The sequence below is a fragment of the Lissotriton vulgaris genome, chromosome 9 (assembly GCF_964263255.1).
Source record: "Lissotriton vulgaris chromosome 9, aLisVul1.2, whole genome shotgun sequence".
Taxonomy (NCBI): Eukaryota; Metazoa; Chordata; class Amphibia; order Caudata; family Salamandridae; genus Lissotriton; species Lissotriton vulgaris.
This window is the reverse complement of record NC_141697.1, coordinates 1012535136-1012607224: the sequence shown is the minus strand read 5'-3', so window position 1 is coordinate 1012607224 and position 72089 is coordinate 1012535136. Positions and strand designations below refer to the sequence as shown.

General features: G+C 43.3%; 1 protein-coding gene across 1 annotated transcript; it reads right to left on the bottom strand.

Moving 5' to 3' along the window:
* Positions 1–38641: 38641 nt before the first annotated feature.
* Positions 38642–48078, bottom strand: LOC147692717 (uncharacterized). The gene is made up of 3 exons (XM_086939548.1): positions 47875–48078; positions 45848–47568; positions 38642–38747 (listed from the first exon to the last, which is right to left on the bottom strand). Exons 1-3 carry the CDS (start codon positions 48076–48078, stop codon positions 38642–38644), a joined length of 2031 nt encoding a protein of 676 aa, XP_086795674.1.
* Positions 48079–72089: the final 24011 nt, after the last annotated feature.

The window sequence follows — 72089 nt, the reverse complement described above, 5'->3', positions numbered from 1 at the left end:
GGGCCTGACTAGTTTAGTTTTAGTGATTCCACAGTATAGGGTCACAACTGGGGTAGATTAGCTGCAGGACAAGAAGCCCATTGGCTGCTAGTCCTCACACCCATTAACACCACCTAAATCCAGGATGTAAGGGGAAGGCTAGACACCAGAACCCTAGATTTGATGCGATAACACAAAGAGGCCCAGTTCCATGACAAGGCAGAACACCACAAAGAGAGGCGCTAAGCTCTCCACCTGTGTCAGCCACCCTGCACCTGCTGGATTGCTACCTGACCAAGGCAAGAGACCAGTTCCATAAGGAAGGTGAAGCTCTCTGCAAACTGCAGACTGCGCAAGAACTCCCTTGGGCTGTACTGTAGTTCCTATATTCCCAATAGGCTCTGCGCATTGGAATAGCATAAACAGCAGTGTAGACGTAGGACTGAGGTCATCTAGGTCTCTACTGACTATGTTAGACTTAATTAGTTTTGCCAGCTAGCTCAGAGGTCACTAGAAACTTTCTCGAGTGAATAGGGAGGGGTTAACTTCCCTGATTCAGACAAGAAGGGATTAGCTTCTGACAACCATATAACATGACAACTTTGCTCCTATGAAGAAAGAGTGTATCTCTAGAGTTGTGTGAAAACAATAGACAGCTATTTCACTCAGTCAATCGTGCATGCTTAATTTCACCAGAGTGCAGAGAAATAGAGAGACGGGCGTTTTCAATAAAAGATGTTATTTTATTGAGCAGTCTTCATTCTCATGCAAGAGAAATGAATTGCCACAATTGCAATACTTATCATAAAGTAAAGTATGTACAGTAAAAGTAGTATTATGAAATAATACTGTAAAAGCATTGATATGGTTTCTTAGCCATATGATACTTTAAAATGGATAAAATATATACATGCATAAAAACATTGATTAACGAACTCAACTGCTGCTTCTAAGATACGCCTACCCCGGTGTACCTGCCCTAAGCCTAATACGTGGGAAGGAGTAAGTAAGTTCCAGTTTTAAGTTAGGTTAGTTTTTTGCCAAGAATCTGAATCAAGAATTCTCTCGAAGGTTTTAATCAGCTCCGTACCTTGGTTATAGAATGAAGGAGGTCTTGTATCTCGCTTCTCAGGACTCGATCTCCCAGCAACCCGCGAGGGTGACTTGGGAACACCAGAGCTGGATTTTATCGGCTGGAGAAAAAGACAGCGTCTCTCTCAGTGCGTCAAAGGGAGGGGCGGTTTCCTTCGGCTCTCATAACAGCTGGACTCCCGGGCAAGTAGAACGTCGCTCTGCTCCCAACCACTGTGTGTTCGCTTAAGGCATCGTTGGTATATTTATACCTGAAAGGTGCCGGGTTTGACGTAAGGTTGGACATAAGACGTCACTAAGAACTAACAGTTCTTTCTGGACTCCAGGAGTTCTTGTGCAAATCAAAACAAAAGCAGGGGGAATTCCCGTGCTGCTTGAGGCTTGGTTTGTTTAAAGAACGCGTTGTGCTTTCTAGGAGTCTATGGGAGTAGCCTTGCCGTATTTGGACTGCATGGGCTATTACTAAATATGGATATGATTCCTATGCCTTTATAAGGATATTATTTGTTATAACCACATAAGGGCATGAATCGGGAATATCGAATTAGGGTCCTAGATAGAAACACAACACCCACTCCACGTATTAATGTCCATCATTACTAAATATTAAGCAATATTAAACATTTAACAATGCATGTTTGTTTTCCAACCCACCCCAAAATACATAAATTGCATTTGAAATGGTGTATGGTGTATACACGGAAAAATGAGTATTGGTACTGTACGTTTTTCAAGCAGGGTAACATTCAGTTAAATGCATATATATATCAGCTGAATGAAATTGCGAAAATTACACATGAAATGGCTCTGTATACAGAAAAGAAGGTCGAGACCATTTCATCACATATTTTAAAAAAAACATGCTGTACATCTACTAGAGGCTGAGGTAAAAGAGTGTCTCTAGTGTCTCTAAAAATAGAAGTTCTGTTCTCTAAGAATAGTTCTACTTTAAGCAGAGTACCATGTGCCAGAAAAAGGGTAAATATTTTTGAAGTGAAAGAAAAAATAGTTTCGTTTTCAGGGGAAAAAATAGTTCCAAATGTTTTCAGTAGCTTTGTTTAACAAAACTGAAGGCCGAATTCAGAGTTCAGGGAACGCTGTGTGCTTTTTGTTTTTAAAAGTTATTCTCGTTGTTCAGGGGAGAACATCATATCAGACAGGCTTGCAAAAAATTGGTCTACAACATCAGGTGAAAGTTCGACCAAGTTCGAAAATGCTGTAACTGTGCAGTTTGGAGCGTGATTGCTATCATCGATGTTTGGATTAGCAATGCTCACAGAAGGTTGTACCTGTTTGGTGCTGCTTTCCTCTCGTACTTCACCGCCACCTACTCGTAATGGTGAAGTCTCAACGAATGCCGTCATAAGAATAGGTAGCCGCTGGGGACAACACGTTGCATGAGTCGTTACCGGACAAAGCAAAGCGTTGATATCCATTGGTACTGCTGATGGTAGTGTAAGACAAACGTCCAACACGCATTCTTCTCAGCAAGGCAGACATCGAAGCACAGGTAAGATACAATCTTGCCAGATTGGTCTGAATGAAAGAAACCAAGTTGCACTCAGATCTCTTAGCCGGGCTAATCCGAGAATCTTAGTGATTTTGTCTCGGTAGCGTATTGCTAAGATCGTTCCTTCCATCGTTGCTGGAGTCCTGTCTGTGGCTTGGCTTGCCATATCGGAGCAGAAGGAACAAAAATAAAATTCCTGCTACGAGTCCCAAAATTAAAGGTAGGCCGCCAAAGACAGAATGGACAAAATTCTGGAAGATGCCCAGAACTGTTTCAAAGGGTGCTAACAGTCCCGAAAAAATTGTCGTAAATACATGTGCGATGCCACTGGTATCAGACATGTTTAAGATTTGACTTAACATTTCTACTAAATGCACGGGGCAATTTGTCTATAAAAGGGTATGTATCTCTGCCGCTGTCCTTGCAACTTGCAGATCATACGTTTCTTTGGACCAGGTCAAAGGCACAGTAGTCTGTAAAAGAATAGACTTCATTCTGCTTAAAGTATCAATTTGAATAGAAGAGATATTCACATAAGGCCATATTGCCGCCTCCATGTCTAGATTGCTGTTTGGATACAATACTTGCATACAGCAAATGACCCTGGAAGTAACAGTTGCGACATAGGATTTTCCTGGCACCATTCCACAACAGCTGTGGTCATTTATTAGAACGTAGCTGCCGTTGGATAGCTGTCTGAAAAATGGCTCTATCTGTGTTGCAGGAGTGCCTTGCAGGTGACATGAAAGGTTATTTGAAGACCCTTCGCAGGCTCCATGCAAGTTAATACCTTGACACAGAAGTGTACCGCTTAGTGATTTTTTACAATTATTACCACTAAGGAATACCTTCTTTTTCACTTCACTATAACATATGTGTGTGTAAGGTAAATTCCAGGTTGATTTGATGTATCCTTTACCCAACCTTTCATACTGGCCTGCTGGTATATATTCTTGGCAATATTTAAACCGGAAAGTTGTTATCGGAATTGTAATTGTTCCGTGTATTATCCATTCAATGACAGGTCTCTCTGACATTGTCAATGGTAATCTCTCAAGTTTTTCAATGCTCAGAATTGTATAGTCTGCTCCTTTTTGTGCCAAACTGATTTGTTTATCAGTAAGGTTAAAAGCAGGTTTTGCAACGTCCAGCCAAGCTGTACAATAGAACGCAATTGGGACTGACTATGTTGTAACATTAGCAAGTCTTTTTCTAATATATCAAAGGCAGATGGTACAATGCTGTCCAGTGAATATATTCTGGAGGACAGAGTTGTTAACCCATTGTCCACAACAGAAAGTGATTTTTCCAAATTTATACGATCAATTTCTTGTATTTTTTCCGCTGTTTCAATTTGAATTACTTTCCAAGCTTCGTTGTATGCAGCGTATATACCGGCCGCTATGAAACGTTTTTGACGCTGTTTGCAAGGTCCCATTATGAAATCTCGCAAGTCAGCACCTTCTTTGAGTAAAGTCAAGTGTTGCTTAATTCCAGCCAGTGTAGCCACTCAAGGCAACGTTTCCCTACACTGTATGTTGTAACTATCCCTGGATGTTGTCTCTGGGAATATCTTGGGTCTGGCCTGGTCAGTTTGAACCCCTGTGTTTTGTTCAGGAATCTATCTTGACAGTTATTTGTGTCTGTGGGCCACATCAACCATTTTTTCCAATCAGGATTTGTTCTGTTTTGGTGAAAAATGTGGGATACCTCTATTTCCACATTCGTAGTGCTATTACTATCAGGTATGGGCTTCGGAATAGACGGTTTGTTTAAGTCTTTTATCTTAGCTAAACCAAGACAAGTAGTTTGTTAAATGGTATCATTCAGGAATATTATTTGTTCTGGGATTATGCAGGCTCTAAATAATGATTCTAGACATTGTACCTGCCAGTCTTTTGTACCCCAGATGGTTTTTGTTTCAATGTTATTTTTCCAAAATTCAAAACCAAATGTAGACATTTTGTCATAAACTTTTTCAGAATAAATCAATTTAGTATTTGTCAACATTGTTTTCATTCCTGTCTTATTTAACATTTTAAAATAAAACGTTTCTGGATCACTGTTGTTAAACCCTGAGAAGTATGGAAATTTCTCATAAAATGTCTTCGAGCTGCTCTTTGGCGGAGTTGGACAATGTTCCCATTGATTATAACTAAAAACATTTGTAAGTTGAGCAGATTTATGCAAATAGTGTTGACCATAGTGATTGTAATAGAGTAATTCTTCATAATTTGATGAACCCTGCAAATAATCATGTTCTGTGAATTTAGCTGACATTACTAGATCTGACATCATATTATTAATATTTTCAAAGTCCCAATTATCAGAGAAAGTACTTGGTATCACAAAGTCACTTAAGGAAACCTTAAACTGGTGTGGATACTTCAAGAGCTCAATTGGGCCATAGATTTCATAACCAGTTCTGTCCCATGCTATACCACCAGGTATAGGCTTTGCTGTGCTGTTCACTGATGATATTTCTCTTTTCTCGATGTGAGAGGATCTGTGAGACTTTAGGACCAAGTTGATGTTCTGACTTGCTGTGTCCATTGTACTGTATTTTCCATCAATGAATTTACCCAAAATTAAAACTAAGATGAGCCATAGGAGAAGTATCAGTACGTCTAACACAATCCATAGTTCAATCCAAGGGGAAATCAGATATGTTTCTTTTAGTTGGTGAAAAAGTTCGGTCATTTTTTCTTTGAAAGTTTTTGTTGCTGGCTTGTCTCCATGTTCACTTGGATCATCAGAAAAGTCTTCAAAGTTGATAAAGCAGCCAGATGCAGTTCTGTCAATTGGTGGGATTGCTTCCGGATTTCCATTGATTTTTGCATTTTCTTTTGTTACATTTGTATAGTCCGAGGCTACATCCTTGTAGACTGGTGTATCTTCACGAACTGTTGCAATTTGGGTTTCAAGAGGCACAAGTCCCATGGCTTTGTTGCATAGTCCTTTTTTATTCACTGCAGGTTTATCAAATGTGATTAGTCTCACAGTTTGAACCTCTTGGATTGTAGCAAAGTTTGGTCTTCTGCTATTTCTTGGTAGTCCACTGGGCCTGCTATTTATTATCGGCCACATGGTTGTGGTTTCACCAGGTCGATGGATACAACTCTGTTCTCCTTTTTACCAGCAAGGGGCGGTAGTACTACTGATCTTGTTCTGCTGACAGCTAAGACAGGTACTGCTTTTCTGTAAGAAGGCCCAAATTCCTTCTTCACCGCGATCTTTTCTCTGACCAGATCCCCAATCTTTGGAATCCAGACAGGTCTTGCTGGGACAGGTGGTTCTTCAGTGGTTGTTGGCTTAAAGTTTATGTTACTCAGACTCTTTTTTGTTTCTTTCAAGTCCTGTAAAACAGCCAAACGATCTTTGAAATAAAAGGTTTTTTCTTCTACCACTGAAGTTTGACGATCCAAGTCCTGGATAATCATTCTAGTACCAAACAAAAGTTCATACGGACTGATACCTCCTAGAGAATTTCTTGGCATGTTATTAAGACTACGTTGGACACTTATTAGATGTTTGACCCACCCATCACCCGAACCTAATACCCCCGCTGTTATAGATTGCTTTATGTCACGGTTTTTTCTTTTCACTACCGCATTTCCCTCAGGATGGAAGGGAGAAGAGTACCGCAATGTAATGCCCATGCTGGCCATGGCCTCCTTGTAAGCTCGAGAGCTAAACGCAGGACCCTGGTCAGAATGTAACATGCCAATTGCGTATGTTCCGATAAAGACTCGCAAATCTTTTATAACAGTTCTGGCGTCACTCGAGCGCTGAGGTCTACATTTTTAGTGAATCTAGTCTTAATAATTATGGGGTCGCATTTCTCCGACTGGATTTCTGCGTATAGATCGCCTGATGCTTTCTAATAAAGGTGTCCTGGCAATAGTCTGGTCCGGGTCACAACTGCGATCTCGGTTGCAGTCTGGACAATCCATTGCAAATTTGTAAATTTGCAAGCTCATCCCCGGCCACCAGTATTCTGATCGTAATTCTATTAGAGATTTCAAGATCTCTTGGTGCCTTAGACCCAATCCCATGTGTGCGTCTTCAATCAAGAAAACTCTACGGTTCGTGTTTGGAATTACTCTATCCCCCACTCCAGGGATTTGAGCAAATGGAACGGAGTTTGCATCAATTACGTATGTATTACTGAGTGGATAGTTGAGAGGTAATGCTGTATAATCGCCTTTTAATGACGCTTTTACCCCCAGCATGGTTTCTCCATCTATGTGTTTTTTAGAACGCTTTTTTGTGGCTACGGAAGCCGGTTGAAACGCTTCCGCTGTGGCTCTGTTAGCCAATGAATTCCCTGCAACGTGAACGCCATCACGTTGATGACTCAGTGTATGTATCACGTGAGTCTTTTATAGTTCTTTCTGCAAAAAAACTATTTGTTCCCAAAGCGTTTTATGCTTTACTGTGGCACCTGTGTCATCTTTGTAACCGTTTTGCTCCATGTCTGCATGTCACTATTGTATGACTTGACGCAGTAATGCGAATCGCACACTATCAGTGTGGGGAATTTGCGATTGGCATTTTCAAGATCTTATTTCAGCTGGCTGAGCTGAACAGTTTCTGAGTGATTCAGTTTTAGTAATCATCGGTCTGAATTTACCAGAGTGCCAGCGACCTTCAACAATCGCGCACGCTGCATTGTAGGATTTTTTATCTACATCGTAGTGTTATGCAAATCTGTCCATATAGATCACACAGGTACATTGTTCGAGAGGCAGAATTTCGATTGACAGAGGATATTTTTGTTTGTATTCTAGATCATTTAATTTTTTCATTTTCGGGTCAAAATAATATCTTACATCTTCTGCAGCAAGAGAATTTCCCCATCGTATCCATTTTGGATCTAATGCCACTGCGTGGACTTGTTAATGCCTCAAGGGCTGATTCTTCTGTTAAAACAGATATTCTCTCGCCTTGGGCTAGGGCTCTTTCTTTCGCTACAGCAGATTGAACCGATATTAGAAATTATTCAGTTGAACTGAATTTTTATTTCAGCTTGTGTGTACAAGTCTGATTTGTAAGCTATTGGTACTGTTTCCCCCTCATTAGAGGTCAGGTACGTGAATCCGCATCTTCCTGGGATGACTCGGATTACAAGGTTGCGTACGTTATTGCGAGTTTGCAATTTTGTTTTAGCTAGCCATGTCTGTTTGTAATGATCTTAAAATTTCTGTGTGTTTCTGAGTCCAATTTATTGGTTTGAAATCAAGTTTTATTAATTCATAGAGACGTTTAACCCTCTCTGCATAATTTAGAATGTATGTTCTTCCGAAATTCAGGAAACCTAGTAATGATTGTAAGGTCTTCAGCGTTTTTGGTGCTTGGAGTACTGCACATTTCTCTAAGAAATTGTTTGCTAGGCTTTTGCCTTCACTGGATAATTCATATCCTAAAAGTAGGACGGTTAGATGGGCAATTCTTGACTTTTTAAAGTTGAATTTGTAACCCTCTGATGCGAACCCAAGTATTATGGTATTCACTCTTTTTAAGTGAGTCTCCAGGTCATCGTCTGTAAGATAGATGTCATCGACATAAGATAATGCCTCTTCATCATATATTTGTAGCAACTCTGTTACCCTTGCTGAAAATAATCCTGGGCTATTCTTGAATCCCTGTGGGAGTCGACAAAATTGTTTTTGCGACCCCATTATTGAGAAAGCAGTCAAATACCTGCTTTCAGGTGCAATGTTTTGACAGAAGAATCCATTAGAGATATCTAATGTCGTTTTATATTTTTTGCGCACAATGTTATTCATTAGTGCTGCACTATGTGAGTTTTGTACTGCAAATTATTTGCAGCAGGAGTTTAGATGTCTGTAGTCCAAAACTAGACGGTATGAATCATCTGGTTTGAAGACAGGAAACAAAGGATTGTTCATTTGTGAAGTGCATGTTTCAATCACCCCCTGATATTCAAGTTGATCTAAAATCTCTTTTACTTGTTTTTTAGCTTCTTGTTTAACTGGGTACTGTCTTTGTGCAGTAGGTTAATTTTTTAACTGGATTTTGTGGGGAGGAGAATCCTCATCCCATCCTACATGATTCTTATATAAAGCAGGAGCTCAGGCCACTGCCAATTTTCTTGCAAATGTGTATTTTTTATGAATTGGAATATGATTTGAGAAGGCAGGCATAATCATTTCTTCGCCATGAGGGCACTCCCTGACAAACTCTGGTGGCCAGTATTTTTCAGCTAGCAGGATGTCATAGCCTTTTGAAAGGTTATCCCAAAAGAGACCCCTCACTTTCCAAGTCTTGTCCCCAATTTGCGTAATGTTATTTCGTATAATTTATGGGGTTTGCTAACTCTGGTGTCTGCAGTTTCCACTTGAATGTATTCATTCGTGTCCACTGTCTCCAGAAGATTCATCAGGATCCTGCGAGCTATGGTCACTTCTGCTGCGCTGTTTAGCATTGTCTGGGCCCACTCTCCGTTTTTCAGTTGTGTCCTCAGAATCCTCGGCATGTTTAATTTTAATACTGGCTACCTTCTTCTTAGGATAATGTAATTTTTTACTTTGATGAGCAGGTTCCTGTTCTTTGGACTTGACGTGCTCTTCTTTGTGTTCTGACCGTCCTCTTCTTTCCGATTTCTGTGAGGAAGTCTAAAAAGATCGAGAGGGACGTGTATCAATATCTTGATATCTGTCAGGTTTTCTCAATTTATCCCTATCTCTAAGGTTGTATCTTTTCTCAGAGAGTTCCCTTTGGGGAGACTTGCCTCCTCGGCCAGGAGATCTTTCTCTCCATTAAGGAGACCTTCCTCTGGAATGGAATCGTTTTTCCTTGGGAGTGGATTGTTTATTACCATCCCAACTCTTTTTTGGAGTGTTTAGATTATTTTTATGAAATTTTTTTCAGGATTTTCAGTTAGTTGGGGTTTTACTGGTTTCCCACCCAAACTATCTCTTCCTATTTCTTCATAGGAATTTTCTATGATTCTGGCAAGTTCAAATGGTTGGTCTGTTAGATCTGTCTCTTTCAATTTCTGGCGGATTGCCACACATGCTGCTTCTCCTTTTATGTTGGCTAATAATATAGCAGAGACCTGCTTAAAGTCTTTCAGTAATTTCAAACCCAGAGTTAAAGCAGGTTCTGGACCGTATTCGTTTTGAATCTGTCTTAGTACATCTGGTATAACCGCCATAGACGGGACACCATGTGTTTTTGTGTAGATGGAAGCAAAGACCGTGCCCCAAGTGTCACAGTCCTCCACATGTGGTGCGATCCCCATTGGGAGGCAGATAGTCAGAATTCTGTGTTTTTCATGAGGTGTAGTATTAGGAAATACTGCCTCTATTTGAGTGATTTTTTGAGCTAACCAGAATGGGATCTGTTCCCGTTTTGTGGGTGTTTTACCAAGACATGATTGTATGTTCTGTGGTGTAATTTTGTTTGTGTTCCCCTGATGAGGGGTCAGCTGTGGAATGTTAATCGCTGGTTGGACTGTTGAAGTCCGCATGACATATTGGACCAATTGTCTATGTATTTTAATTAATAGTTTTAGCTGAGCTAAAAGTTCCCGGTTTGACATTTTATCAATGTCTGGATGTGGTGTGTAGCTGGCTAGAACCGGCCACGTGGCTCCTGGTCTACCTAGTGGACTTTGCCTGGTGATGTGATTTTGATGTTTTAGGGCGCCATTAAACCAGAGCAGGTGCTCTTGGTAAGTTAGTGGGATTTCAACGTCCTCGAAAGGAGTGTATATATCCGGAGGTTCCTCTATTTTGTAATAGTGGAAATCTTGTGTCGCAGCGTGTGCTGCTGGAAAATGTATCCATGCATAGAATACCTCTGTCTGCCGATATTCATGGGCCTCTACCACGAATATGACCGTACCATCTCTTGGTGATAGTCCATTTTCTATAAGTTTAAGAGTTATAGTTCTTCTTACATTAACCGGAATGAGTATAACATTCGGCTCATTTTCTTGGATGGTTGTGTTATCCGCTAGGAGTTGAGCTGCTAATCTAGCTTTCTCCCTTTCATCGTCACTTTCCCCCATTTTACTGAAAGAAAGTTTTTTGTTGCAGATCAAGTTTCAAGGAAACAAAGATTATATGCACAATATTTTGGAACACTATATCCTTCAACGTTGACTAAACCAAAAACTAATACATAGGATTCTCATCCTACTAAGTTCCGGCGGATATTAACCTTTCACCCACTCCAGACGTCTATTGGAGTTTTTACGGGAAAAAGGGGTCTGTGTGAAAAGCACGACTGAGTTACTCTAGTATCTTGCGTTAGATTATCGCCTTACCAAACGTTGGGCGCCATGTAGTGTAGTTCCTATATTCCCAATAGGCTCTGGGCATTGGAATAACATAAACAGCAGTGTAGACGTAGGACTGAGGTCATCTAGGTCTCTACTGACTATGTTAGACTTAATTAGTTTTGCCAGCTATCTCAGAGGTCACTAGAAACTTTCTCGAGTGAATAGGGAGGGGTTAACTTCCCTGATTCAGACAAGAAGGGATTCGCTCTGACAATCGTATAACATGACAAATTTGCTCCCTCAGAATAAAGAGTGTATCTTTAGAGTCGTGTGAAAACAATAGACAGCTATTTCACTCAGTCAATCGTGGATGCTTAATTTCACCAGAGTGCGAAGAAATAGAGAGACGGGCGTTTTCAATAAAAGGTGTTATTTTATTGAGCAGTCTTCTTTCTCATGCAAGAGAAATGAATTGCCACAATTGCAATACTTATCATAAAGTAAAGTACGTACAGTAAAAGTAGTATTATGAAATAGTACTGTAAAAGCATTGATGTAGTTTCTTAGCCATATGATACTTTAAAATGGATAAAATATATACATACATAAAAACATTGACTAACGAACTCAACTGGTGCTTCTAAGATACGCCTACCCCGGTGTACCTGACCTAAGCCTAATACGTGGGAGGGAGTAAGTAAGTTGCAGTTTTAAGTTAAGTTAGGTTTTTGCCAAGAATCTGAATCAAGAATTCTCTCTAAGGTTTTAATCAGCTCCGTTCCTTGGTTATAGAATGAAGGAGGTCTTGTATCTCGCTTCTTAGGACTCGATCTCCCAGCAACCCGCGAGGGTGACTTGGGAACACCAGAGCTGGAATTTCTCGGCTGGAGAAAAGACAGCGTCTCTCTCAGTGCGTCAAAGGGAGGGGCGGTTTCCTTCGGCTCTCATAACAGCTGGGCTCCCGGGCAAGTAGAACATCGCTCTGCTCCCAACCACTGTGTGTTTGCTTAAGGCAACGTTGGTATATTTATACCTGAAAGGTGCCGGGTTTGACGTAAGGTTGGACATAAGACGTCACTAAGAACTAACAGTTCTTTCTGGACTCCAGGAGTTCTTGTGCAAATCAAAACAAAAGCAGGGGGAATTCACGGGCTGCTGGAGGCTTGGTTTGTTTAAAGAATGCGTTGTGCTTTCTAAGAGTCTATGGGAGTAGCCTTGCCATATTTGGACTGCATGGGCTATTACTAAATATGGATAGGATTCCTATGCCTTTATAAGGATATTATTTGTTATAACCACATAAGGGCATGAATCAAGAATATCGAATTAGGGTCCTAAATAGAATCACAACAGGGCTAGTGGAACTAGTCCCCTGCAATTGGCAAGCACAAATAACTAAATCCACAACCTTGAAGTACTGTCCACCGAGAACTCCAGAGTGTCTGCTCAAAGCCACTGCGAGCTGGCTTCTGGGAACGATAGTACCGACACTCAGTGAGGCTCAGCTTTCTACACCATTCCCCTGGTCCCCTGGAAGATTTTCCCAGTTGCCATTCTTGCAAGTACAAAGGCTTGCTGGTGGTTAATCCGACTTCTACCTGCTTTACTCAACGCTTCAAGCGGAGAGATCCAACTCCAACCCTGTGGCCTCACTAGAAAGATCTTGCATTTGTTTTCACCCTGTCTTGGCACACCTTTCAGCACCGCTGGCCGCAAATCTGTTCAGCACCACAGATAGCCAAGAGCACCTCTGCACCCGAGTCCCTCAAGCCAGGTCAAGTTGATCTGCCTGGAGTCTCCTGGTCCAGAACCAGCTCCTTGCTTAGATTCCAAAGGTTTTTGCTCAACATGACCCGCAAGTACCTTTTTGCTAAGGTAACCATTTAACGACTGTGAGCCTGATTGACAGATCCGTTTGACAGCTTAAAGTGCACAACGCTCCTTGAGCAAGGTAAAATTGTGCTAGCTGTTGTGAACTTGTCTGGGACTCATGAGAGCTTAACCCCGAGTGGGTTCAGTTGAACTCACTTTCTAAGTATCCAATTGCATATATGTGTTTTTCCCATTGATCCCAACACTGCTATGTACTGCTATATTTAATGCTTGAGATTTGTCAACTCCTGTTATCCTGTATGTATCAATTTTGTTTTGGTGCCTAAAAATATATAAAAATCAGAGTCTGGTCAATAACTTATCATCCATGCTGGCGATGTGAAATGCTGAACACATGTTCCTCTAAGTAGCCTGTCCACGCTTCCCCACTGTACTAGACCTGGGCGAAGGTGTACGAGAAAGTACACAGTGTGTGCTAGTAATACATAGTAAGGCAACCCTGCCAGACCTCGTAATATGTTCACCTTGCAACAAGGGCCAATTCCCTGTCTTTCCCTGTGGGATCCCAAAATTCTAATGATTGTCGACATTACTCAAAGAATTAAAAGATTTGCAAGAAATGATCAACCCATAACATCTCCAGCATTAAACAATTAACATTAGAGGATGGCCTTTCAGTAAAAAGTGGACAGTTCGTGACCTCCCAAAATTGCCTGGTTTCCCTCCCACTCCCTGCAACAAGCAAATCAGACCAGGCTTCATTTGTCAATTCAATCTTCCTTGCCATGAAAGTGGCTTTATATGCTTTAACTGCATTTGTAATTTTTTCCCTATTTTTTGGTGTAGATTTTAGGGCCACCGTCACCTGCTTATGTGCTTTCAAACAGGCCACATTGAACCACTGATGAATTGGGGGGTGGTAGAAGTAGACCATTTTACAGTTAAGGTCTGCGAAAAAAAGTGAACAAACAATTGCAAAGACCTCAATTACTGAAGGTGGTATGACATCCGTGGACAAAAAAGTATGTATTAGACCACATTTTCCAGACAGATTTTCCCAAAAACATATTGGCTCAGTCTTCTACCATTTCAATTTTAGCCCTTTATGGGTGCCAAAAGTAAGAGGTACCACAACCTGCATCGGCTCTGCTAACACATGGTCATTTTAGGAGATGCTACCAGTGGGTTGTGGTCACTAGCAAAATTGAGGGAGTTTTTAAATTCATCAACTAGACAGTTGAAACCACTTGAAGTTCAAATAAAGTCAATAGTGCTGGATTTATATCCTCCTATGAAATTGGATGTGGCTTGGCAAGGCCCTGACATAATCACTCAAACAACAGTAGTAAGTGATACTAGGGGGAAAGCCAATAGATTTGACCTTTATGCTAGGGAATTCAAAAGAACTTGCCCTCCCAGAAACAGCTGGCAAAGCAGAGTTGCAAAAGAGGAAAAGCCATTGATATGAAAGGCTTCCAAAGCCCAAGTCTCTTGTAAAGAAATCAAGTCAAACTCTTTAATGAATACCAACCACTCATCATTAGAAAGCTTTGAGCAGACCCCAACGATATTCCAGGATAATAAGTTAAGAAATGTACATGTACAGGAGGCTCTAGATGGTACACACACACCTAGTCCATGATTCACTTTTTTGGAATCATTTAATGCCAAACTAGTAATTGGGGGAGGGACTGTTCATCTCTGTCTGTCAGGTCGAGCCATGGCCTACGGGCCACATCCGTCCCAGTTGTACGCATAACTTCAGCCTCTTGCGAGCCTTCAATTAATTACCTTGATGTCAGAGGGGACGCATAATGATTACTAGTTGGAGGACATGCTCTCTAGGTGAGTAGGCCCATGGAGGGCATCAAGAACCTTCCTGGTGGTCGATAGAAGTAACCCAATGGGAGCAGTGCCACCCTATCCTTGAGTGAACAAGTAGATCCGAGCACATTGAAGGCACTAACAACAAGGGCAAGAGATCTAAAATTAACAATGATACAATTGTCCTTTATACTTTTCTTGGAGGGTCCAACCCAGCTCACTCTCTGAGCCATAATTATTTTATCATGAAAGCGTGCATGTGAGACCAATTTATCATGAAGCCACTTTATGGCGCAGTCCCTCAAAAGATTCAGACTTGTTCTCCAACAAGGGAGGTACGCCTGCTAGAACCATCACATAAGGGCATGCCTTGGAGGGGAGCGAGATACTAGGTAGAGCCAAAGTAGAGAGAGCAGGAGGGCAAACAGACTTCTCTCACTTCATTATTTCTCACTGGTTTCATAATAAAGCTTTGCCCCCCCCCGGTCCCCCTTGACCCCGTTGCACAAATGGATGCAAGACATCAATAACTTTCCCCCTACTGTTCTATCTGTCACCCATAAGGTCAGAGTGGCGGCAGGAATAGCAGACAACGTGGGTGGTGGTCGTAAAAAAGTCGCTATTTGCGACTCAAATGCTTTCAGTTTGTCCATCGAGGGGGGAAGTTCAACCAGTAAAAGCGACTTGAATTTCTTGCAGTAGTTCTCCATGAGTTGCACAATGTGGGACTGAATGGAACTTAAGTCCCCTGATGCCCCCACCACAAAAGGAGGGGGAAGACTAGGTGGAGGGGAAGGGGGCGACACCTGAGGTGCTAGGTTCATGGCAGAAGACTCTGAAGCCTGATTAACATAGCCCCATGCCTATTGCAGGCCCCCACTTACCGCTGTTTGCCCTCTTACTGGCTGGAAAATGGCATTGAGGGCCACTGGTATCATTTCATGCCAAGGCGGGAGAGAAGGTGGCACAGGCGGTTTCATCAAGTAATGCAGCAGTGAGAGGTTTCAATACAAGTGGGCTCATCATGCAGGTCAATAGCAGCCTCGCTCTCCAAGAGGCCTTTTCTTTCATGTGTGATCCTTTCTGTCTGTTTCATTTTTCATCCTAAGCCCCCTGCATTCTGGGGCTTGAAGTTTGTCTTTGGACGTTGAATATACAGCCTCAGAAATCTAAGCAAGCAAAGTACTGCTCTTTAAAACACTGAGTATAACTGGAAATATCACACATGACTTGCAACGCAATGGAAATTACTACACGATTCTAGCAGTGGGGGCAAGCCAACAAATTGACGGGAAGACCTGAGACAGCAGTAAGTTGAAGGCCTGTCTGGACTCTAATACCTTGTGCACAAGCCAACCCTTGCAAACATTTAACTGGTTATTAATGCACCAAACATAATGTACAAATATCATTAAGTGCCCTCAACATTAAAAAAACTGTATTTATTTAACACTAGCTGTACCCGGCCACGCTTTGCTGTGGCTCAGTCTGGTTAAATGGAAGAGAATGAAAAGAGTAAGCGCACGTTTCTAATATGTTTAATTTCACAATGCTTGTGGGTATACAATATGTTTTTGTGACTATTGTCTGTATGCGTCCCTTGTAGTTGTTGCACAGCAAGCATATCGATAGGGTTTGTTCGGCCTTTCGATTAAAAACATGCGCGTATTGTACACTCGCGCATTCGAATCCAACGTTGTGTGAATATATAAACATGTGCTAATGTTGCAAAGTGAACCAACTCCTCCCCCCTCCCTCCACCCACTTCCCAGTCTACCATTCTGACACCATCTGTCCATCCTAATATATGTAGACTATTGTCTCTATGCGTCCTTTCTTAATGTTGCAAAGTGAACCAACTCCTCCCTCCACCCACTTCCCGGTCTGCCATCCTGACACCAACTTTCCATCCTAATATATGTAGACTATTGTCTCTATGCGCCCATTGTAGTTGTTGCGCAGCAACCCAATCAATAGGGTCTGTTCGGCCTTTCGATTAAACATGCGCATATTGGACACACACTGTAGTATTCTGTGTTTGTGCCCTTATGGCACTGGTAGTTGGAACCCTGAGTGTTGGGAGTTCTGAGGCTGGGGAGTGGAATGCTGACAGTTGGTCAGTTGGATGCTGCACTATGTTCCTGTCGCTGTGCTGCTCTTGAGCCGAATAAACCTAATCACAAGCTTCCTGCGTCTGTGACTCTTCATTGATACTACAGAAATGATGGCGACGATGCTCAAGAGCATGAAACGGACCTGCAGTCTCACCTCGTGAATGTTGCAGAATCGAGAGAGAAGGTCGGTGTGTCTCAGCGCCGGCGAGGAGGAGGAATCGCGTTTTGGGAGTAGAACAGACCCCACAGAAGGAGAAGGAACCTGTCCTGAGCGGAGCGCACGACTATGGACAATTCCAGATAAGTGTTCCGATTTGCTTTTCACTGCGCGTCCATCTGGGGGCGGAGAGCCGCTGCGCAACGGTCGTGGTTGGCGCTGAGTGGAGCGTGTGGTTGGCAGCGTTAGGCACGCTGACTTCGACCCGTCGGCCATTTTGACAGTGACGTCTGTGGTTGGCAACGCGGAACCACGCACGCAGCGGCCATTTTATCTAATGAAATCATACGTGGTTGGCAAACCACGAAGAAACTCCAAATACTGTTGTGCGCTATACGCTGTGGGGCAAGGTTCAATTTAAAAACGGCAAACAAGTTAAACGGAATATACTGTTGTGCGTTACACGCTGTGGGGCAAGGAACTATTAAAACACAAGGAAAAAGCGTTCTCCTCCATAACGCTCTACTGTTACACGAACAGTGAGTTGAATAAAAAAAAGAAACAATAAAAGCTAAACGAGTATTTACTGCTGCATTCAGTTTTGCTACTTTACTAGCCAGCATCCAGTACGTTCAAAGGAATACTTTATTCCTCAGTTGGCACAGCGACATCACAAGACCTGTTGTTTTTCTCTCATTTTCACTCAAATTAATTTTTCTTGCAATGCAGTCAGTTTCGCCTCCACCGCCTTTCCTGGAGACACCAGGGAATCCACCGATAATTTGGAGGAAGTGGTTTGACGCCTTCGAAACCTATCTAGGTGCAATAGGCGCGTCTAGATACCGCGCAGAAAGGAAGAAGTGTCTTCTGTTGCATTCCTTGGGTTTTGAGGGTAGGGAAATCTTTAAACACTTACCCCCTATTGCAAGAAACAACGAAGATGACATCGATGAGTATGTTGAGACAAGAATGAAATTGGAGTTGAGGTTTGACGTGAAACCAAGTCTCGTTGTGATCAGACATAAGTTTTTCAAAAGGGACCAACTCCCAGGCGAAGATGTGGAAACCTATGTTTCCATTCTGAGACAATTGAGTGCTGAGTGCGAGTTTGAAGGATTCAGAGAACAATTGATAAGGGATCAGTACATCTGCAAGTGCACTGACAAGTCGATACAACAGAAGTTGCTAACGTTAGGGAATCCTACTCTGGAAGAAATAATCCGCACAGCCAAAAGTATTGAATTATCAAAGAAAGAGGTTAAAGAACTTGAAAGAAAGAACGAAGAGTCAGTCTCCATCGTGAGGTCCAAGGAGAACAGAGAAACCAGAACTAGTCCTGGTCAACAACCTTTTGAGAAGAACTTTCCTTCTTATCCACAACGCAACGATAGAAATATGTTTTCTAGAGGTGACATTTGTTATAGATGTGGGAATCCTTCTCACAATAAGGATAATAAGTTCTGTCTGGCTAGGAGTGCTACTTGCCGCACCTGTGGGAAGTATTGTCATTTTGCAAAAATTTGCCAAAATCCTAGGCAGGGAAATACGAGTTTTGTCAATAAGTCTCAGAGTCAGGTTAACACTACTGGGGTAGGATGTGTTGCAGAATGCAATGAAAACACCAGCAGGGGGGAAGATCACATTAGTACCATCCAAGATGACCTTAGAGATATGGTTGTTGTGGTTCGTGAGGGGGAGAATTCCATTGATGTGCCTACCAAAGTCGACAAAGACATGGTCATAGCTGTGCGTGATGATGGTGTCATTGTTGGAGACCCTTCGGATTGTGTTGATCCTTATGAAAATTTTGGTGTAGGTGATAAAATCATTTCTTTATTAGTAGACTCTGGTGCAAAGGTCACTATGATCACCCAAGAGCTATTTAATGAGACTTGGCCAGGAAGGAAACTAGAACCTCCCGACAGAGCTCCTGTATCCTTTGAGGGGCGCAGAATAGCATTGGATGGGTATTTTGAGGATATCATTCAGTTCAGGGGGAGGAAAATCTTTGGGAAAATTTATGTGGCTATCAAGGGTCTTAACATTTTGGGTTGGTTCCATGGTGGATTGTTTCGGTTAATATTAAGACCAGGTGCTAAAGAACAGGTTGGGATGGAAGAGGATGTTTTTTTAAAGACTTTAGCAGTTGTAGAAACTGATGACTATGTGGTAGGTTTGGCCAATAAGTTTCCTTTTGTCTTCAGTAAAGGGCTTGGAACGATTAAAGGTTTCGAACACGAAATCAGAGTAAAGGAAGGGGCCATTCCAGTCAAGCATAAGGTAAGTGGTGTCCCTTTTAGTGTCAGAGATAGTCTTGAAAAGGAACTTATGGATTTGTGCAAAAAAGGAATTATCGAACCTATCGAGTCTTCGTTGTGGTTGTCTCCCCTTGTTGTTGCAAGGAAAAGGAATGGAGATTTGCGTGTCTGTGTCGACTTACGCAGCCTTAACAGAAACATCTGGGTTGACTCGCACCCTTTGCCTAAGATCACCGATTTATTGTCTCTTACCAGGGGTGCTAGATGGTTCACCAAGTTGGATCTAGCATCTGCATATCACCAGGTGGTGTTGAGTGAGTCCTCTAGGCATTTAACTGCTTTCGTTTTGCCTTTTGGCAGCTTCCAATACTGTAGAATGCCCTTTGGACTTGCCTCTGCGGCAGCAGTTTTTCAGAGGTTAATGAGTCAGATGTTCAAGGACACTCCCGGAGTGATCGTTTTCCAAGACGATGTCTTAATTTTTGGGCAAAGCAAAGGGGAACATGATGTTTCTTTAAGTCAGGTGTTAGGCATTATGCAAAGTAAAGGTGTTGTTCTTAAAAGAGAGAAATGCGTTTTCCTCAAAGAGAAAATGGAATTTCTTGGTCATGTAGTCTCTTACAATGGGGTTGAACCACGTCCAGGGTTAGTAAAAGCCATTGTCGATGCCTCTCCTCCCCTGGATAAACCTGGTTTAAAATCCTTTATAGGTTTGAGTGAATTCTACTCTAGATTCATCAAAGATTACGCGTCTAAAATTCAACCTTTAACCAACATGCTCAAGAAAAATGTACCTTTTGTGTGGAATGAGAACTGTGATGAAATTTTTCGTTGGATCAAGTCTCAGCTAGTGAGTGACAGTGTTCTTAGAGCTTTTGACCCCAATAAGGAATGTGTGGTGACTGTTGATGCTAGCGGGTTTGGTCTAGGGGCTGTGCTCACCCAGAAGAATGGTCAGGTTGATAACACCATAGCTTATGCGTCAAGAGTTTTGCGTGGTGCAAAAATGAATTTCTCGGTCATCGAGAAAGAGTTGCTGGCCTGCTGGTGGGCAGTCAGAAAATTCAATTCCTTTCTCTGGGGAAGTCATTTCACTATACGCACGGATCATAGTCCTTTGGTCTCAATTTTGTCTGGTGAAAAGATTAAGGAGCACACCCCTAGAATTGCAGGTTGCGAGATGTATTTTGGTGGCCACAAATGGATGCGTGTGTTGATTCAATGATTGATGGTTGTGTCATATGCAATTTTTCTGACAAAAGTCTTAAAGTGAGGACGCCCCCCCTGGAACCGGTTCAACTTCCAGAAAGAGCTTGGGAAAAAATTGGAGTTGACCTGGTCGGACCTTTTAACCTCCTACCACCCACCTCACGATATGCAATCGTGGCCATTGATTATTATTCTAAATGGCCTGAGGTTCGGTTCATCAATGAGCCTTCCTCGGCAAATGTCATTCTGTTCCTGAAGGATGTTTTTCTAAGAGAGGGTTTTCCTTCATGTATCATGACCGACAATGGGGTACAGTTTGTTAGTTCTGATTTCGAGTGTTTTCTCAGACAAAGTGGCGTCTCTCACAAGAAGAGTTCTTTGTACCATCCCCAGTCTAATGGTCTTGTCGAGAGAATGAACCGTGTGTTGAATAACTGTGTGCAATGGGCCATTGCCAGTAAGTGTGTGATAGAAAACGCTGTTCGCTCCATGTTATGGTTTTACCGTACGACCGCACATTCTTCCACTGGTTTCTCCCCATTCGAGCTTCTAAGAGGGAGGAAACCGTCGACTAAGATTTGTCCAGGTTGGATGTCCAAGTGGGTCAAGATGAATGTCATAGATGGCATTGATGGTCTTGTGAGGGAAAATGTTAACAAAGCACAGACTAGGCAGAAAAGTCAATTTGATGAGAGGAAAAGGGTGGTGTCTCATGGTTTCTGTGTTGGTGATGTTGTTCGCATTAAGAATCCTGTTCATGTCACCAAGGGCAGGAGTAAATTCTCTGAACCGGTTGTTGTCAACAAGGTTTGTGGCAATGCTGTGCCTGTTAACAACAACCATTGGTGGAATGTCTGTAGGGTTGTCAAAGTTAAAAATGCCTCCTCTGAAACCACCAACTCTGGCAACAACTGTAGTAAAGATGATTTGTCGCCCACTCTTCGCAGGAGTTTGAGAGTACCCAGGATTCCTGCCAGGTTCAGATAGTTCTACTTTTCTTCCCAGCTTTGCTATGGTAGGTGTTTATTTTGTTTTGTGTTCTGCCAGTCTTTCTTTCCTTCCTTCTTTCTTTCGTTTCTCTTTTGTTTCTCTGTTTTCTTTGTGTGTCTCTTTACTCTTTTCTTTTCTTCCTTTTGTTTGCAGAAATGAGGATAATGTAGTATTCTGTGTTTGTGCCCTTATGGCACTGGTAGTTGGAACCCTGAGTGTTGGGAGTTCTGAGGCTGGGGAGTGGAATGCTGACAGTTGGTCAGTTGGATGCTGCACTATGTTCCTGTCGCTGTGCTGCTCTTGAGCCGAATAAACCTAATCACAAGCTTCCTGCATCTGTGACTCTTCATTGATACTACACACACATATTTGAATCCAACGTTGTGTATATAAAAACACGTGCATATTCAAATCCAACTTTGTGTCAAAATTTCAAAGCAATCAGTGAAGAACTTTCGGAGACTGCGCAACCCAATCGATAGGGTCTGTTATGCCTTTCGAATAAAAACACCCGCGTTTTAGACACGCGCGTATTCAAATCCAACGTTGTGTATATATATAAACACGTGCTAATCGAATCCAACGTTGTGTCAAAATTTCAAAGCAATCAGTGAAGAACTTTCGGAGATTTAAGATTTTGAACAAACTAACATTTACATTTTTATGTGACTGTTCGGGCTTTCGATTAAAAACATGCGCGTATTCTACAAGCGTGTATTCAAATCCAACGTTGTGTATATAAAATTATGCGCGTATTCGAATCCAACTTTGTGTCAAAATTTCAATGCAATCAGTGAAGAACTTTCAGAGATTTACGATTTTGAACAAACGAACATTCACATTTTTATTTATAAAGAAGAAGATGTGGAATCGTTTCACCTTAGTACATCATCTAAGTATTTATGAAAAGTGTGAGTTTCTCAGCATAATCTTAGAAATATCGCTGCCCTCCAATCTGGTGGTGGCCGGCACAGGCAAGAGTGGTGAGGCGGTGTGAGGGAGGGGCGGGGAATCATCAGACTAGGAGGATAGGTAAAATTAAAGAAATAAATAAAACCACTTACCTTGGGCTCTCTTCATCGCCGAGTCGGCGATGCGGCAACCGCAAGGTAGGTAGTTGTATTTTTTATTTAATTATACCTATCCAGTCGTCTGTCGACTACCCCTCTACCCTGCCTCACCACTCTTAGCTGTGCCGGCCGCCACTGCTCTCCAATCTAACAATGCAGTTAGTGTGGTAAGAGGCAAGTCAGTTGTCATGTATAACAGAAAGGTGGCCTAGAGTCTTATAATACATGAAGGAACATTGTAGTCTATGAAATAACAGCGCACATCCTCTCAATTGTGATAATGAAGAATAATAAAGAAAAAGGAGACTTGGTGAAATAAAAAATGTCACAAAATTTGCAAGGAGGGCAGCTGGGATCACAGGCTATCTTGTTGCACGTTGTGCTGTTCAGCCTCTAGAAGGGTATGGTTTCTGCCTTGTTTCTGTTTTATATAAACGTGTAATGTTTGTCTTTAATTCTTGGCACCTGGGGGTAGAACGTGGGTGTCAGAAAGAAGCCATATGAATCCTTGTCTCGTTTTGACTGGAGGCTACAAATGATCTTAAACTAAGCCACAGCCAGGTCTCTGACTCGACCTGTCAGTGGTCTACCGCCTCTACAGCATTCACCTAATCATACTGGATGGGTATAGCACAAGCACCACTCATGCACAGAACAGTTACTGTCAGGGGTTACAGCCGTAAGAGAAACAAGACAGGAACCTAGGATGACAAGTTAAAACATAACACATTTAAGCGGGAAAAAATAATATATATCCATATATAAAAAAAGTCCTCAGCCTACATCTGGATGTAAGTGTGTAGTATTTGTAAAACATCAAAGGGAAAAAGCAAGTTAAAATGTGTTTGGAAGGGTAACTGGATTCCGAGAGGGGAAGGAGACATTGTTCTGCATCTTAATGTAGTATCTTCAGCTGTTCCCAAAATTAGAGTAATTTTGGGTGTTCCTTATTGACATGGAAATGCTGTTCCAGATCCTGGGTGCGTGGATGGAGAAGAAGTATTGTCTTGTTTTTTTTCTTTTTTGCACTTCTTCATCCCCAGTGTGGTGGTGTCATGGCTGGGCATTTCCTGAGAGCCATGAAAGATGGTGAGCTTCTCAGCCAGATAGGGTGGGTTCTTTTAATGATTGCTTTGTACAGGATGCAACTGTTTTTGAAGACTATGCGTGCTGGCAAGGGGAACCCGTCAGGTCCTATCAAGGTACAAATGATCTGGTCATATTTATCCAGCCCTTGGTAGGGCAAGCAGTGAGCATGATGTCCTTATAGGCAGGCTATTGTGGTGTTTGAGTAGAGCTGGATGTTGTCCCCATTCAAGACTTAAATGGCAGTTCTGACGTGACTTTCTTAGAGGAACTATTTCACTTTCTTTAGTGGAGAAAGTGGCAGCCAGAACAGTCTTTTTTCTAGGGTGTGAGTTCTTAGGAACTACATATAGAAGCTGGTGATTAGAAAAGACAAGAGGAACCCTGGGGGACTCTGCAGGTGATAGGGAGCCTATGTGATCCACGGGTCTCTATGTGAATGAGTAGGAGGAGAACTATTGAAAGTTGTTGCCAGTGGCTTCCAGTTGAGACTCCAGGTTGGGGATGAGGGTGGAATGGGCAACTGCGTCAATATCGGCCGACTGGCAAAGCAATGTCATGGGGCAAAGATGCTTTTTATGTGTAGTAAGGATGGCATCTATGATCTATAGTGTAGCATTCTCCATGCTGCAGCGTGATTGTAATTTGGAGCTCTGTCTTGAGAAATGCTTGTAAGGTGCCCTACATAAGGCAGGTGTTAGCAACGGTGAGAAGCATTTTCAGCTGACTCCTTTCCTCCAAAAGGGTTTTGAGAAAGCCAAGGGTAAAGCAACACCTTCTTAATTGGTTGGCTTTGAGAGATTTGAGTGTGTTGGTGAGAAGTGCAAGAGGTGGGCTTGAAGAATGAAAATTGTAAGATGCAGTGCAGTTTGGTGCGCAGATGCAGAGTAGCAAACTTGGTGTTGTGGATGCTCTTTTTTCAAGGAAAAAGTTTGATGGCATTGCAATTGTGAGAGAAGAGCGAAATTGGTAGTTCAGGCAGGAAGTTGATTCAGTGTTGGTCTTTTTGTAGGCTGCTTGAGTTTTGGGGCGGTATACCCATTGATTTTGGCAGATATCAGTTTTCTATGTAATTATGATGAGGAACTTCAGTAATCATCAAAGGTGCTGCTTTTCTTCCATTTTCTTTACATTCTGTGGTTGGACCTTATTTGGGGGCAAGGTCTTTGGAGCACCAGAGTGCTGAAGGGTTTTACATATACTAGTGTGTGTCTGTTCAAGTGTGGGTGTTCACATGGTTCTCCAGATAGGTGTTTGAAATCATTTAGAAAGGTGCTGATGTTAAAGAATGCACTAGTACACCAATAAAATGTTTACTATAGTGCCCCAGGTTCGGATACCATTTGCTTGCTGACATCAAAACTAGGCCCACTCTGGTTATACCACAGCAGTGCACGATCCATAACTTAAAGCATGTTGTAATGCCGATTGTGCCTGAAATTCATACAGTTTAATTATGTACACCAGATGTACCTCACACCACAATTACTCACCTTTATGTTTTCTGGAGTAGCCCTAATGTGCCCACTCTGCAGACATGCAGATGCAACATTCCTACACATGATATGTTGCTGCCCGGTTCTGGCACAGATGTGGACATGAATGATGGAGCATGTCTGAGAGGTAACGGATGTCCAGTTGTCCTCAAACCCTATATTGTGTCTTCTGGGCACCTCAAAATAGACAAAGCGTACTCTACATAATCTGAAACAAGGGGATCTAGCCATGATTTTCTTTAAACAACAGATGTTGTGGAAGGCAGCACCGTCCCCCTCTGAGACATACTGGCTCCGGGTAATACGTAAGTGGGCAGTGGTGGAAGCAGATACCATCACCAGTGAAACAAGGCAACGAGGAGGAGCTGTTGCCACCACGCCGTGGGACACATGTACTCAAATTGTCTGACAAACTAGGGGACCTCGTGTAATGCTGTTCACTTTTACAGACTAAGATAAGAGCTTAGTGCCCATAGTGAAAGCCTAACTCCCCTTATATATCAGTCCCCCTGACTGACACCCACTTGCATCCCGACGTCGCCCTGCCACCAGATTGACAAACCACCCCACTAATTGACAATCTTCGGAGACAGTGTCTTCTTACAGAATGTTGCTGCCCCTAAAGGAACCAGTTCTCTGTTGTTTTATGACATGTTGTACTATAATAATCGGTGATATGCCTCTGTCGACAGTCAACCGAAACAAGTTGATACCGGAAGACCAGGTCACCACACCACTGAAATGCAGACTCTATAAGATTACTAGGCACAAGTATGCATTGATTCTAAAGTTCATCAATATATTGCCACATGATGTACGAAGTTTAGTGTTGGTACCTATTTGAGTACATTTGTGGATCGTTTATTATGATATATAATAAATGCTAAATTCTGTCGCCGAAAGCGTGTTCTCAGCCCCCCCCCACCCCCAATTGAGCTGACTGGTGGAGACTCCAAGCCCCATCACCCTCTGCGCCTGGAGGCGCTCCTGCTGACTCGTTGAGGGAAGGAGGTGGGGCCTCCTGAACATGTTAAAAGCGCACCCTGCAATCCCGCTGCGCAGGACATTTCTTTTGCTGCTGGAAAGGCAGTTCTCGGCCCCCATGGATCGACCTGACTGGCCAGGACTCTGAGCCTCATCGCCCTCTGTGCTTGGAGACGCTCTTGCTGACTTGTTGAGAGAAGGAGGCAGGGCTTCCAAAATGCACTCAAAGCGCTCCTTGCAATAATGCAACATGGGATGTATGTAGGCTGCACCCGGGCCAAGGGTGAGCCCATCCTGTACCCGTCAGAGCCTGGAGGAGGCTGGGCTAGGCTAACATCTATTTCTCTGTATCATGGTAAGCAGTGGTGAGTGGCTTGTTGGCAGATTTTTTTTTAACCAGCTACTTTTCCCTTTTCCCACTGTTTGTCTGGCCTAAATCAGGATATTTATTACTCCCTTTTCCGGCGCTACTTCTAAAGATGAGAAAGAAGAAAGGGGAGCCTGCGAAAGGGGTGGACAAGAGACCTTAAGCTCAGAACTCAATACTGACTTTTTTTAAATAATGTTGTGAGTGTCCTTTTGGATGAAGTCATGCTTGTGGAAGAACTTTTAACCATTAATCAATCTGAGGTGACCTCTATATCTACCCATGCTTCCCAAGCTGAGGCTTTGCCATCTGTAATTCCTGATCAGATCTCTGGAACCATTCCCACAAGGTCTCCAGATGTGGTGTGCAGCAGGGTTACTTACTAGGGTTGGCAATGCTTCCAGTATTTCTCAGGTAAGACCCTCGAGAGCCAGGAGAAAAGCAAAAGACAAGGCTCCTGCACCCCCCCCCCCCGATATGAGTACAACAGAAAGCAAACCAGGGGGGAAAAGCAAGAAGCCAAACTCCTTATAACCCGTGACTATGGTAGCTTGTAATTGTCATGCAAATTTACACGGTCTCAAAATAACTCTTTGGAGCTGTAGGTGCTTTAAACATACTTTTGACCAATCAGGATGATTAAGTCGGGGATCCATGGGTCATTCTCTCGAGGTATGGATAAAATAGTGGCCTGCACAATATAGATCACTGGGCAACTGTCTGTCAAGACGCTTGTAATATTCGCCATTCAGGGGGCCCCTTCACACCAGGAGATCCCCCCACCCCATTATTTACAACATGATAGGGCCATTAGGAAATGCCAAGGAGTTTTTAATGGTGGTGCCCCCATGATTTATACAAGTGTTCAGATTTCCAGTTAAATCCCCACAAAGAGAATGGCTGCCCTAGTGTTTTGCCCACTGATCCTCCACCAATGTGTTGCAGGCTGCCCTCAGTGAAGGTCGGCTCATCAACACCTTCTTTGACTGACACTATGATACGATTATTACACACAAATATGTCTAAAGGGGTCAGCCAGTTGCTCCCTGCTTCTGTCATGATTAAAGTGCCACCTCTAAAAGACAAGTACTCCGAGAGCTACGCTCAGCTTAAAAATAAGATAACCCATTGGGCCTCGACGCGGCTCCCCATCACTTAGCCATTATTTCATGAGATTATCACGGTTCGAATAGAAGGTTGTTTTGGGAACACCATAAAATCAGGCCATGGTAACTGCATTATCGTAAAAATTGGATTTCCCCACTGAGTGGAGTATATTTGACTTAATCTTGTGTCAAGCGTGGCACTGAGAAGTAACATTTCGGGTCACCCCTTAAGTTTTGTTATCCCCCTTATCACGCTACAATTGTGAGGGGTGGGCTGTTGCCTTTATCCAACTTTGATTGGCCCTATACCTTACTTGCAAAAGGCTCAAATTCCAGTAGCCAGAAAAATAAAACTTTTTAACTTTTGTCCCATTTTGAGGACCAAGATGGACTCCCTCACATTGTCACATCAGTTGCCCTGGTTGATGACCATTCTTCTACCTCTCCATGCTTCCTTAATTTAATTAGTTGGAAGGTAGCAGGGGTGCAGGATAAAGTCTTAGATGAGTTTTGTTCAAGGCAGTTAGAAGTGTTGATATTGTTTGCTTTCAAGAGACGTGGGCTCTCCAGGAGAGCGTGTATTTAGATTTTTTTTTTACATTTTCCATTAATGCTATACCTTCTCTACAAAGCAGATCAAAGGGGGTTTAACAACATTTGTGAATCTGGGTCTGGGTGATAAGGTGGAGAGCGTTCTCTCTGACTCATCAAATGTTCTGAGTGGTCTTTTGACTTTATCTTCCAACCTCAGGCTCTTCAAAGTTAATCTGTATAACTCTGCTTCAATGAGTGATGCCTTTGCTTTGGAGCTCAGAACTAAACTAGATGATTATTTTCTGGGCCTGGTCAAATTTACCCAGATCCTGCTACTAGGAGATTTTCATATGTATCCTTGTACGCCTTGCATCAGTAATGATGACTATAGTAACTTTCCCTGTGCTTCGGAAAAGGTCAATTTCCTGCATCCCCGTCAAGGTGAGCTGTTAAACACTGAGGAGCATATGTACAAGCCCCTATCGCCACCACAATGTCACCTATGATGATGTTGTGGTGACGATGAGGGCTGCGCCTTATGTACAAGGCAGCTTTAAGCCACTGAACAAGGTGTTAAGCCAGGAAGGGTAACGTCTCTCTCCTCCACTTCCTTGTACATATCCCCCTGTATTCTCTGAATAGAGACGTGCTAATCTTCTTACATGGGACAGTTGTAATGCAGCTGATGAAGTACTTACTTTAAAGGGTAGGGGTAAAAATACAGCCATTGATTATATTTTTGTGTCAGCTAGTTTTCTCCCTTCCCTTATTAATTGTGAGATCATTTGGGACACTTGCAGTGATCATTATCCAATTGTAGCTGTATTTTGTTGGAAGAACTTAAGGTCTGCTATACCTTGTATATACACGTAGTCAGTAGTTTCTACAAGGTTGCAGGTTTAGCTGGGCGTAGATTGTCCGTGTAGAGTTTTTTAAGAGTCTGGTTGCTGAAAGCCATTCTGACTTTATTATCTGTCTGAAGGAGGATGCCCCTGACAGTAGCATCTTGGGGTCCTTTCTTAATATTTGTTCTTATATTACTTTTGTGTTCAGTCAATCTTGTTTTAAGTTTACGTTCTGTTTGTCCCACGTAGGCTTTGCCACATGGGCATTTTAACATGTAAATGATGTTTTTTGTGTCGCAGGTACCGTTAACCTGTAGTTTGATTTTGTTAACCCCGCATGGGGTGGGTGATGGTGTTACCCTCCATGATATTGTTGCAGTTGCTGCAGTTTCTGCATGGGGTAGTACCTTTGAAAGTTGTTTGTGGTTTTATGGGTGCAGGTTTCTTTATGATTTCACCTAGGTTCCTGGCTCTAGTGAATGCGAACGTGGGTTCATCCTGAAAAATGTTGTTAAAGTCCAGTTCAGGTTTGAGCATGCACCAATGTCTTTTGATGATTTTCTTAAATTGAGGGGTGATAGTGGAATATTTACTCACACATGTGATTTTGGTTGTTTTTTCACTTTTTTGGGAAGAAAGTAGCGTTTGCCTGTTCTTTGCTGTGGCTCTTTTGTGGGCATCTTGTAGTACCTCATTAGGATATCCTCGTTTCTTAAATTTATCAATCATGATTAGTGCTTGTGTCTTGGATTCCTTCGGGTCTGAGACAATCCTTTGTACACGAAGTAATTGTGAATATGGCAAGTGTTGTTTGAGAGGGGTAGGGTGGAAACTTTGGTAGGCAAGCAGATTGTTTCGATCAGTTGTCTTAGTGTATAGGGTGGTTTCAAACTTGTCACCTGTTTTGAGGATGGTTACGTCCAGGTAGTTAATTTGGTTCTCGTGTACTACATGGGTGAATTGTATCCTTTGGTCAATCAGGTTTAGTTGTTGGATGTTGTTGATCAGTAGGTCTTCGGTGTCTTTCCACAAGATGAAAATATCGTCTATATATCGCAGATATAGACGTAACCCTTGTTGCCACTGAGCATTTTGTAGAATGTATTTATTTTCATACTGGTGCATGAAAATATTCGCGTATGCTGGGGCTGCTGGATTTCCCATGGCGGTGCCAGACTTTTGTAGAAACCATTTATCTTCCCACTTGAAGAAACTGTGCATCAATGTAAAATTGAGTAATTCCAGTAGGAATATTTTCATATTTTCGTCATATTCCATCTGAAGTAGAGCTGTTTCTACGGCCTCTATCCCTAGTGTATGGGGTATAGAGGTGTACAATGCTTGTACATCAATAGTACACATGAGTATCTTTTCATTAGGGTCCAGTTTCACATTGTCCAATTTATTTAAAAAATCTGTAGTATCTTTAACGAAAGAGTTCATATTGATGACATAAGGTTGAAGGTATTTGTCAATTACTTTGCCAATGGGTTCCTGGATGCTACCACAAGTTGATACTATAGGGCGACAAGGTGGTTGTAGGGGGTCCTTGTGAATTTTAGGTGTTAAATAAAACTTAGGTGTTTTAGGGTGATCCATAGTGAGGTATTTTTTCATCTTGTCATCCACGCATCCTTTGTTGATGCCCTCTGTAATTATGGTTTGTGGTACCATTTGTATTTCCTTGGTGGGGTTTGTGTTAAGTTCCATGTAGGTATTTTCATCCCGGAGGTGAATTTGAGCTTGTGAAATGTAGTAATCTTTATTCATGATGGCCAGAGCACCACCCTTGTCCGCTCTCTGGCACTTCATTGAACAAAACCATCAGATCAATCAGATCCGAGCATGCATATTGGAGATTGTGGAAAAAAATGAAGAAAGAGATAACAGAAAGACTTTACTGAAACGTGAAAATCATTGGATATTTCATTTACAAACTCTGCGCCCCCAGGGGATAAATGAAAGAACTGAATTTAGTTGCTATTTATGATTCTGTTACACATCATTCCGCTAGTTGTATATAATGACACACTGTTACCATGGTACGATATATTGTAACAACTATCTTCACCACGAAACATTTTCACACTCTGGCCCTTTAATTTATGTACGCACGCCTTTAAAAGATTGCAGCACAGCCCACACGCGTCACACGCCAACCTGCACCGCGTTGAGAGCGTCCCGCTTCACAACGCCGATAGAACCCGATTCCTAGCATATCCGGTAAGAAGGAGCTACCCTTTACAATTTGTATCCTCTTCGAAGCAGCTTGAATCCGCATAACCCCCGAACCACGAGTATTTCCCAATACGCTAAAGAACGCTTGCTTATTAACGCGCTACGTTAGCTAATCTGTCATGTTGACAGAACCCGATTCCTAGCACATCCGGCATGAAGGAGTTACGCTTAAACGGTAGTAACCTCTTCGAGGCAGCGCGAATCCACTCATCTCTCGAAACACGAGTATGCCTAAAAAACACCAAAGAACGCTTGCTTGTTAATGCGCTACGTGAAGCTAATCTGACAGCGAAATGTACTAGCATTGTTACATAGCTGCATTATACATCGGATAGCATATGAGGGTAAACGGTTCAAATATCAGATTGCTAGTTTTCACATGCATAAATGTAAAGGCTGTTTATTTAATTCTTTATTTAATTCTTTATTTTAACAAAACATGTATATAATTCACTGATGCCAGACAATGTGTGAATAAGATTTAGTGTTTTATATTGTTTGTTTTGAAGTATTATTAGTGACAGATACCACTCCTTGTTTCATAGATTTCCCAGATGAAGGCCAGTGGGCCGAAATGCATTGGAACATATGGATTGTTGTAAAAGGAAATGAATACACAGTATAACTACTGAATACTTCCTTGAATATATCTTCATAAGTATGAATAAAATACTTCAGTGAAAAACAACTTTAAGTTTTTTGGAAAACTTTATTGACTAAAATTTGCTGGTGTATCCAGCACGCTTGAAATCAGTGCCCTTTGTGACACTAGCACATCTCAGTGCTAGTGCTTTCTTCAGTTTATTTTAAAGTTCAACAGGGTGCAATTTTCACCTGTCTTAATTTATATATTGCAGTCTTTCCTTATTTTATTACGAATGGCTTCTTCTGTTCTTCTCTTTTTCCAGCTTTTGCTTTTCTTTCCTTCATGTGCTCTGTTAATGGGGATCAGAATTGCTTTGCATTTTCTTTTATGAATTATTACTTGTCTGTTTCCCTTCAGATGCAATGTTAACAATTTTCAGACTTGCTATGTATTTTCTTTTATGAATTATTACTGTCTTTTTCCTTCTTATGTAATGTTAAGAATTTTCCCCTTGGTTGATTCATATTAATATTGTACTTGCATAATTCTTTTGTTTCTGTTTAAAAGGGGGAAGGTGATGTGGTAGTCTAAACATAGTAGGTCTTGCTGCTCAGCCAGAGTGGAATGAGTGGAATGTTGGTGAGTAGTTAGAATGGAGTGTTGATGTCACAGACGTAGCTGTGGAAGGTTCTTTAATTGGGAGTCAGTGTGTTCTGTTGCTGATTAGAGCAACATGTCTGACTCTGTTAGGAAGCCTCTGCTTCTCTTCAGTCTGTTGCTGTGGTAGTCTAAACATAGTAGGTCTTGCTGCTCAGCCAGAGTGGAATGAGTGGAATGTTGGTGAGTAGTTAGAATGGAGTGTTGATGTCACAGAAGTAGCTGTGGAAGGTTCTTTAATTGGGAGTCAGTGTGTTCTGTTGCTGATTAGAGCAACATGTCTGAATCAGTTAGGAAGCCTCTGCTTCTCTTCAGCCTGTTGCTGTGGTAGTCTAAACATAGTAGGTCTTGCTGCTCAGCCAGAGTGGAATGAGTGGAATGTTGGTGAGTGGTTAGAATAGATTGTTTGAATGTCTGAGCGTGAGGATCAGTTGTGAGCGGGCTGAGCAGCAAGTGGGCTGCTCCTGGTGGGGTCTCACCTGAATACTTACCATCTAACTTAATAAAGAGATCTACACTCTCTATACCTCGTCTTCTTCCAAATTCATCATAAATCTTATTGTTACAGTTGCCAATGAGTGGATATAATGTCATAAACCCACTGGAATGGAGGGACAGCAATCCTTAGGCCCCCATGCATGATTTCTCTATGGGAAAAGGATTGGAAGAAAGTTTCATTGAAAGATGTGTCTTGCAGAACATTTTGGTGTTGTTCTATGTTTCGTTTTGACTCATATGGCATTACTGTATCTGTACTACTAATTTAAGTTACGATGCCTGACTGCTTTCGGTAAATTTTTGCAGTTTTTATCTATTTAGTACATTGAGTCAATGCTATAGGCATTATTACATACTTAACTGGTGAAATTGTTCATGTTGCAGTCACATAGCGAAATCTTTATGCATTTGTTGAGGTTCCCGATCCTGAGGGTTCTAGGCATGATTTGGTCTTTAGGGTATTCATTGTGTTAGAGCCGGTCTCTTCACATTCTGGTAATCTACAGTGTGGGTAGTTCACACCCTATACACTGATTCTACCCTTTTTGTTTTTTTGTGCCTAGCATTAACTTCTTAGTCTTACCTTGGATAGTGGTTTGCTCGAGGTTGAGTTTCACAATGAATTGCGTTAATATTGGTTTTGGCGCTATGACCATATTTTTATTAGTTAAGAGGCCTGTGTATCCATACTTTTTGAGGAATGCTTAATGGTATGTAGCCCATCTTTATTTTTAAATTACAAATGGGTTAATGCGCAATGGTCTGTGTTTTGATTTCAAGTGAAAAGGTTTAATGCACAATTGGGCCGTTTTCACATTTTGTTTTAATTGGTCATGTGCAATATGTAGTGTATTCTAGTTTTATTACACATCGGGCAGTGTACCCACATTTGTTTTGGGAATGCGCAATGGGCTGAGTACCCATCTTTTTGGGGACAGTTTACCCATTTTTGTTTTTAGAAATGCGCAATGGGCTGAGTACTCATCATTTTGGCTAGTGTGCCTATATTTGTTTTAAGAAATGCACAATGGGCTGAGTACCCATCATTTTGGCCGGTGTGCCTATATTTGTGAAAAGTACCCATATGTAGTTTTATTGGGCTTGTACCCACCTTTTGTGTAATGTGCATGGGGCATTTCAACCTTCATATTTTGGAACTCTATACACAATTCTCTTTCTTTTTCAGGTTATGGCTGAAATAGGCTTCGGCTATGGGTCTTCCACCGGCAAGTGGATTTCTCATCTATTGATGTGTATGGTTCATAGTTTTTTTTTAAAGAAAAAAACTTGTTTAGTTAAAGGGGTTGTTTTATTCATGGTATGACGGTGTTCACATTTGCGTGGACAGTTTTAAGCCTTCTGGCTTGGTGATATTCACTGGGATGTGCAGATATCACTTGTTAGATTTCTACTTCTTGCTAATTTACGTTACTGGATTTTTATTCACGGTGTGTAGAATCTACAATCTGTTTCTGAAACGTTAGACTTATTTTAAAGTTCAACAGGGTGCAATTTTCACCTGTCTTAATTTATATATTGCAGTCTTTCCTTATTTTATTACGAATGGCTTCTTCTGTTCTTCTCTTTTTCCAGCTTTTGCTTTTCTTTCCTTCATGTGCTCTGTTAATGGGGATCAGAATTGCTTTGCATTTTCTTTTATGAATTATTACTTGTCTTTTTCCCTTCAGATGCAATGTTAACAATTTTCAGACTTGCTATGTATTTTCTTTTATGAATTATTACTTGTCTTTTTCCTTCTTATGTAATGTTAAGAATTTTCCCCTTGGTTGATTCATATTAATATTGTACTTGCATAATTCTTTTGTTTCTGTTTAAGAGGGGGAAGGTGATGTGGTAGTCTAAACATAGTAGGTCTTGCTGCTCAGCCAGAGTGGAATGAGTGGAATGTTGGTGAGTGGTTAGAATGGAGTGTTGATGTCACAGACGTAGCTGTGGAAGGTTCTTTAATTGGGAGTCAGTGTGTTCTGTTGCTGATTAGAGCAACATGTCTGACTCTGTTAGGAAGCCTCTGCTTCTCTTCAGTCTGTTGCTGTGGTAGTCTAAACATAGTAGGTCTAGCTGCTCAGCCAGAGTGGAATGAGTGGAATGTTGGTGAGTAGTTAGAATGGAGTGTTGATGTCACAGAAGTAGCTGTGGAAGGTTCTTTAATTGGGAGTCAGTGTGTTCTGTTGCTGATTAGAGCAACATGTCTGAATCAGTTAGGAAGCCTCTGCTTCTCTTCAGTCTGTTGCTGTGGTAGTCTAAACATAGTAGGTCTTGCTGCTCAGCCAGAGTGGAATGAGTGGAATGTTGGTGAGTGGTTAGAATAGAGTGTTTGAATGTCTGAGCGTGAGGATCAGTTGTGAGCGGGCTGAGCAGCAAGTGGGCTGCTCCTGGTGGGGTCTCACCTGAATACTTACCATCTAACTTAATAAAGAGATCTACACTCTCTATACCTCGTCTTCTTCCAAATTCATCATAAATCTTATTGTTACAGTTGCCAATGAGTGGATATAATGTCATAAACCCACTGGAATGGAGGGACAGCAATCCTTAGGCCCCCATGCATGATTTCTCTATGGGAAAAGGATTGGAAGAAAGTTTCATTGAAAGATGTGTCTTGCAGAACATTTTGGTGTTGTTCTATGTTTCGTTTTGACTCATATGGCATTACTGTATCTGTACTACTAATTTAAGTTACGATGCCTGACTGCTTTCGGTAAATTTTTGCAGTTTTTATCTATTTAGTACATTGAGTCAATGCTATACGCGTTATTACATACTTAACTGGTGAAATTGTTCATGTTGCAGTCACATAGCGAAATCTTTATGCATTTGTTGAGGTTCCCGATCCTGAGGGTTCTAGGCATGATTTGGTCTTTAGGGTATTCATTGTGTTAGAGCCGGTCTCTTCACATTCTGGTAATCTACAGTGTGGGTAGTTCACACCCTATACACTGATTCTACCCTTTTTGTTTTTTTGTGCCTAGCATTAACATCTTAGTCTTACCTTGGATAGTGGTTTGCTCGAGGTTGAGTTTCACAATGAAGTGCGTTAATATTGGTTTTGGCGCTATGACCATATTTTTATTAGTTAAGAGGCCTGTGTATCCATACTTTTTGAGGAATGCTTAATGGTATGTAGCCCACCTTTATTTTTAAATTACAAATGGGTTAATGCGCAATGGTCTGTGTTTTGATTTCAAGTGAAAAGGTTTAATGCACAATTGGGCCGTTTTCACATTTTGTTTTAATTGGTCATGTGCAATATGTAGTGTATTCTAGTTTTATTACACATCGGGCAGTGTACCCACATTTGTTTTGGGAATGCGCAATGGGCTGAGTACCCATCTTTTTGGGGACAGTTTACCCATTTTTGTTTTTAGAAATGCGCAATGGGCTGAGTACTCATCATTTTGGCTAGTGTGCCTATATTTGTTTTAAGAAATGCACAATGGGCTGAGTACCCATCATTTTGGCCGGTGTGCCTATATTTGTGAAAAGTACCCATATGTAGTTTTATTGGGCTTGTACCCACCTTTTGTGTAATGTGCATGGGGCATTTCAACCTTCATATTTTGGAACTCTATACACAATTCTCTTTCTTTTTCAGGTTATGGCTGAAATAGGCTTCGGCTATGGGTCTTCCACCGGAAAGTGGATTTCTCATCTATTGATGTGTATGGTTCATAGTTTTTTTTTAAAGAAAAAAACTTGTTTAGTTAAAGGGGTTGTTTTATTCATGGTATGACGGTGTTCACATTTGCGTGGACAGTTTTAAGCCTTCTGGCTTGGTGATATTCACTGGGATGTGCAGATATCACTTGTTAGATTTCTACTTCTTGCTAATTTACGTTACTGGATTTTTATTCACGGTGTGTAGAATCTACAATCTGTTTCTGAAACGTTAGACTTATTTTAAAGTTCAACAGGGTGCAATTTTCACCTGTCTTAATTTATATATTGCAGTCTTTCCTTATTTTATTACGAATGGCTTCTTCTGTTCTTCTCTTTTTCCAGCTTTTGCTTTTCTTTCCTTCATGTGCTCTGTTAATGGGGATCAGAATTGCTTTGCATTTTCTTTTATGAATTATTACTTGTCTTTTTCCCTTCAGATGCAATGTTAACAATTTTCAGACTTGCTATGTATTTTCTTTTATGAATTATTACTTGTCTTTTTCCTTCTTATGTAATGTTAAGAATTTTCCCCTTGGTTGATTCATATTAATATTGTACTTGCATAACTCTTTTGTTTCTGTTTAAAAGGGGGAAGGTGATGTGGTAGTCTAAACATAGTAGGTCTTGCTGCTCAGCCAGAGTGGAATGAGTGGAATGTTGGTGAGTGGTTAGAATGGAGTGTTGATGTCACAGAAGTAGCTGTGGAAGGTTCTTTAATTGGGAGTCAGTGTATTCTGTTGCTGATTAGAGCAACATGTCTGACTCTGTTAGGAAGCCTCTGCTTCTCTTCAGTCTGTTGCTGTGGTAGTCTAAACATAGTAGGTCTTGCTGCTCAGCCAGAGTGGAATGAGTGGAATGTTGGTGAGTGGTTAGAATGGAGTGTTGATGTCACAGAAGTAGCTGTGGAAGGTTCTTTAATTGGGACTCAGTGTGTTCTGTGGCTGATTAGAGCAACATGTCTGAATCAGTGAGGAAGCCTCTGCTTCTCTTCAGCCTGTTGCTGTGGTAGTCTAAACATAGTAGGTCTTGCTGCTCAGCCAGAGTGGAATGAGTGGAATGTTGGTGAGTGGTTAGAATAGAGTGTTTGAATGTCTGAGCGTGAGGATCAGTTGTGAGCGGGCTGAGCAGCAAGTGGGCTGCTCCTGGTGGGGTCTCACCTGAATACTTACCATCTAACTTAATAAAGAGATCTACACTCTCTATACCTCGTCTTCTTCCAAATTCATCATTAATCTTATTGTTACAGTTGCCAATGAGTGGATATAATGTCATAAACCCACTGGAATGGAGGGACAGCAACCCCCAGGCCCCCATGCATGATTCCTCTATGGGAAAAGGATTGGAAGAAAGTTTCATTGAAAGATGTGTCTTGCAGAACATTAAGGGATATTCTGGAAGCGAAACGAAGAGAAGCAAAGGAACATGTTACCTATGTTACCTCTTAGAGATGTCCTAGTACGTGTTCTCATCCTGTAACTTCGACATGGTCCAGATGGTGCTTTATGCTATTAAATGACGTCGAGCTTGGCACAAGGTGAGCTGTTCATTGTCAATATTTTTAGGCATTTTTTTCGGTTTACATAAACAATCAGTCATATATTTGCAGCAATCAGCGTTCCTCTAAAATGTAAAATGTAGACATTTTATATATGAAAAGCAATTTAATGAAACTATATTGGTCACAATATTAAAGATGAAGGTCGGTGACACAAATGAAGATGGTGACGGCACAAAGTTTATTCAGGAACTAGCAAGTTCACAGGTACAAGTCCAGTCACCATATAATGCAAACTGTCACTTCCCCACATATATATAACCCACCACAGGGTTTGAAAGACACGCCGCCACACAAGACAAACCCCTGCTTAAACTCATGAGCCTGCATCTTAAGAAATAGACACGAGCGTAGCACAACATGTCCCGCTCGTGTCTACTTCCCACAACAATGCACAAGCTCAACACACATGACACACTCATTCATACAACACACCTTTCCCATTTACATTTTTGTTTTCAATATTAAGACAAAATCCTTGAACTTAAAAGGTGTTCATCATGACTTAATACTTCTGGGGCAACTTGACCACATCCGTTCTACCTAAACCAGTGGGCATGCCCATTCCTGTGTTCTTGACACACTCATTTTCAGACATGTCTAAATAAACATTACCTTCTAAATTGTCACAACAGAAACCGACACCCTGTGGAGATTTCAGACTTCAATGACACATGCAGGATCTGACTAACTGGCAAACCAGTTTCCTACCATAGTCTCCTTCTTAAGAGGTACCATGCCGACAACCATCACCACCTGCCTGCTTCTTGCTCCTTTCCTCCTTCTTAAATACTCTCTCATTTTCGCTTTGAGGTCCTCCACTTGTAGTACTGCAGTGGAATGTTAGTTGTAGGAGAATTCTATATTGCGTATGGTTCTGGTTCACTGTAATGCTTAGCCTAGCTTAGTAGCTAGCTGTGTTATGTCATGTGTTTAGATGTAACTGTGATTCTGAATTCCAATGCGTGTAGCGGCAGTTGCTTGGGGAGTCAAGAGAAGAGTGGATGCTCCAATAAAGCTTCTTTACTTGAATACATTGTGAGTCATTTTCACTACTACATTTTATCGACAATACAGATCTGAACCGAAAACGAGGGGAGCAGCCACTATTAAGGATCGTACACCGTCTACATTGGTTAATTGTGTACGTACCTTCAAGGGATCTATGACCATTTTCCAGAAATCCGCTGCCGAGTGGAGGATAGATTTTGCAGCCATCAGGTAAAAGAGGTCTTTAAGAACATTCCATGGAATCAAGGTACTTTTCTTTATTCTTTAAGCTTTAAGGGACGCCAGCAATGTGCGTGCGTCTTGTGACAGGAGAATTTCCACATTGCAAATGGCTTCGTTTTACTTGTCTTTGTGATGTACGTATCCTTTGGAAAAGATTAACGTTCACAAGAGGAGCTGAATGCTTCTGTGATGTGCTCACAATAATTGGTACATAGAGCATGGAAGTTATTTCTACCTATTGGTCTGCGCACAAGAGCTAATAAATGTATCTGTGATGTGCACACATTCTTGGGAATTCTGTTAGCAGCGTTTATCAAACGAAGGAAGGAATTCGCCTTTTTGGTGCAGTAGGAGCCATAGTCTGTGATATGCACACAATTATCAAAGCATATCACTCAATGCTCATCATGGATTATTCAGTGATGCGCACACCATATTGAAATTTAAAGACAGTTTCAGCAAACAGACAAAGTTTACTTTTAAGTATTGCTTGTGGAATCGTTTTTTTAAATTATTATTTATTTATTAAATACTGTGGCTACGATTGGTGAGAACCCTCCACCACCAATCTTTAAGAGACCAAATGAACCCAGTATGAAATGGATAAAATGGTTAAGCTTATTGAATAATTATTTATTGGCTATTAATGGCAACAACTTTAGTGCTCAAAGAAAAAAAGAGTTAAATTTAGTGGGCACAGATGCGGAGAATGTTTTTGAACATCTTGCTCCCTTACCTACACTTCATGGTACGGAAGCAGGTGATTGTGATTGTTTCAAAGAACTTTAGGTATGTAGAACAACCACATATTGTATTGGAAATATTTCATTTTTATACACGTCTTCAGATGGTTAATGAATCTATAGACGCTTATGTCTCTTCTTTAAGGACACTAGCTGCTGAATGTTAATTTGGGATAGATATGGATACGTATATTAGAGATCAGTTGGTAATAGGTTGTGCTAATAAGAAAATTCAGGAACAACTTCTGCGACATCATAATCCCACACTACGAGAAACCATGGAAATAGCTAAAAGTGTTGAGAGATCTATTACTTTGTTAAAAACCATAAACTTGGAAAGTGCATCTGAAGGTGAAGCTGTTAAAAGTCCAAATGTTAAAATGGGTAAACATGTAAAGTCAAATACACCCATTGTTACTATAAAAATGAGTGTTCTACTTATAGATTGCTGTGTACTGGATGTGGGTCCAAATCACACACTTATCAAATCAAACATTATCCAGCAAGAGGGAAAGAATGTGCCAGGTATAAAAAGATTGATCATTTTGGTAATGTGTGCCTAAGTGGGGGCAGAAGAGTTTGTTATTTTAGAAGAAAATTCGGAAATTGTAGCAGATGATGAAAGCAACTGTCAGAACAAGGTGCTTTGTGTAAGAGAGGTAGATAATATTCTAGAAAAGGAGGAAGCAACAACCTCTCAAGATAATCAAAGAAGGGAAGGGTTAATTTCTGATTGTGTACAGATTGTGGCCAATTCCATGACAACATTTTAAATTCATAATGAACCATATGTTCCTCTTTTATGTACTATTGTTATTGATGGAAGGAGTCTAGAAGTAATGGCATATTCATGATCTCCATATACCATAATTTCAGACTTGTTTTTCATGAAAAATGGAAGGATAAAGCTTTGCAACCTAATGATTTGAGAGTGTTTGGTTTTGGAGGAAAAGAAATCAACATGTTAGGTTATTTTATTGCAGATATTTTTTTTCAAACATACGACTATTGTTGGCAAGGTGTATGTTGCAATAAATGGGTTACAAGTTCTGGGATGGAAACATTGAGCTAGATTTAACATTAGATTGAATCCCAATGCTAAAGTGTAAGTCTGTATCTCAGAAGAAATATTATCCGTACACAATGACTATAATAAAAAAAGAATTGAAGATTTTTTGAATGAGTATAAAGAGGTATTTAGGTAAGAACTTGGGAAGGTGAAATGGTTTTCCCACAAGATTCAACTTTAAAAAATGCAATACCAGCCAAGCACAAATTAAGGCATGTGCCATTACCTGTCAGACATGCGTTTTCTGATATGATCAAGAAATTATGTGAAGAGGGTATAATAGAACGGCTAGATGCCTCGGAATGGGTTTTGCCTATCGTTTTGGTTAAGACAAAAAATGGAGAGCTCAGAATGTGTGTGGACCTGAGATCTGTCAACAAACAAATTGCTGTTGAGTGTATTCCGTTACCCAAAGTGCAAGAGTTATTCCCGAAACTTGGTGGAGCTAAATATTTTACTACAATTGATTTAAAAGCTGAATACCATCCAATTGTACTGACAGAGGAATCATGAGATATTACTACATGTATAACTCCTGAAGGTACTTTCAGATATGCCAGTATGCCTTTCAGTTTGTCATCTGCCGCATCGCTTTTCCGTAAGTTGATGAATCGTCTGTTTGGAAATATCAATGGGGTGGTGGCATTCCAGGATGATATCCTGATTTACTCTGAAGCACCTGACAAGCATCATGAGATAGTGGCAACCTTTTGAGCACACTCAAGAAAAAGGGTATGACAGTTAGACTGGATACGTTTTTACTTAAGACGTGTAGTATTTAAGCCATTCCCTTAGTGGGTCAGGTATTGCTCTAAAGAAAGATTAATTCGACTCCATCAGGAAGATGGCAGAGCCTCAGAAAAAAGATCAACTCAAATTGCTTTTGGTGCTTTGTGAATATTACTCTAGATTTGTAAGCAAGTTTGCAGACATGGTTCTTCCTTTGAGAGTTTTGTTAAAAAAAAGGGGTTATGCTCACATGGTTAAATGATCACCTTGAGGCTTTTAATGCAGTTATGGAAGCGATTTTTGGCTGTAAACCATTTACTGCATTTTCACAAAACGCGATCAAAATTATCACTATAGAGGCCAGGGCCACTGGTCTGGGAGTGGTGTAGAGTTAGCTGAAGGCAAATGTTGAGAGTGCTATTGCCTTTGCGTCAAAGCCAGTCACTATCACGTAAGCAAAATTCTCTACCATAGAGAGAGATGCTTTGGGTTGTGTGTCGGCAGTTGAGCATTTCAAGATGTATTTATGGGGCAAACATTTAAAACTGAGAACAGATTATAAACCATTAGGAATATGCTACTTACCAGTATGCATCTGTTCTTGGCATGTAGGGCTGCTGACAATCATATCTTGTGCATAGATCGCCGCCTAGTGTTGGGTCCGGATGATTGCACATTGTTGTCCTGGAAGAGTCTTCGAAGTATCACGAGATAGGTGGCTCCTCCCCTGGACTACAGTGCGCCTGGGCATCCTCTCCATCTTCAGATTGTTTTTCGCCATTGTGGCAGAGATGGAGTGTAATACAGTAAGTGATGACAATGCCTGCGTGCTACAGCTGCAACAGGCACCGAGGAGGAGGGCGGGCGATATGAATGTCAGCAGCCCTACATGCCAAGAACAGATGCATACTGGTAAGTAGCATATTCCGTTCGAGGCAAGTGGTCTGCTGAATTCATATCTTGTGCATAGAATAAATAGCAGTTACCTCCTTAGCGGTGGTTGCCCGTGCCAGCTGCAGCAGTCTAAAAAAGAGTTTTGAGAACAGCCTGTCCTACAGCAGCTTGCTGTTTGGAGTGTACATCTACGCAGTAGTGTTTGGTAAATGTATGTATGGTGGTCCATGTGGCTGCTCTACATATATCCTCTAGAGGAATGTTACCTAGGAAAGCCATGGATGCCCCTAACTTGCGTCTGGAATGCGCTCTTTGGGGAACTGTTAATGTGCGTTTAGCCTTTTGATAGCATATCTGTATGCACTTAACAATCCATCTGGCTAAAACTGATTTTGAAATGGGGTTACCTTTGTGGTGTGGAGAGAAGGCAACAAACAGTTGCTTAGTTTTCCTGAAATGCTTTGTCCTGTCTATGTAATACAGGAGAGCTCTTTTAACATCTAACGTGTGCAGTGCTCGGTCTGCTACTGAATCTGGATTTGGGAAGAAAACGGGCAGTTCTATGGTTTGATTAATATGGAACTGCGATACCACTTTAGGCATGAATTTAGGGTTGGTACGGAGCACTACCCTATTAGCATGAATCTGTATGAAAGGCTCTTGAATAGTTAGGGCTTGAAGCTCAGTAACTCTTCTTAGCGACATGATTGCAACTAGAAAAGCCACTTTCCATGTTAGAAACTGTATCTCACAAGAGTGAAGAGGTTCAAAGGGTGGTCCCCTTAGTCTGGTGAGAACTTTGTTCAGATTCCAGACAGGTGAAGGAGGGTGCATGGGAAGAAACACCTCTTTGAGCCCTTCCATAAAGGCTTTAATGGCTGGCACCCTGAAAAGAAAAAGATGCTGTCTGTTTTGAAGATAAGCTGCCATTGCAGCCAAATGTATCCTGATGGAACTATATGCTAGATTGCATCTGTAGAGATGCAATAAATAACATATAATGTTTTGCGTGGACGCATCCAGCGGAGTTTTGTCATTATTGGAACAGTAAATGACAAATCGCTTCCATTTGGCTGCATAGCATGCCCTGGTTGTAGTTTTTCTTGCCTCCTTGATGATGTTCATACAGTCAGGGAGCAAGTTGAGGTAGCCAAACTCTATGACCTCAGGAGCCAAATTGCAAGGCTCAACTGTTGCGGATCTGGGTGCTGAATGTCTCCATGGCTCTGAGTGAGGAGACTGGGTGTGAGGCGCAGTCGTTGGTGAGGCACCACGAGAGTTCTAGGAACGTGGTGTACCACGCCTGCCTTGCCTACGTTGGAGCAACCAGGATGAGCGCCATGGAGTGCTGTCGCAGTTTGCATGCCACTAGCAGTATGAGCGGTGCTGGGGGAAAAGTGTACGCAAATCTGCCTGACCAGTTCATCCATATCGTATTGCCCTGAGACTGCAGGTGTGGGAACCTGGCGGCGAAGCTTTGGCATTTTGTGTTTTCTTTTGTGGCAAATAGGTCTATCTCTGGATGACCTCACTGCTGGAAATATGGTTGGAGCACCGAGGGGTGTATCTCCCACTTGTGCATTTGATGGCAGTGCCTGCTGAGCAGGTCCGCCATCTGGTTGTCCTTGCCTGGGAGATGTTCCGCCATAAGGAACATGTTTCTTTGAATGGCCCCCTTCCACATGCTCTGGGCTAGATGATACAATTGTGGAGAGTGAGTGCCTCCCTGCTTTTGAATGTAATACATGGCAGTCATGTTGTCCGTCCGGATCAGCACGACTTTGTTGCATAAATGAAATCTGAACGCCTTCATCGCCATGAAGATTGCCATCAGCTCCAACAGATTGATATGCATATTTTGCTGCTGCGTCGTCCATAGTCCCTGCACTGTATACTGGAGTACATGCACTCCCCAGCCCTGGAGAGAGGCGTCCGTCGTCGGCACTATCTTTGGTACAGGCTCTTGGAACGGTCGTCCCCTGCAAAGGTTTTGTGTGTTCCACCAATGCAGAGAGTTGTATGCACGACCAGTCACCAACACTAGGTCTTTTAGATGTCCCTGAGCCTGGTTCCACTGTCGTGCCAATCACTCCTGAAGCGGACGCATGTGTAGCCTCGCGTGAGGGACTATGAAGATGCAGGAGGCCATCATGCCGATCAGCTGCATAAATACCTGCGCTGGGAGTGAGTGTTGGGGCCTGAATGTCCGAATCAGCAATTGCATGCTGTTGACTCTGGCAGAGTTTGGTTGCGCTGTTGCTGTCAGAGTGTTTATTGTCGCACCTAGGTACTGTTGTACATGTGTGGGTTGAAGATGTGATTTTGGGTATTTCAGTGAGAATCCTAGACTGTGCAGGAGGTGAATTGTGCGGGACATGTGGCTGGCACATTGCTGGGCTGACTTTGCTTGGAAAAGCCAGTCGTCCAGGTAAGGATAGACATGGATGTGTTGTCTCCGAAGGTGCGCAGCCACTGTCGCCAAGCACTTGGTGAACACCCTGGGGGCAGTAGTGACCCCGAAAAGCAGAACCTTGAACTGGTAATGCTGGTTGTTTATGGTGAACCTGAGATATTTCCTGTGTCCTGGGTGAATAGGAATGTGGAAATATGCGTCCTTTAGGTCTAGGGTTGCTAGGAAGTCCCCCTGACTGAGCAATGGTAGAACCTGCTGTAAAGTTAGCATGTGAAAATGTTCTGACAAGATGTACTGGTTCAGGGGTCTGAGGTCTGAGGTCTAGAATGGGCCGGAGAGACCCGTCCTTCTTTGGGATCAAGAAGTACAGTGAGTACACCCCTGTACCCTGCTGTTCTAAAGGCACGAGTTCTATGACCCCTTTTTGCAGCATGCAGAGTACTTCTTGCTGCAATAAGTGCATGTGCTCTGCGGTCATAGGACGGTGCCTTGGGGGTATGTTGGGTGGAGTGGAGGTTAGTTCTAGACAATAGCCGTATTGGATAAGTTCTCTCACCCACCTGTCTGTTGTAATGCCTTCCCAGACCAGCAGGAACTGCTGAAGTCTTCCGCCGACCGGTGTTATATGGTCTGGGGGCAGTGACAAGACGTCACTGTTTATTGGAGGCGGAGGATCTGGCATTATTATTTCCTCGTACTCTGCCTTTGGTGCTGTTCCCACGATATCCACCCCCATTGTTCTTGTTATATGTTGTCTGCATGCCCCCTTTGTTGTATTGGGCTTGCTGTGATGCTTGACCTCTAGAGGCTCCCCTGTTACCGGAGCAACGAAAGGAACCGCCCCTGAACTGTTGTGACTGCAGAGCCGCCATGGATTTCGCTGTCTCAGTGTCTTTTTTAATTTTTTCAAGGGTCGTGTCTACATCAGGACCAACGAGAAATTCAGGGTTAACCAGCTGATTGAGTAAAGTTGTTTGTATCTCTGGCTTAAAACCAGAGATGCGTAGCCAGGCATGCCTTCTAAGCATCACACTTGTGTTGATGGCCCTAGCTGCTGTGTCTGCTGCATCGAGCGCACACTTGATGGATGCATTGGAAAGTAACTTCCCCTCCTGTATCAGCATTTCTGCTCCCTCCTTATAGGCATCAGGCAGGTGTTGTAGTAGCTGTTCTAACGTGTCATAATGTGCCCTATCATATCTGGCTAATAGGGCCTGTGTATTGGAGATCCTCCAAATATTTGCCGCTTGAGCCGCTACTCTTTTGCCAGAAGCTTCTAAGATTTTGGATTCTTTGTCCGGAGGGGGAGCATCACCACTTGTCTGCGAGTTTGCTCTTTTACGAGCATTAGCCACCACGAGGGAGTCCAATGGGAGCTGGCCCTTGATGTACGTAGGGTCCACAGGCGCAGGCCGGTACTTCCTTTCAATCCTTGGGTTTACAACCCTTGCCCTTGTGGTCTCCTTGAAAACGTCAGTAGCGTGTTTAAGGACACCTTTTAGCATAGGCAATGTCTTTACTGATCTTTCTGAAGTTGAGAAAGTATCAAACAGAAAGTCCTCCTCCACTGGGTCAGCATGCATTTCCACATCATGGTTCTTGGCTGCCCTTTCAATTAATGCGTTAAACGCAGCAGTATCTTCAGTAGGCGAGGTTTTGACGGTATAGGACTGAGTGTCAGGCGTGGTGTGTGGCTCATTAGGGTCAGCAGGGTCAGTCCAGGGTTGAGGTTTTTCCTGATCTGTGTCAACAGGATAAGTAAAGTCATCCTCATTGTATCCCTCTCCCATATCCTCATTGGTGCCTGTGGGAGAATAGGCATAGTATTGTCCATAGGACTCCACAGCTTCAAAAAGAACAGGTGAGTTGGCAGAATCCCTTTTTCTTTTGAGAGGGATTTTATATGACTCTAAAGGATTCTCTGGAATGATTTTCCGTTTGTAAATGGTGAGTCTGCCAGAATCCGAGTCTATGAACAATTTCGACTGATTGTCATAGGAGGGTGCTTGGAACACCACATCCTCCTCAACGGGCTGAGTCCTTGAAACCACCGACACTTTTTTGGTCGTGCCGGTGCTCTTTTGTGGCTCGAACGCTTTGGGTCGAGCGGTCGGGGGCAGTCCATACATAATCGGCGGAGTAAGCATTGGAGACAAACCGACCTTCTTCGAGGGTGGCGCTGTCTTCGATCCGACCGACTTCGTCTGATCACTAGTTTGCTTGCGGCCTTGCGTCGACTCGAGTTCCCGGTGCGCAGCAGGCACGCTCTTTTGCTTCGACGCGACATGCCCTTTCGGGTTGGGTTTACTCTTTGACTCGAAGGCCTTGCTCAATATTGGCTTGGAGGCTGTAAGCTTCGGATCAATAGCCTTTTTAGCCTTGAGTCCTTTGCCAGTGTCGCCATCTTTGGACGTCGACATCGACAGCGTCAGCGCAACATGCTTGACCGTAGAGACAGGCTTCGGCGTGCCGGTTTTCGGGCCGATGCCCCCTTGTGACCCCGAAGGGTTGATGACACTCTTAGATTTGATTGGAGCCGACGAATCCGAGGCCGTCGATCCGAGGACTGTCTGTAGCAGTTTCGATTTCGATTTAGCATCTGTCGGTTTCAGTTTCGATTTCACCGCTGAGAGTGGTTGATCGACCGATGACTCCTTAGAAGTATTCTAAGCCGGGCCTTGACGCGGGGCTATAGAATGCAGGTTAATATCTTTGCTAAGGCCTTACGGCAATGCCTCGACCTGAGCCGTAGAGAGTATAGTGTCAGTATTGGGCCCCGCGACTGCGGGTGGGCCTTGCTCATCGCTCGAGTCGTCATCGACGGCTCCGATGGCCTCTGCGTCGTCTCCTACCTCGACAACGTTTTCCTCATGGACGTAGTCTTCTTCTTCGTCCTCGTTATAGTTAGAGTCGTGCTCCGATGCAGGGTCCGACTGCTGGTCAGGATCCTCTTCATCGACGCCCTCGTCGTCATCAGCCTTGAAGATGTTCTCCGGGTCGGGTGCTGTTTTCTGCGCCGACTGTTGTGCGGCACGTCGAAGCCGAAGTGTCTTCTTTGACCGACACTTGGAACAGGCCATGCAGCTGGCCTCGTCGTGGTCCGGAGATAGGCATTTATTGCACACGGGGTGCACATCAATGAGAGGGTATTTGGAGTTGCAGACGGGGCATCTCTTGAACGGGCTCCGTTCCATCGTCGATCGTCGTCGGGGCCTTAGGTGCCAAAAAAGGCAAACGGCCTTCGACGTCCTGTTCAAAGAACTGGATCAAGTACTAGGCACCGAACGAGAGACAATACCGACGCCCCGAAGGCCTTTTGGCCTTGCGAAAAGAGTTTTATATTGATTCCGAACTTGAGTCAAGAAAGTACATCCGAACCCAATGGCGGAAAAAAAGAATCTGAAGATGGAGAGGATGCCCATGCGCACTGTAGTCCAGGGGAGGAGTCACCTATCTCGTGATACTTCGAAGACTCTTCTAGGACAACAATGTGCAATCATCCGGACCCAACACTAGGCGGCGATCTATGCACAAGATATGAATTCAGCAGCCCACATGCCTCGAACATATTATTACTATCTAAACAATTGGAGTGGTCCAGATGGGTGAGGTTACAGGCGAAGTTGTATTACTTTGATTTTATAGTGGTGTACATACCCAGAGTGCAAAATGTTCAAGCAGATTGCTTATCTAGGCTGACTGGAACTTTTATACCTGTGACAATTTGATGGCTCATGAGGAATGTTTAATGTTTAGTAGCTGCTGTGGAAGATGTGGTACTTTCTATGGGCCAAGTTATATCGAAAGAAGATTGGATGGTAGCTTCTTTGGTGATGATGAGACAATTAAAGTATTGAAAGGTTATATCATTAATGGTTGGCCGTCAAAGAAGCACTTATGCCAGGAAGTGTGTGTGTATTGGAAAGTCAGAGATGAGCTTTCGTTGGCGAATGATATTGTGTTGAGAGCCGAAGAAATTGTTCCTCCTGTTGGGGTCAGGAACAAGTTGATATCTATTGCCCATTTGGGACATCTAGGGCAAACGAGTACTATCGAGAAACTAAGGGATCAATTTTGGTGGCCATACATGGACACCTATATCATTTGTTTTGTAAAGGATTGTTTAGCTGGTGCAGATTCTGAAAAAGTACTAAAAACTCAGCAAGTTACCCATTTACATTCAATTGTCTCTGAAAAACCAAGGAAAAAGTTAGACATTGATGTATTAGGTCCCTATGAAGGTATCTTGAATGGCAAAGTCTATATTATTCTGGTGATAGATTATTTTTCCAGATGGGTGTTAAGTGAAATGGGTATCAAGTGCTGATTCCGACACTTTGGTACTTAATTTACGTCTAGTTCTTTCACATCTTTTCTCAAGAAGGCTAACATTCAACATTTAAAAACAGCCTTATATTCATCAAATATGTATGGTTTAGTTAAAAGGTTCAGTAAACATTAGTTGAAAGCATTCAATTAGCTCTTAAAGCACAAATGGATGATAGAAAACATGTAGCTGATCTCATTTGGTCTTAGCACTGTACATCTCATTGTACAATCACATCTTCACCATTTTTATTATTTAAAGGAAGGAAACCCAGACAGGAGTTAAACCCTACTTGGTTAAAGCCAAAAGAGAATGTGATTGATAACAAAAACATGTACAAAGTGATGAACGAAAATTGTATAAAAAGAAAAAAAAAGCATGGCGGAAGGGATAGTATGTAAACAAAAAATGAGTATAGGTGATAAAGTTAAAATCAAGCTACCTTTACATGTTAAGAAAGCCTTTCCCAAATTTTCTGGTATATTTGTAATTTGTAAACTTTGGAAAACGTCAGCATATTTAAGCAATGGTTCTTAGTGGAGTTTATCCAGGTTAGCAAAAGTGAATCTTCCTACACTTAATGTATATGATAATGACAATGTTCCTGATTTCAGCAGTGACACTGTGGAAGACAAAAATGTGGGTTCTTCGGACTTTGTGACGGATGGGATTTCTCGTAATTCCAATTACCAAATTAGAAGGAAGGATTTGAAGATTTCATATTGCACTAATTGTGCAAAGTTTTTGTGTTTGTTTTTTTTTTTTAAGAAGGCTATTGTGGTTTATCTTTAAGTTGTATCTTTTTTTAATTTTGATAAGGAAGGAAAGTATGTAGTATTGCAGTAGAATGTTTGTTGTAGGGGAATTCTCTATAGTTCAGTTTCACAGTAATGTTTAACCTAGCTTGGTAGCAAGCTTTGTTATGTCATGTGTTTAGATGTAACTGTGATTCTGAATGCCAATGTGTATAGTGTCAGTTGCTTGAGGAATCTAGAGAAGAGTGGATGCACCAATAAAACTTCTTTACTTGAAAACATTGTGGGTTTTCACTACCACACCACTCTACTTCTAATTCCTTTGAAAGCCACTTCAGCTATATCACCCTCCATTTTTACATTGTTCTTCAACCACCATGGTACCAACTTGGTGCTAGGTTTACATCCCCTCAACAACTCAAACGGGCTCAGTGAGGTCACAGAATTAGGTGAAGTCTAATAAGCTAACAGTATAGATTGCAATACATTTCTCCAACTCAAGCTACCTTTCACAGATAGCTGGATAGACTCCTTGACCTTGCAGTTGAATTTCTCAAGATGGTCGTTCGCTTCGGAATGGAAAACAGCAATGCTCCACCCCACACTTTTCCTAATAACTCTCTGTATATACTTACCGACAAATTGTGGCCCATTGTTGGTTATTATTTCTTAGGAAATGCCCTCCCTGCAAAAAACCTCAACCAGAAATTCCACCACAACCTCTGAAGTGACATCTTTCAATATTTTAATGCCAGGCAATTTAGAATAGAAATCAACCAAAACAATACCAAAAGCCTCTTTTTCTGGTAACACTGCAATTGAGCCAATAATGTTGAGACCTAACTTCTGCTATGGTACCACAGAAAAATCCATGGGTTGCGGATCGGTAGACATGTCACTAGATGCAACGAATTGTATATATATATGAATATTGATAAAAACTTTTTCATGGATTTATGTCCAATTTTGGTTTATTGATGACTTGCTCCTGGGAGGGAGATTGCATTTATAGTGACTTTACCAGCACTTGTTGATTGATTTCAGGTGGAGACTTCTCTGTTTTATTATATTGTTCCATTCCACTGTGTCTCCACCGATATTGTAACTCAGGGGCCCCCTTGATTTATTGGAACTAGATGCACACTTCCCACATATCTTCACCTGGTGTTCCACTGTAACTATCCCTGGCCACCAACAATTCACATTAAAACACTTCCTTATTCCTGATATACAAAGATTACCATCATGTGCGATATGCACTATAGTTTTCCACAAATTAAAGGGAGGAATTAACTTGCCCCCTCACACCAGAATGCCATCCCCCACAGCTAATTCCTACCATACCTTGGAGTAGCCCATTCAATTCACCAGGCTCCTTCCTTTCTTCAGGGCATCCGCCTGAAATAAAGAGTAACACTCCTGGACAATCGAAAGACCCAAACCCAAACCCACCAAACTGACATCCTGCTTGGTAAAAGCTATTTCACATTCGTCTGTGTCAACTTCCATAAGATCACTTCCAGGTAATGGTAACCTAGACATGCAATCCACATGCACATTAACCTTACCGGGCACATATTCAAACTGATACCGAAAATGTTGCGGATGAGAAGATAACCTGGCTAACCTCGCATAATGGTACGCATCCCATCCTGCGCCATCATGTGCCCAAGGGGCTTTTGATCCATCCTGATGATGAATTTAGCACCCCACAAAAAAATTCTAAAATGTTCCACTCCCCATACACAGGCTAACAACTCCCTCTCAATCACCAAATAGTTTTTTCCAGCATGCTATGTTATGTTATAAAAATATTTTAAAGCGCACGTACACCAATTGGTTTCATTGCGCTGTTTCTAGGACCTGCTGAACCCAGGTGGAATTTATTCATAAGCTTGAGAAAAAACCATGGCTTAAGCGATTTTCTAAAGTTCAGCAGGTCAGTACATGATCTAATTTCCAGGGGAAAGGAATTTCGAAGTCTGGGTGCCAGAGTTGCAAACCTACAGCCCCCTTGTCGCTTTCGCTTGAAGGTAGGAGTTGCCATGAGAAGAAGGTGAGCCGAGCGTAGGTTACGTGAGGGAGTGTACCTTTGAATAAGACTATCGATGAAGTTGGGGCTCTGTCCATGTAGAGATTTATAGACCAGACATCCTACTTTAAAGGCGCAGCGCTGGGGGATGGGAAGCCAGTGCAGCTTCCTCAGAAGTGGGGTGACATGTTGCCACCTAGGTTGCTGGTGGATCAGTCTGGCCGCTTGATTCTGCACCAACTGTAAATGTTTGGTTAAGAGTAGTGGCATACCAAGGTAGACTGAGTTTGCATAGTCTAAGTGGGACATAATCGTGGCTATCACAACCTGTATCAATGCTTCCTGTGTGAGTAGTCTGCTGATCTTTCTAATCTTCCGTAATTGGAAGAAGCAGGTAGAGATCACAGAGCCAACTTTTTAGTGACAGGGTGTTAATTATTGTGACGCCAAGACTTTTTGCAGAGGAAGAGGGGGTGGGGGAGGGTCTTAGTTCCGTTGGCCAAAAGTGTGGGCCCCAAAAGTTGTTACCTCCCCCGTCATGACCAGTTCGTTCTTGCCTGGGTTAAGCTTCAAATGGTTACAGTCCATCCAATGGCGGATGTGCAGCATGGTAGACTGAAATTTAGAGCCTGATTGAGGTGAGTTGTCGACTGTGAATATTAGTTTTAGATCATCAGCATAATTGAATGTGGCAACATTCCTTTCCTTGAGGGACTTGAACAGAGGGAGAAGGTAGAGCATCTCAGAAAGCCGTAGATGCAAATGCCACATTACACTCCTTGCCATGGTCCCTCTGCATCAGCACACCACCCAACCCACAGTTACTAACCTCAACCATTATAACACATTTCTTCCCAACTAAGCATTCTTTTTTAGCAAACATTTTAACAGATCCAATTTGTTTTCATATTTGGGGATACAACTGGCATAAAAGTAAGTCAACCTAAGAAAAGCCACTAACTGCTCTTTGCAATTTGGAACGGGTGCTTTGATAATGTTTTCCACATGTTTGCTCTTGGGTTTAATGCATGCACTGCTGATGCAATGTCCAAGGTACTACACTTCAAATTTTTTGAGTTTACATTTTTCTGAAAGTGGCGTTAGCCCCTTGGTGATAAGGCAGCTAACACCTTTTTCAAATTGCAATCATGCTCTTTAGCATTTTAACCAAACACTAATATATCATCTTGGAAACTGACAGCACCACTTAAACCTTCCAGTGTCTCCTTCATTAGCCTTTGAAAAACAGAAGCCACACTAGCCATACCAAACGGCATATGACAAAACCTAAATAATCACTCTGGAGTCAAAAAACACCATGAGGTTTTTAGATTCCCCCTCTAGAGACACCCGATTGTAGGTAATGGCCAGATATAAACATAGGAACACATGTACCTCTGCCAAAGTGCTCACCATGTCATGAAGATTGGGAAGAGGATGAGCGTCCACCCAGACAGCATTGCTAACACTGCGCAAATCAACACAGAGCCTCAATTCCCCAAAAGATTTGACTGAAATGTCACCAGAGAAACCCACGGTGAAGATTGCACAGGTTCAGTAATATTCTTCTGACATAAGTCTTGCAATATGTGTATAGGTTTGCCTCTGTATGACAATGGTATATTTCTTACCCTATGGCACGAAGGCGTAACATTGTCATAAAATTTGATACAATGCTTAAAACTGTAATACTCCCCTAATTTGTCACTTAAAACACCAGGAAATTGCTGCTTCAACCCCTGTACAAAATCGGAAACACAACTCCTACACAAAGAAATTCCAACATGTGACATTGGTGGAGGATCCAGTGGTGTACACAAGAGGATCAGCTCTCGGGTCCAATCTGATACCCATGTCTTCCTGATATGGACAGCCCAACAAAGACTGTCCACTTTTAGCCACATCAATTTTCCCATAAGTACAGCACCCACCAAACTCTATGTTGACCCAACAATAACCAACTAAATCAATTCTATGGCCCTTTAACCACCCTGAGAAACATCATGGGGCAACATAATTTTGTTAGGCAATTTCATCTTGACCAAATCATGGGCAATTATGGTATACCAAGCACAAGAGATCACTAACACGTGTATACCCACACCGACTGCTGCAATGTCACATTAGGGGAATTTAGTTATACATTTGTCTCCACTGATATTCAATACAGTGTTGATGTCCTGTTCATAGTAGTCATTAAAGGAATCACAATCATCATAACTTTGCATATATTTGCCTCTCTTGGACACTGATCTGCACGCTCTACCATAATGCCCCCTCTTGTTGCACTCAGAACACATCTTATCTATTGCAGGACACATTAAAATTGCCCAAATGACTATTATGCCAGATCTGTAACACAAAGTACCCCTCTTTTCCCTTCAGGCCTTTGCTTTTTGGTTTTTATCTCTGGTTTTTGCAACATCTAATGTTTTTGGCAGAGGAAATTTCTTTGACTTATCCCCGTCTGTAGATATAATATGGACCTCACTCTTCTCATGTCCCCTTATTTTCAGTGCAAACTCTTCTGAATGCTCAATTGCCTCAGGAATTTCGATGGCCCCATTAAGTGACATGTCCTAAGTGGTCCATAGCCTTTCTTAAATCTTATTATTATTAGTTCTCATTACGATTTGGTTCATTAATAGCTGCTGATACGTTGCTCCCTAGAGTAAACAAGCATTTGCAAAGCAAACTGGTCTCACATTTGTGAGAGTTAAAGGTATTTGTGTTGTAAATGACAAAGTATTTTACCTACTAAAGGAATGAAAGAGAAAAGAATATGCAAACAGAAAGGGGCTAGAGAAAGGAGGAAAATTACATAAAGTAGAAATCATTGAGCCGTACATTTTTTTTTTAGAACAGAGTGCAAAAGCCCATTTATAGATTGGGGACTAGCAACAAGTTGCAGCTCCTGAGCCCCTTTTTGTAAAAAAAAACATGAAGTATAACAACACTGTATAGGAAGAGTGGGCAATGGATAAGATGGGGGGGGGGGGTTGATGTAGCACATATACATGGCTGCCAAGCGACGGCTTCGAGTACGCTGGCCACAACAGATGGACTAAATGTGTTTCTCACAATATTTGGGTGGTGTGCTATTTAGGTTCTAATGCCCTGCTATGTAAGCAGCGTACTACAATGCACTATGAACCAACGGAGACTGTGGTTTCCTGACAAAGGGAATGAGGTGCAACCAGTTGCCTCATACAGGTGGAAATCTGTAAGATTTCAGAGAGGTGATCCTGTCTTCGAGCACATCCTCTCACCTTCCCCAGCAGCAGGATCCGCATGTCCCGCTTCATGGCTCTAGTACACCCTCCATTCCCAGCACACCAGGAGCTGATCTCCTGCTTTGCCGCCGTCCCGGGAGAGGCAGGAGGAGTCAGATCTGGCATGGGCAGCAGGCAACCGATATCACTGTCAAAGCCTCACCAAAGCATGAGGCAACATAAAAGGAGGACTATGCTGAATGCACACACACCATTTCTGTAGCAACAGGATTCACGGCGGCCATACTAGAAAGTTACATATTTTTTAATGACAACAATGGTTGGTTGAACTGTAAGCACAAATCTTGTACACATTTAAGTGGAACTGGCCTATTCAACCGAACCACTTGCAATGACCGGTGCCTCGCAGCACGGCTCCCGGGTCCTGCTCATCCGGCTCTACCTCCTCTGAGGACGACGACTCCCCCCCCCCCCCCCGCCTCCCGGGCTCCCGCTCCTCTCCGCCACCGCCAGGGGAAAAGACAAGGTGGTCAGCAAACAGGCACACATGAGCAGTCGGGCCCCAGGAGTAACACGCCCCCAAGCACACAACTGTGTAGACCATCTCTCCATTACTCAGTATTCACTTAACCATTATAACCAACGTTTCACTACTGAGTCCCTGTAGTTTAAAGCGATGTGTGGGTGGGAGAGCTATCAAACATGCAAAGTCAAATTAATTAAATCTCCACCTCAAGCGAGGATAGCGATGGAGCGATTGTACAATTGTTGCTACAGCACGATAAAGGGATCAAGGGGTTGTAATACGGTGTTTGGTTGTACACCCCAGCATGCAGCCAAGTCCAGTCTACGGCAAAACTCGGGCAGGTGTATGCACATATCACTCCCACATCTCTCACCTTGCCATGGTTCGCGTTTGGGTACACACCAAGACACCACACACTTCAAAGAACCTTTTTTAGTACTGCTTGCATCTGCGATGGTGGACTGAGTAATTATGTAGTCTTAGGCATCACTTGCATAGTTAAGACATATATGTAAACAAAATATCCCAGGGAAACATAGGAGATGGAAGAATCAAAATGCACCTTCGGCAATGTTGGCAGCTGGGCTGGCTGCTCGGAAGCGGTGGTGTGCGCGGATCACCTCGCCACACAACCTCGCATCTCGCCTGCTCTGAGTGCCCCCGGGCAGAGCTTACATGTTCTGAGGCGCTGCCCCTGCTTTGGGCTTAGCTGCCTCCCTCCCCCGGCTCCCAGCCACAGCCCCACGCACATGTGACTCGCCCAATTATGCGCTTCCTCGCTGCTAATTTCACGTTGGGTCCTGGAAGGGCCTATTTCTGTTGTTGCAAAGACGGTGAGGAAGTTTACATGCGGCTAAACTGCTGTTTTGGAGCTTGGGAACCAGGCTGGAGCCTCGGTGTCCTACACTACAATAAAATACGGGCACCGAAGCTGAACACTCTCCAATAGAGTAACACCAACAGGAAGAAAACAAGCATTTGAAGGCACGAACAGGGAGGGGGCAACAGGAGAGTGAGAAGGCATTGGACTGCGGGAGGCGTGCCCTACAGGCTAAAAGGAGGGACATAAAACACATTTACCCAATAGCAAGTAGTACATTTTGTAAGACACACTCAATAACAAATGGGAAAACGGAGGCGGGGACTCCCTCACTAAAGCATATACTGCATGTCTCAACGAGACAGCGCATACGCTGCCTAGGCAAGTCCTAAAAATGAATCTTTCCATCTCCACATTAGTTTTTTTTCCATACCGTTTAAATGCATATTGGAACACATTAATGTTACCAGTATTGACCACAACTGGCAGATTCTTAAATTATTTTAACCCAATCCCTCCCAAACAACGTTTAAGTGGAGCTAACATCCTCTCTGGTTCACACTCCTCCCCCTCTAAAACTTCTACATATGCTAAAAACTCAGCCTCCCAAGTTTCACAGTCCATAGAAGGTTCACCAGGAGCTGTGAACAAGGAAGGCAGAGCAATGGCAGAAATTATGTTATGTAAAACACACACCATTAATACTTGCAATGGCCTACAAAACTAGCAGGCTAGCATATTTGCATAAAACAAAACACATATAGCTCCAAAGTCTTGCATGACACCAAACAAATAAGAAAAGTAGTCAATGCTGTTACTCTAGCAAAGATGTGCATATACCTTAAGGAGACATGCACAGATGCACACCCATATATTGTGCGCGTCACAGTTGGCAACGAGCTGGTAGCATAAATTATTACTCAATGACAGGAGATGACTCCCCTGCACACTCAGCTGACACAAATGGTGTGAGTGTCACCAGTGGAAATGAGCTCTCAATGAGGAACTGACCGTGCCAAAACTGCAAAGCTTCCGCGTACAACCTGAGTGGAACCGCAACCGCCTGTGGCAATGAAACTAACTCCACACACCAGGACGTATCACGAACCAATCCACCGGCAGCAGGGCGTATCCATGAATTGCATTCAAGAAACAAATAACTAATGAGGAGAACTTTCAATTTTCTAGATTCACGCAAACCAATCCGACAGCAGCACAGTAAACCAAACAATGAACTTCCCTGGAGAATTAAAAAACAATGAGGGTGCATCGTCAAAGTGCAATCCAATGGTAGATCCTCATAAAATCAGAAAATGATTGCTACACAAAACTCATTGTTCCACAAATGTAAATTCACGACTGATTGTCGCAAGTGTAAAGATGACAGTCAGTGACACAAATGAAGGTATGCTGACAGCATAATGTTTATTCAGTAGCTAGCAAGTTCACAGGTACAAGTCCACTCATCAAATCATTCAAACTGTCACTGCCTCACATATGTACAACCCACCCCTGGGTTTCAAAGGCGCTCCCTCACACAAGCCAAACCACTGCTTAACCTCACGACCTGCATCTTGTGAAATCAACACAAGCATAGTAGTTGCTAAGATTACATTTCCTGCCATTTTAGAATTATTGTAAATTTGCAAAAGAGACTTTAAAAAAAAAACATTGTTGACACTGGCATTCATACAATGTAATGTCATGTGAGTCACCTAAATGGGTGAAACCGAAGGTCTAAATGTCTCCCAATTTTTTAAAACTTTGTAGACCAACCGATAAATCTTTGGAGTATAAAAATAATACTAAGTAATCATACTGATATCTAGGCACAGTGGATGGAATATTGTCATATTTTTGCATAAGGATTGCAATATGTAGCTAGACCATGTCTCCAAAAGGAGTTTATTGAAAATGGCGCCTTGTGTTGAAGAAATGTGCAATAATGATTTTAAAGTTATGTTTTAATTGTTTATATTTTGTAGCCCTAAAAAAGTCTCAGTAAAGGATAAACGCGTTGGTTACAGGGAATTTTATTAAAGCAAGAGGATATAAAGAAAGGAAATTTGGATGAAAAATGAAAGAGGAGGCTGTGCCTATATAATAATGTTTGCTGTAACCTGATGTTTATATAATTAATTTAATGTGTGGTGGGTGCTGACCATGATTTGCAATTATCATCAGATGCAACTCCTAAACCAGCTGGCAGTTTCCTCTCCATCAACTTAATTTCAGTGGATATGACCCCCATAGCCATCTGTAACATTGTATCAATCAAGGTAGGGTGAGAGTGGAAAATCCTCCTACAATTTTTCTCTTACCTACCACCATGTGTTACAGTGATTAAGACAAACTAAAGTACTTTAAAACAGTACCTCAAGGATCTCCAGGGTTGTATATGAAAGGTGCGTAGCCCAACCTAGCCTCCTCTGGGCTCCGACAGGCGTGAGTGGACCGGGCACAGCCTGCTTAACTCCGACGTGCACCCACGGGAACACGTCGCTCTTAAAAGCACTGGCTGCCTGTTGATGAGCTCGCCAACTGGGCTGTCTAAGGATCCTGGGAGCTGTAGTCCGCCACAGCAGTGCAGCGTCAATGCTTGTATATATTTGCAGGAATCACAGTTCCTCCAAAATGTAAAATGTATACATTTTATGTAAAGCAATTTAAATGAAAACACGTTGGTCAAAATGTCATGAGAAGGTAGGCCTTTATGCTTGCTGTACCACCGTTAGTAAAAATGTCATTCACCCAGGAGAACTTAGGGCCTCATGTAGTAAGTGCTTTTACAGTGGCAGACGCTGCAATTAACAAATCACAGGATTTGTGACTGCAAAATCACAATCACACTGCACTAAATTTGATTTTGACTGACAAAGTACCTTTTGTGACCAGATCACAAATAGGAGGAGGGCCCGTAAAACGGGCATCCCTCGACCTTGCAACCGAAATTGCAACCGAAATTGCAGATTACTAACATGAACATAAAGCCTCATTGTGCGTTGGTTGCTATTTGCTGTGAGGCTGATACCACAGTTGCCGGGAAATACAAGGTCCACAAAAAACGTCATGTATCATTATAATTCGCACCAGTGGAAACGCCATTGGAAAATGGAGAATTAATGGCCATTTCAGACTTGGAATTAACTGATACCCCTGAAATGTCCTCAAGATTATCAACCCGAAATCACCCCCTGGGTTAACAGGACCTCTGGTATCGTTAGCTGTGGGGGTGTTGAATTGGCAGCCCCTGCACTGGAGCATTCAGAGTGAGATTCAAGGAGTGGTAACCTATTCCCGATGTGGAAGCCAGTGGCGGTGCGTCCATTGGGGGCGTTGGGGCGTTGCCCCACTAGCCACATCGACCCATTCACACAAGCAATTATTTAGTTGGTCATATTTAATAAGTAATAACTACTTGCGCAGTCGGCCCTGGCAGTCTCCCTCTTGCGCTGATGGGGATGTACTCCGGGACACGTACCAGGCAAATTGCCAATGAAGGGGTGAAGGAGCAAGGGCTGAGTGACAGGCAGCAACGCGCACTAAGCACAGCTACATTAGTGCGCATGCTTGATATTGGGCTGGTCATTTTTATGACCAGCCCGAACATGCGCACTACAGCCATCTACTACCATCCTGACCTGTACTGTAGGACCCGAGAGGCCGAGGGTTGCTTGATACAGCAGCCCCCGGTCTCCTAATGGGCGGGCCGTCTCCCTGCTCTAGCCAATCTGGGCGCTGCTAATGCAGCGTCTGGATTGGCTGAGACACTGCGCAGCTTGAGCCTGAGGGCAGGCATTAAAGCATTGGGTGCCACGCGTGGGTGATGGCACTGTCGCACTGTGATTGGCCATTTCGGTGGTGGGTCTACGTTCTACCGGGGGACGAGCAGCAATTTCAAGTTCGAAGTGGTGGATAGTAACTTTGCCCGACGGAGTGGAACTACCAGCAGCAGGTAGGTGTGGAGCCGGACCGGCTCAAGTTGCTGGGCAGCGCTTCAAGGAGGGTCACTCATTGCATGGTGCGTGCTTTATAAATCGTATCTATCAAGCGTGCGGCGTGTGGCTGGCCATTTTGGTGGAAATTACTCTGATTAAAGCGCTTCTGTCAAGGCGCTTGAGCGTTATAAGAGGTGAGGGCTCTGGCAAGGCTGTTCTTCATGGACTGGTGTGTGTGAAGCCTCCAGGCCTCGCCTGACCCCCTCACATGCCATACTGCAACCCACGCCCCCTACATGCCAAGATGGCCCGGGCGTCAAAAGGGGAGGCGTAAGGGAGGGCATGTTTACCAGGGCACGAGTCGGGGTACCACGCGGGTGGACGGCATCCCCCCACTTATTTCCGAGGGTTTTTCAGGGTGGACGCCGTCCACCCTGCTAAATCAAAACCGCGTCCACCATTAAAAAACGGGAGCGCGGCGCGCACAAAGTAAATAAAGTATTTCCGGTTGGGCGAGTGGCTGGCTGAATCCTGAAGTTACCAAGCACGCCGGTGGTCACCACGCCCCTGCCATTTGTCCGTAATTTTAACCGGGCACAGCTTGCCCCCACCTCCCTTCTTGACTCCGATGCTGTATGAAAGCTCAGACCCCCAGCAGCACTGTAGAGGTACAGCGGGATGGCAACCCTCACACCTCCAGCCCTAGATGAGCTGTTAAGAGGTGCTTGAAGGTGACAGAGGGGGGGGGGGGCGGCAGCTTCGGAGCAGGAGGCATCCATTCACACGCAAACAACCCTGAATGCGTCTTGTATCTGCTATTTAGAGGGGGGCTCACACATTCCATTCTACCCAGGGCCCCAAACATCCTAGACTCGGCCAGATTACACCCCAGATTACACCGAGGCAGCACCTGCTTCTCTTCACCGAGCTTAATTACTGTCACTAATTTGTAAGCAAACCTCGGTTCTTCCAACATGCATAATGTAATACAATAAAGAAATGGCACAATCGCACCCACACTGATTAACAAAGTATGGAGGACAATCAGTTCCATCAGTTCTCTCGGAGTATCTCCTGTAAGTACTGTACATCACAATGGGGGATGGCATTTTGGACAGAGAGCCTGTCTTCTCGTTATCTTTTGCAGGAGGGGGCGAGAAGCCCAAGATGATACTAGAATACTGCATGCCCACCCCTGTGCCCACCCTGGTGGATCATGTTCCCTCTCCTGTGATGACTCCTGCTCCTGTCCCCCCATGTTGTGGCTCCAGTCCACCCCCCACAGTGATGGCTCCTGTCCCCCCATGTTGTGGCTCCAGTCCACCCCCGCCTGTGATGGCTCTTGTCCCCCCCCTGCGGTGGATCCTGTCTCCGCTTTGGGTGGCTTCTGTCCCAGTCCTGGAACGGCCCCTGCAGCGAGGGTGAAGTTCTTGATGGGCCTCTTCTCAAAAGGGCTCAGCTCAAAATGAATATGGAAAGGTGGGCGTGTAAGTAAGTGAAGGGATGTGTGAATGGCTGGATGAATTAGTGAAAGGGTGAATGGATGAATGAAAGATTGAATAAATGGATAATGAGAGAGGATAGATGGATTGATGAGTGAGGGGAAGGATGGAGAGAAAATGTAAATAGCTGGATATATGGGTGGAAGGGTAGCTGGATGATTGATGAGGGGAAAGATGGATGAGGGGAAGGATGAGGGATGGAGGGGAAGGATGGATGAGGGGAAGGATAAATGGATGAGGGGAAGGATGGATGGATGGAGGGGAAGGATGGATGGATGAAGGGCAGGATGGATGGGATGGGTGAGGGGAAGGATGGATGAAAGGAAGGATGGATGAGGGGAAGGATGAAGGATGGATGGATGAGGGGCAGGATAAATGGATGGGATGGATAGATGGGTGAGGGGAAGGATGATGGATGAGGAGAAGGATGGATGGATGGATGGAGGGGAAGGATGGATGGATGAGGGGCAGGATAAATGGATGGGATGGATGGATGGGTGAGGGGAAGGATGGATGAAAGGAAGGATGGATGAGGGGAAGGATAGATGCATGACGGGAAAGGATGGATGATGAGGGGAAGGATGGATGGATGGATGATGAGGGGAAGGATGGATGGATGGATGGATGGATGATGAGGGGGTGGGTGAAAGGATGGATGATGAGGGGAAGGGTGGATGGATGGATGATGAGGGGATGGATGGATGGATGATGAGGGAATGGATGGATGATGAGGGGGTGGGTGAAAGGATGGATGGATGATGAGGGGAAGGATGGATGGATGATAAGGGGAAGGATGGATGGATGATGAGGGGAAGGATGGATGGATGGATGATGAGGGGAAAGGATGGATGGGTGATGAGGGAAAAGGATGGATGGATGATGAGGGGAAGGATGGATGATGAGGGAAAAGGATGGATGGATGATGAGGGAAAAGGATGGATGGATGATGAGGGGAAGGATAAATGGATGATGAGGGGATGGATGGATGGATGATGAGGGGAAGGACAGATGGATGGATGGATGGATGGATGGATGGATGGATGGATGGATGGATGGATGATGGGTGGGTGAAAGGATGGATGGATGGAGAGTGGGTGAAGGGATGGATGGATGGGTGGGTGAAAGGATGGATGGATGGAGAGTGGGTGAAGGGATGAATGGATGGATAAGTGGGTGGGTGAAAGGATGGATGGATGGATGATGAGTGGGTGGGTGAAAGGATGGATGGATGGATGGATAATGAGTGGGTGGGTGAAAGGATGGATGGATGAGTGGGTGGGTGGATGGTGGATGGGTGAAAGGATTGATCAGTGGATTGGATGGTGGGTGGGTGAAAGGATGGATAAGTGGGTGTGTGGATTGTGGGTGGATGACGGGGGGTAGGTGGATGAGTGAAATGATGGATGGATTGATAAGTGCAAGGGTGAATGAATGGACATATGAGTGAAAGGGTTGGTGCAAGTATGGATGAGTGAGTGAAAGGGAGGGTAGATGGACAAAAAGATGAATAGATGTGTGAAGGAGTGAAATGATGGATGGATGAGTGATAAGGGCAATGGATGGATTCATGAGTGGATGAGCAGATGGATGGATGGGTGGGTGGATGGATGGATGGAAGGAAGGCTAAGTGAAAGGGTCGATGGAGAGAAAAAGGGAGGATGGATGGATGACTAAAAGAGTGGATGGGTGGAAGGATTAGTAAGTGAAAGGATGGCTGGATTGGTGAAAGGGTAAATGGCTGAATGGATGAGTGAATGGATGGATGGGATGAAGAGTGGATGGATAAGTGTACAGATGGATAGGGTGGATGGATGGATGGATAATTGAGGATGAGTGAAAGGATGGATGAGGGGATGGATGAAGGGATGGATGAGTGAAATGATAGATGGAAGGATACATGATGGATAGGTTTGCAAATGGTTTTATACTTTTGGAAATGGCTGGGCTTACTTATATACTATTGCGCGACCTCTGATGTGTCTGTAAAACGTACCTATTGTCCTGAAGTTTTGTCCTGAATTTTGACCTCCTGTCCAGAATTTGTGTCCTGAATTTTGACCCTTTGTCCTGAATTTTTACACTCACCATCCTGAATTTGCACCAATGCCAGTTGGTCACCCTAATTCTAATAAAATAAATAAATCTAGCCACAGCTAGAGAGAGGCAGCTGAGACAAAACTATTTAATACAGAGTCGCTAGTTTACAATAGGTGGGGAGATAACATATAACACTCATCGATAGAATAACGTGAATATGGAGCCCTAATGTGTGTAATAGTCATTGTCGAGTGTGGGAAGCAGCCTCTCTGGGAACCTGTAATGTATACAAAATCTTGCAGTCAAACTTTCCTGTAGCGTTTTGAAAATGTGTTCATGTCACCTTCGCCAAACTTCATCCACATTTGGGCTGCTTATTCCTCCAGGCAGGGACCTTAAGTCACAGGCTTAAGTACCAAGCAGCTTCAATTGTTAAATCTTGCATTAAATGCAAATGATAGATCTGCCTTACATGTGATGCACTTCCTGTTGTGACGTCACTTCCTGTTGTGATGCCACTTCCTGGTGTGATGTCACTTCCTGTCGTGATGTCACTTCCTGTTGTGATGTCACTTCTTGTCGTGATGTCACTTCCTGTGACCCCCCTACCTTGGAGAGTCCCCCCACTTCTTTTTTTAGGACTTGTGCCCTGATGTTTACTGCCGCGCACTAACGCATCTCCCAGCCATAATTGCAAAACAGGGCACGGGGAGTGTACGAAAAAAAAAGCAACATTGACATCGGCAGACACATGTAGGGACCTCGGTGCGAACCAAGGACTCTACTCGCCCGCTCGATAGAGTCTGGAAATTCATATTTGCACCCGTTTTCTACCTCATAATTTGCTTACATTGCTGATACTTTTACTAATGTTACGTTCTTAGCAGAGTAAACGTACAATTGAGTTTATAGCCGTCTGACGCTTGTTTTCCAGCCTCAGAGAACACAGACATTTGGCCAAGAGGGACGGACATTTTCATGTAGTGAGTAAAACCTTATTTTAGCGTGCCTTGATGCAGTGTCTTACTTACTCTTGAATATTTTATTTCAATCAGGCGACTCGAGTAATCAGGCAACATGTGCTGGGGTAACTTAACCAGTCCTCCATTCTCGCTTGTCCCACTCTCTTGCAAGTCATCTTTTGTAGGAAATTAAAGGAAACACAATAATAAAAGGAGCGCGCAGCCTCACAAGTGGGATTTGTAAACTGAATAACCCTATAAATGGAATCATTAAGATGGTATCTCCTGTATGAGGTCGCGCTTTATGTAGCAAAAAGGCCAGGGTGAGCTTGTGTAAAATGAAGTGCATCACTATGTAACAATGATACCATCTCAATTTGTTAGCTAAGCTGCTTAAAACCAAGTTTGATTTTTTTTTAAAGCAAAATAGGGAAGTAAGACGTGATGTGTGAGAGAAAGGAATGAGGAGGGAGCTGCGTGCATTTAGTTAAATAATGAATGTACAACACTCCTGGCAAAAAACTGCAGACATTTTTATTTCCGCAATAAATTCATTAAACTCTTTAAAAAAAAAGTCAGAGTGAAGGTTTCTGTGCTTTTCCGAGAGCTAGAGCTGCGGTTTCTGGCCAATGATATTCAACTCTCTTTCAGACGTCTGGAGTTAAAGTCTCTATCTGAGGATCTCTTTTTTGTTACATAAAACATCTTGAAGGTTTGAATCGGTTTTCTTTGGCTCCCCTTATTAGTTGATCTATGACAGCAAGTCTTGTAATTTACTTTTCGTCCACGAGGTACAAATATTGACAGCTTATTACTTTCAGAAATGTTTATATTTGAGCCTTATTGTTTTTGTTAAGGTAGTTCAGTGGGTTACTGTTCCTGTTGCTATGGTCATTCTTTGGCCGGCAGAACTGTAAGAATTAGGCTCACTCGCCTCATGACATAGGAAGGCATTTTCGCCCCACTACTTTAAAATGTCACCAGCCGCCACTGGTGGAAGCTCACTTTTGGATAGTTTCTACAATGTTAAATGTGGTCGGCAACATATGGGGGAGTAGGCTGCTCTAGGTAAACACTCCATGCTCTTCCAGTGTAATTCCATTAATCGTCTAAAAGCAGCCTGTCTCTTTAATGGGAATGCAAATGCGAGGAGTAAAAGTGTACAATCTCACATACCCCTCCGTTTCATTATTTAGAGGGGTGTCACAAAATGCACTTTGCCTCATGCACATTTAAGAGACAGGAGGTTTTGCGACCTCCTAAGAATGTGCATCTTCGGATTCAGTGGAGTAGTACCTCAGTTGTATCCCAAAATGAGGGGCATGTTCCAAGCTAATTAGTGTGCAAGGAACACAGACTGGTTTACATCCTGCCCTTTGCTCATTAGGCCATTAGGCCTATGTTTCCCTTCCTAGTGGGCAATAGCAGGGTGGGTTCAAGCTATACTTCTAAAAAACCTAGAGGAAACATTTAGTGCTGGAGCTGTGGAAAACTGAGGGGGATATTCTCAAGAACATGTGCTAATTATGGCAAAATTAGCTTAACACAACTTTTCACATCGCAGTCTATCGCGTGAAAATAACGTGTTTTTTTCACAATTCTTTTTATTTACGGGGAATAGGACGCAAAAGTACAAACATGTTAAAGACATTACGGAGATTGGGGTACATCAAAAACAACTGTTCTAGGTGGCACACATATCTCTCCTATATAGTTATTCCACGTTCCCCATAACAACGGCAACTTACGGGGGCGACCCCTTGACACAATAACAGTTTTTTCCCGAAGCATACACCAGTCCAAGTTATTCTTCCAGGTCTCAAGGGTGGGAGGCTGCTCAGAACCCCACTGCTGGGCAATATTCCTTTTCGCTATTATGAAGCTCAGTGTAGCCCATTGTGTCTGTGCAGAGTTGCGATCCGTAGGTTCCCATATGTTAAGGAGGCATCTCCTCACCTCTAGTGGCAAGGAGACCCCCAAGACATCATGAATAGTATTGTGTATCTCACGCCAGCACATATCTACACTCCCAGATAATGTGGAGGAACGTCCCAACAAGACCACACTTCCGTTTACACAAGTCGGTGTTAGGACAGATCCATCCGCACAAGGCGGGGCCCCGTAGCATAAACCCTATGCAGTATTTTAAGTTGGACAAGTCGCAGCCACGCAGGAATGGCAACTACCTTAGGGGAGGACACAGCCGATTGCCAGTCCTCATCATCAAGTTCTATTCCGTCTCGCACTCACTTATCTCTCCACTCCCCCAGCAGATCAGCTCTGTGATTAATTAGCTTCTTATAAATCAGGGAGATAGTCTTTTCGGGGAGGAGACCATCCAAAATTCGATCCTCAAAAGGCGAAGCCTCTGGAAGATCAGCGTCCACAGGCAGTGCAGCTTGTAAAGAATGCCAAATTTGCGCATAGCGAAAATATTCAGAGTTCGTCAGCTCGAATTCAGCCTGCAGTTCCTCAAAGGACTTAATCCTCCCTTTGCCCCAGATTTCCCTGATAGTAGACATCCCTATCAAGTCCCATTTATCAAATCCTTTTGTATTCCAGAGCTTACCCAGCAAATAACGCTGTGTTAAGGTTGTATTCTGAACACGGCGGTACCATGCAATAGTCTCATGATAACGCATCAAATAACCGTGTTAAAAGTAGCGCAACGCCTAAAAAATGTGAAACACGAATGCGGAAAAAGTGGCGATGTCCCAAACCGCGATACAAAAATCAGCGATAACCAGTGACAGGCCTGCAATTCCCACGCTTCATGCGGGAAAATGCACCATAAATGCAGAGAAAAAAAACTGTGAGATGACAATATACGAGTACAACCTCAAATCCGTGATGTAGTACAAATGTCCACTGTCTCCCATCAAATAGGCATCTCCTCACAAACAGTCACAATGTACATTGTAATGCAGTCTGTATGTAAACTTTGTCAATGCATAAACATACGTGGAACACACTGTGAAACTGCATCTTCCCTTTACATTGCAGAGGGACAATCAACACCTCCTGCAGAGCAGACCCTACATCGCGACAGTGATAATGGAGACGACCCCCAGGACAACGACTTTGACAAACTCCAACGGCTCATGCGTAACCTCCGCTCCCCACCTCCAGTAGCAGAGCAGCCCAGCACCATCGAGGTGAGCCCACCCCCTGCACAGACCACACAGCAGGAAGCACCCACCACCACGTCTGGCTCCCAGCACCTCACCGAAGAACACATGGTGTTCCAAAGCCGTGCTTTAGACCACCAGAAGGAGCTGGCTGAACAGGTGCGGGTGGAGTTTGACCTCATGGCAGCACAACTAGATGCCATATGTGGGTGTCTAAGTCCCATCAGGGACCACTTACATCTCTTAAAGGACACCCACAGTCCGCCCATGCCCTCCAACAATCCATGGCTGGCGTCACTGGAGTCATGACACAAAGACAACAACAACTGTCTAGTCAGAGTGGCTACAGCGATGTCATCCATGATTTGGGAAACATAAGGAGGGTCATGGAGAACAAGGAGCGGATGCAGGCACAAAGAATGGCTATCATGACTGCACACGAGAAAGCTGTGGATGGGATCTTCCATGCCCTGCAGATCCTCATCATGGGAGTCATGCCACAAGACATTGTGCAGATGAATGCTGCTGCTAATTCTACGTCCACATCTTTGGCCCCTGACGTGTCAGTGTCACACAGTGCTGCAGACCAAACACCACCACCCACATGTGAGGCACATGAAACGTCAGAGGCCGGAGATGAAGATGTATCTGCCTTGGTGGTAAGTAGGAAGCAGTAGCATTCATCTCAGCCATATGGCTTCTTTCTGCTTGGTTCTGCCCTCTGCATCATGCCCTAGAATAACACCTTCCACTGTCTCCCGATACACTCTGCGACACTAAACTTGCACCTCGACATGGACTGCCATATATTATTTGCAAAACAATGACACAGCAATCAGCCTGCGGACTGGACTCTTCCCCTTCTGAGTAACTTGTCAATCCCTAAAGGACTCTGGCTAGCCCTCCACGGGGCAACATTGTAAAGTGTTGTCTGCATGGCCCAGCACTAAGAAAGTTTCAACACTCCACTGAACGTGGATAATACATCCTAATACACACAGATGTGTCATGTCTATGATTAATCAAGTACAAAAGAATGGACAAATGTAGGGGCAGTCGTTCCCCCTTATGTCCATGTTGCTAATGTTGTGGGACTTGAGTTATAGGGTGCATCCCTGCATCATGGTGGTACATATCTGACCCTAAAAGAAGCCCTGTTGTCAATTGTTGATCACAAATGACAGCCTACATGTAATTATTTGGGACACATGTGAAATGCTGATGAATGGAATTCCGTACTATCTTTGACACACAGAAATGGCATTTCGAATATGTGGCACACCAAACAGACTATCTGTACAGAGGTGACACACCCACCATCTATTTTCAATTTTCAATTTTCGAGATTGTTAGCACTACATGTTGCACTTACACTTGTCAGAGTGATGTGCTTGTACAGAGGAGTGACATGCACTCAGGGAATGTGTGTTGGAATTAATTTATTTGCACATGCTGTGCCTGTGGTCATTTTGTACTGTCCCATGATTGCTAAGGACTGTGACAATGTGACATGCCCATGTGAAGAAATTGTCAATGATGGTGTTTCTACGGGCTATTCCTGATGCATCTGCAGTGGGCTGTGGTCCATCTTCCTCATCATCGTCCGGTGCATCTTGCAATTGTAGCCATGGGGCATTGGTACGTACACATATGTTGCGCAACACACAACATGCAATGATCATCTTGCACACGATGTCTGGGCTGTACAGGAGCCTTCGACCTGTGATGTCCAGGCACCTGAAACGTGACTTCAACATGCCAAATGTGCGTTCCACGATGCCCCTGGTGCGTTTGAGGGGCGCATTTTACTGCCTCTGGGCTTGTGTGTTCAGGGCTTTGAGGGGTGTCATCATCTAAGGGCAGAGTGCATATCCTTTGTCACCTGTGACAGTGCAGAGACATGAGTAAATAGTTGGTTCTGTATGATGTGTTGGCAGGCTCACTGGTTATTTGGTGTGTGATATGTGTGACTTAGTGATTCCTGTTTGACATGTACTGCTTGTATGGATGTTTGAATGAAAGTGGTTTGAATGTGATATGCCTGAAGAGTGATGATTTGGTTCAAGTTTTTATTGTCGTTGTGTCCTAAACTTTCACCAATGGTTATTAATATAACCTGAAATGGCGCCCTAAAATATAAATGATTTCTTTGTGAATAATTTTGAATAAACAGCTATTCAATAGCCACCCCAGGTATTGAACTGTTGTCTGTACTTTGGAGAAAATAGTGCTTGAAAAGAGCATATCAGTATTGGAATTTTTCTTTTGTTGATTGTAGTTAGTTACTTCCATGGCAAGGCCAACACTTAACCATGCCCAGAGCACCTGGTTGATGAACTACACCTCTGCGCTGGACTGTGGTACGTCAGTCCACTCCGCTTACTCTTACAGGGGGGTACGACACAGCTAAATGTCCCAGGTCTACCCCACTGCCGGTTGTGACATGGCTGCGTCCGCTGTACACAACACAGTGTTATGTGGTAGGACCCGGGTCCCTCATGCATACATAATGACAACACGGACACACTTGGATAGTTTGTAGAACTGTCTTTGGGCACGTGTGCCCGGCCCCCTTTATTGCCAGGGTCACATGTCCAGTGACGCCTGTGCTGGATGTGTGTGGGGTGAATGTGACCCATCCCTCAGGGAGTGGTTGGTGCTGGCAATAACTACAACAGTGATCAGACAATCAGAAGTTCAAAGTTCAAACAGCAAGGGTCAATGACTTGAGCTGCACAGAGTTGGTGGCCCTGGATGCACTGCGGATGGCACAGGCACACCGCCATGAGACGGTGACTTGCTGCACTGAGGTAGGGCCACGAGAGCGGAGTGGGTCCTCGTCAAAGTCCAAGGTGAATGTTGCGGAGTGCTTCGGGGGACAGTCTTCCTGGGCATTATGCAGAGGGCAGAACCGAGCAGAAACAGGCAATTTGGAGGAGATGAATGCTACAGACTCATTCTTAACACCAAGTCAGTATCAGCTAAATGATGATGAAGACAACCCCCATGACATAGACTCCGACGCCACCAAAGTTCAACCAGTGAGTGTCCATGAATTTTCAGGGCACAAAGTTAGTGGCACAAGAGCTGAAAGGGGATGCAGTCTGCGATGAGGCCTGTACAATGACATAAACTCTGCCATAAAGAAATCAAGACTCAGTTCTAAATGTGTGACCTACTTGACCGCAGTGTAGGCCGAAGGCAGTAGTCCGCAAGGGACCACAGACACGTGTCGTTGGAATGCTATGCACAAAGTTCGTGGCACCACATTGACGGGAGTTCAGTGATATTAAACGTCCCATTGACATATGAACTCGGCCATCATGATATCAAGACTCAGTTCCAAATGTGTGACTAACTAGACCGCTATGTAGGCCGGAGGCAGCGGTGGAGTACGTCAACGAGAAAGGGATGCTGAGGGCCTGTGTCGTGGACGCCAGTGGTGGTCTGAGGAGGGTGCCAAGGTCGCGGGCTTCTGGCTTGGAGCTTGCACTGGCACGTGGTAGGCCCTCTTTGACACCCACCGGTGTTGGCAGGTGAGCAGTGATGCCTGGGTGAGCAGGGTCGGGCAAGACGAGTCTGGGCACCAGCGGCCTGGGGTGCAGCAGGCGGACAGGATCGCAAGCACCACCGCTTACGGTGTTGGCCTTGTGGTGGGGTGAGAGACACTGCCCTGGCAGACACATTGGCCATTCCAGAAGAACACCACGCCCAGAGCAACAGGCTTTTTATTCACACCCCTATGCTGGCCTGCTGCTCACGCTTACAGGGCGGGATGTAACAAGCTACATTTCCACGATCTTCGCCACTGCCTGGGGTAACATGGTTGCG

What these genes read in the sequence shown, in the direction of transcription:
- LOC147692717 (XM_086939548.1), bottom strand. Translation starts at nt 48,078, where the DNA reads ATGGCCTGTTCCAAGTGTCGGTCAAAGAAGACACTTCGGCTTCGACGT. An exon ending in AGGACGAAGAAGAAGACTAC is followed by an intron (nt 47,569 to 47,874) that starts GTCCATGAGGAA and finishes AAACTGCTACAG; the next exon opens with ACAGTCCTCGGATCGACGGC. An exon ending in GCGGCTCTGCAGTCACAACA is followed by an intron (nt 38,748 to 45,847) that starts GTTCAGGGGCGG and finishes ATTCCACTGCAG; the next exon opens with TACTACAAGTGGAGGACCTC.